At 44.6% G+C, this 72,089-nt stretch overlaps 1 protein-coding gene, 1 long non-coding RNA gene and 1 pseudogene across 2 annotated transcripts; all 3 read left to right on the forward strand.

Moving 5' to 3' along the window:
* Positions 1-10,271: 10,271 nt before the first annotated feature.
* On the forward strand, positions 10,272-12,318 carry LOC124678370 (laccase-4-like). The gene is made up of 4 exons (XM_047214273.1): positions 10,272-10,382; positions 10,488-11,013; positions 11,119-12,096; positions 12,188-12,318. The coding sequence occupies exons 1-4, from the start codon at positions 10,272-10,274 to the stop codon at positions 12,316-12,318; spliced, it is 1,746 nt and encodes a 581-aa protein (XP_047070229.1).
* A 19,135-nt stretch (positions 12,319-31,453) lies between these two features.
* On the forward strand, positions 31,454-35,483 carry LOC124678622. The gene is made up of 3 exons (XR_006994563.1): positions 31,454-31,740; positions 33,490-33,602; positions 35,205-35,483. It is a non-coding gene; the product is annotated as an uncharacterized LOC124678622 (long non-coding RNA).
* Positions 35,484-37,188: 1,705 nt separating this feature from the next.
* LOC124672684 lies at positions 37,189-57,908 on the forward strand (annotated as a pseudogene).
* The last annotated feature ends 14,181 nt before the right edge of the window (positions 57,909-72,089 follow it).

The raw sequence follows: 72,089 nt of genomic DNA on the forward strand, positions 1-72,089 counted from the left end.
GTCAAGTGAGTTTTACCTATGTGATCTCCGGAGACTCCTTGTCCCACGTGTGTAAAGGTGACAGCGGTGTGCACTGTGTGGGTCTCTTAGGCTATATTTCACAGAATACTTATTCACTGTTGAATGGCATAGTGAGGTGCTTATTTATATCTCTTTATGATTGCAATATGTTTTGTATCAAAATTTATCTATGTGCTACTCTAGCAATGTTATTAAAGTAGTTTTATTCCTCCTGCACGTGTGCAAAGGTGACAGTGTGTGCACCGTGTTAGTACTTGGTTTATGCTATGATCATGATCTCTTGTAGATTGTGAAGTTAACTATTGCTATGATAATATTGATGTGATCTATTCCTCCTACATATGCATGAAGGTGACAAGTGTGCATGCTATGTTAGTACTTGGTTTAGTCTTTTGATCTATCTTACACTTAAGGTTACTAAAATATGAGCATTATTGTGGAGCTTGTTAACTCCGGCATTGAGGGTTCGTGTAATCCTACGCAATGTGTTCATCATCCAACAAGAGTGTAGAGTATGCATTTATCTGTTCTGTTATGTGATCAATGTTGAGAGTGTCCACTAGTGAAAGTGTAATCCCTAGGCCTTGTTCCTAAATACTGCTATCGCTGCTTGTTTACTGTTTTACTGCGTTACTACTGTTGCGTTACTACTGCTTGTTTACTGTCCTGGGCAAAGCACTTTTCTGGTGCCGTTGCTACTACTTATTCATACCACCTGTATTTCACTATCTCTTCGCCGAACTAGTGCACCTATTAGGTGTGTTGGGGACACAAGAGACTTCTTGCTTTGTGGTTGCAGGGTTGCATGAGAGGGATATCTTTGACCTCTTCCTCCCCGAGTTCGATAAACCTTGGGTGATCCACTTAAGGGAAACTTGCTGCTGTTCTACAAACCTCTGCTCTTGGAGGCCCAACACTGTCTACAAGAATAGAAGCTCCCGTAGACATCAGTCATCATAACGAGGGCGCCTATCATCATGGCACGGGCGCTGATCATCACGTCTGTCACGGCTGTCATCACGGCGATCACGATAGTCATCAAGGCGGCGATCATCACGACGATCACGGTAATCATCACGACGGTAATCATTCTGCCGAGCACCATAAGCTGGCTGACGGTCAGGGGCGCGGCGAGCAAGGTTAGCAGAAGAGACAAACTCTTCTGCAACTGAATCTCCAAGTTTGTGCATCTGATCAAAGGACTGAAGCTGGCTGTAGAGATCTGTCAAGGAAGTTGATGGATTTGCACGAACTGCTGTCTTCAGATTGTTGTAATCTTCACCGAGTCCATGAAGCATGTACCAGATCAACTCATCATCATCAAGTGGTTTGCCCACAGCAGCGAGCTCCGATGCGAGAACTTTCATCTTTGCAAAATATTTTCAGCAGACATGTTCCCCTTCTTGGTGTCATTGAGTGAACGGAGGTGTTGAGCCCTGTCCTTTGACTGAGTTGTGGTAAGGGAGTTGATGGTTTTCCACACCTCGGCAGAGGTCTCGAGTCCAAGAACATGAGAGAGCATATCGGATGACAAGCAACTCAGAAGATAGCGCAAAACCTGTTGGTCGCGGGCTATCCATACGTCATATGCAGGATTATCAACTTCGCTCTTAACACCATCAGTATCTACTTCAATGGTTTCTGCAGGGGCCTTGTCACTCCCTTCAACAAGCTTGAGAACACGAGCACCTCGAAGTGCTGGGACGACAAGGGCTTTCCATATCAGGGCATTGTCGCGGTTGAGCAGCTGTGCGGGGGGCGCGCCCAGGGCAGCGGCCAGAGAGGAGATCGATGATGCTGATGAAGAACCCATCTAGGGTTTGGCTTGATCACAGGAAAGATCCGACGATTTGCAGCAGCAGCGGTGGCAGAGTACTGCGACGGCGGCTGGTTGTAGACGGGAGTTGGAGTTGGTTTTGAGGTTTTGAGGGGCGGTGGTGGCAGGATATGCGGCGGCGGCAGCTGTAGTCTTCTCGGGTTTTGGTTTTGGGTTGTGGGCGCGGCAACAGAGAAACTCTGCAGCGGCGGTTGTCTGGATTTGTTTGTTTTGGGGCGGCGGCGGCGGCGACTACCTAGCAGGTGCGGCGGCGGCGGTGGCGGTGATCATGCAGCGATGTCGAGGAAGAGCGGCTCTGATACCATATTAACAAAGGTGGATTTTAGGTTTGAACGACGTGCCCTCAGGGGTGTCGGTTTCATGTTGATATAGGATGAAAGCCCATCAAGGCATTGTACAAGGGGGGCCGACATCGTATTGAAGTACTACTCCATATATACAATACGGTATACATAAAACAAAGCCTATTACAAACTATATTTAACAGATTGATCCGCCCTTGATCTTTTCTGCGGGATGACGCGCACATGCATCCTATGGAAAGATACTGTACTAAATCATTCCGATTTTACTGCTTAATTAACCCTTCTGCCCGGCACACCGGGCTATTTTATACTCTCAATCTCCCTTTTATATAGGACTGGTGTGGTTGATACCAAACCATCAATCTTCTTCTAGTACGACACATATTTCTTCATCCATCGACAAGCCTAGATCAAGCAGCCGTGTATACGAGGATGGACAAGTACTCCATGATTCGCATCGTTGCGCTAGCCTTACTGTCTCTACATCTCGTATGCTCTGCTACGCTTGCCCAAGGTAAGTACTGGATCTATATTTGCGATACTTTTTTTGTCGTTCAAGCGCAAGAATTTGGTCCATGGGTTACGCAAACGTAATACTTATAGTTCTCTGTATATCGCCTCACTTTTGTTTCTTGCCTGATTTGTCGCTTTTTTGTTGATCAATCCAAAATAATTGCATAACAGTGGTTTGTTTGTTCTTCTATAGGCCGAATCGTCAACATGGATAACGAGAAGATCAATGTTCCATCTACGTTGTGCTTTTTTCCGAAAGGTTGCAAAGGCACTTGCTACTGTTGCATGGCCAATAATTATTGCTACGATACTAGGGAGGAGTGCAAGGCGGACTGTGAAAAATCCGCTGCCGAAGACAGAGTTGCTACAAGAGCTCCACCTTCTTTTCCTTTATTTGTCTGAGGACATGACCCGTGATGTGCGAAAAGATAGTTTGCAATTAGAATAATGAACTAGTTGTTGCTTGTTTTGATTTGAATCGCTGCATCTAAAATTTTGCAAATGACTATGTGAGGATCCGTGTTTTAAGTGAAACCTTAACTAAAATTAAGTGGCACTGTAACTTTTGCAAATGACTATGTGAGGATCCGTGTTTTCCGTGCTTCGTTGTTCGTTGCAAAAAAGAAAATAGGGACACATGTATAGTAGCTGAGAAAAATGTTCGTGGCCATTGGATTACGTTATGATTTGTGCTAGTTTAGGGAGTTATAGATTGGTTGTAACTGATATTTTTTTCTAGTTGCATGGGGGTCGCAACTGAGGGTTTTTTCAGTTGCACGTGGATCGCAACTGAAATTGTTCCAGTTGCATGTGATAGTCGCAACTGAGATTCGCCCACTTGCATGTGGGTTGCAACTGAGATTCGTCCAGTTGCATATGGGTCATAACTGAGATTTTTTCCGATTGCATTTGAGACATTTTTTTTTGTTACATGTGGGTTGCAACTGAGATTTTTTTCTTTTCCATTTGCATGTAGGTCGCAACTGAGATTCTACCACTTGCATGGGGGTCGCAACTAAGATTTTTTTCTGTTGCTTGTAGGTTGCAACTAAGATTTGTTTTCCAGTTACATGTATATTGCAATTGAGTCCTTTTCCTGTTACACGTGGGTTGCAATAGAATTTTTTTCCAGTTGCATGTAGATCGGAACTGACTCAGTTGCATGTGGATCACAACTAAGATTTTTTTTCCTCGCTTGTAGGTCGTAATTGAGACTTTTTAATTGCATGTGGATTCCAACTAAAATTGTAACAGTCCCGTCAGAGATTTTCTTCCAAATTTTTTCTTGTGAATGATGTGTGTACGGAGCTTTGTTTTCTCTCTCTTATACTCTTTTATGTAATGCAACAAGAAAATAATGGACCTCAAGTTCTAGGAAAAAATTGTGACCGCTTCCCTAACCTGCTAGTGCTTTATCTGTAGACAACAAATAAAAGGCCGAGTCAGTTAGAGTCACAGATTTAATAAATCTCAGTTGCCTGATCACTAGTCGCACCCTATTTTTTATTGTCATCTCTAGCAACTAATAAAAATTAATTAATTTTAGTACGATATTACCTTACATATATGGTACAACGGAGAAATTATTTTTCTCCTATTTTCTATAGGGATCATCCCTACCGGGAAGATAAGTTTTTCTCCTTTCCATTTCTCTCCTACAACTAACCCAAAATCTAACGTGATAATTGTAAGAAAATCTCACGTCACCTCGTTGTATAAGCCCTTCCGCTCGTGAAGCAATACCACCGGCCTTTCCATACACCTGTGATACACAAGAAGACCCCACAACCAAAACAATTGCAGCACAAATAGATTAAACTTTTGAGTTGGGTTCCACCAGAAAAAATATCAAAGTAAAAAAAATCACCTGTGGAACAAGGAGTTTATCCGGTGTAGCAGACTCTCGACGAGCACTTATGCACGTGCTGCAGAATTTATCATTCCCATCAAACCACCGAGCTATTTTTAGGCAAAAGATCCGCAAATTCTTCACTAGGCCTGCCATCAACACCGCCACGACGCCCAACGTTGCAACCTCCTGTGCGCGTCCACCAACACGCAACCTCCACCGAGACCCCGCTGCACCATGCTATCGAAACTCGACGATGTTGAAGTGGTAGAAGCCATGCCACGCCACCTTCTGACCTCTTCGATCGGTAGCCGCTCCAAAATGACTCCCCTAGGAGGGAGATGGACGCGTAGCGCCGCCATAATTCTATCCGGGAGATCCAGATCTAGATTTTCCCCGGAACAACCCGAGCAAGGTAGCGAGAACTGCATTGACGATGCCTTCAACAAGAAATGGCGAAAAGACATAGCAATCGTTTACCATGACCGAGGTCGGCTTGGTTTTCACTGGCGGCCTTGCATCTACACTGCCGGATGCAGTCGCCGAGAGATCCTGACGTAACTGCACGACGAACGTGGTGCTACGGCCCATATTAGGCGCTAACAAGCCCGCCGCCATGCACAACACTGCAAGACAACCCCAAAGCTCGCGCCATCCACCTCCTTGGCCACTTGAAGATCGGAGCGCCGACCTCCAAGGTGCACACCACCATAGCACCATCTGCTGCGCTGCTGAAGAGGCCACTTGATGGTGCCCAGCGGACAGATCATGCCCTGGTCCCGCACCAACGACCTTTGCATGTGGGGACGAGGAAGTCTCACTGCCGCGCTCTGGCGGAGTGTGGGGTGGGGGTGGGGGGGTGCGGGTGGGGAGGAGGTGTAAGGGGGCTGGGGTTGCTCCCAAGCGCCAGGATAGGTTTCCTCTCCGTTGCCGCCAAGTTCAAAAATCATCTATTTATGCGGTACATCCTAAATTGTTTCTTGTCGTTACAGGCCATTTCTTTGTCGTCTTGCCACGGTCCTGAATAGGTGTGGACCGGCCATGACCTGCATGTGTGAGTTAAGGGCATCTTCAACCCTGCGACCCAAACGGACGCGCTGGGCCGTCCGTTTTGGGCCGTTTGGGTGGCCGAGCGGACGCGCGGATAGAGCCCTGCGTCCGCGCGTCCGTTTGGGTCACGCGCTGCGTCCAACGCGACAGATTTGGGTCGCGGTGCCGTATGGTAGCTTTTTGCTTGTAAATTCACTATAAAACGCCAAATAAATTATAGAAAAAATATAAAATAGTTCAAATGCTCAAAATTTATTACACAGTACATTGTCCACGTAATCAATGATAAAGTATTATTCAAATTTTACGTAAAAACGATACAAATGCTTTAGGCTTCGGGATTTCCTTCATCATTGTTGTTTGCAGCATTGTTGCCTACATGCTGCCACATGTGCTCGACCAAATCAGCCTGCAGCTGGTTGTGTACAGCTAGATCTCGAATTTCATGGTGCGCATGAAGAATGTCCTGGAATGATGCTGGACCACCTTGAGGAGTAACCAACTCTCCCCGGCCATCCCACTCATTATCAAAAAGTGAATCATCCCGCTCTACCTCAACAATCATGTTATGCATGATTACACAAGCGGTCATCACCTCCTCACGAGTTTGCACATACCAGGCTCTGGCAGGGTGTCTGACGATAGCCCAACGAGCTTGGAGGATGCCAAACGCCCGCTCGACATCTTTTCGGGCTGCCTCCTGCTCTTTGGCAAACCTTGCCTCCTGCTCTGAGTTGGGTTTTCGGATTGTCTTCACGAGTGTAGCCCAAGGTGGATAGATACCATCAGCAAGGTAGTACCCCTTGGTGTAGTGGTGGCCATTGATCGCAAAATCCACATCAGGGGACTGATTGTATGCTAGCCTATCAAACACCGGAGAGCGCTGCAGCACATTGATGTCATTGTGCGAGCCAGCCATTCCGAAGAATGAGTGCCAAATCCATGTGTCATGTGAAGCAACAGCTTCAAGAATGACCGTGCACCCTCGAATGGCCGCCGTATGCCCCCGCCAACCAAAGGGGCAGCTTCTTCCACTCGCAGAGTGCATGCAGCCTATGCTGCCAAGCATCCCAGGAAACCCCTGGAAGCGTTGATTGACAACAGACGAGCTGTATCCTCTGCATTAGGTTGCCGGAGGTACTGTTCTCCGAACGAACCGATCACTGCTCTGCAGAACCTGTACATCGCTTCCAAGCCGGTAGACTAACTAATGCGCGTGTACTCATCTACTAAATCACCGGCAACGCCATATGCGAGCATCGTAATCGCTACCGTGCATTTCTGGTACGAAGAGAGGCCTACCTTGCCAATTGCATCCACTTTCGCGCAGAAGTAGTCGTCGTAGAGCTTGACGCCATCCATTATCCGGCGGAACAACGGTCTGGACATCCGAAAACGACGGTGAAACAAGGCCGACGGGAACAATGGCTTGGGTTGGAAGTAGTCGTTGAAGAGCTGGTCGTGGCCGCGTTCTCTTTTGCGGTCCAAGGCGGCCGCGCGCCCCGGCAAGGACCCCCGGTACACGGGGATCTGCGAGAGAATGTGCTCGTGGATGATCAGCGCAGCCTCCGTGAAAGATTCGTCGTCGGACTCCTCGTCTGACGACGTGTCGATGAAGTTCTTGAAGAAGTAGTCATCGTCGCTGTCCACCATGATCTACAGATGAAAAGGGACAAATTTTAGATCGCCCATTTCATCGAACACCTCGTAGGCGGAGGCCATCCAATGCGTCCGTAGGGACCTGCAGGCCATGACCGTCTCGGCCGACTTGCGATCTGGAAACACGGTGCACGAGAGCTCACCTCCAGTGGCAACGGCGCAGCTGCGAACGGCGGGAGGTCTCGCGACGGTGAGAGGACAACAACGACGGCGACGGCGTCCTCCGACTCTGCTACGACGCGGCGAAAGCAGCGCGGGACCGCGACCTATGCTTCCGCCCCGCTTGCCGGCGTCTCGACGACGGTGGCCGGCATCGACGCCGCTCCCAAATCGCCGGTCCTTGGACGGCGGCGGAGCGGCGGGAGATGTGTGCGAGGGGTTTGTGTTTTGGGAGACAGAAAGGCGGGCCAGGGGCGGACAAGGGGAGGACGCGAGCGACCAGCCTTCGGCATCCGCGGCCACACAAACTCGTCCCAGATTTGGGCCGGGTTTGGGTCATCCTGGACACCGCGGCCATCCATTTTTGGGATGGATCCGCGCGCTGGGCCGCGTTTTTGTCCGGTTGGACCTATCCAGACGCGCGGACGCGGGATGGGTCGCTGCCCTAAACCCCTCGGTGCTGTTCGGCCAGGTATGCTACTTCCTTTGCTTCATTCTCATATGTGCGCAATATTCTACTACTCAATCCAAACTACTGTAAACAACCCCTCTCGGAAAAAAAAAATGGGGGGAGAAGTGTATTGAAAGGCATGAACTGGACACTGACCAATACAAATGCAAGGGAAAACGCCGATCAGGTTGGGTCAAGCATCCTTCTCTCCATTGGGGAATGGTGCAAGGAAAGAACTCGAAAATACACGCCAAATATAGAGATACCAACAACCATATGTCCGGATTGTGAAGTGATCATGCAGACGTTGGTTCATGCGCATAGTATATTGATACATCGTATTGGGCTGTAGGTGAAAGAAGTCGAGTGTCACGGACTGACGTTACCTTCATCGATTATTATGTGGGCTTATTTTGGAGGAAGCTAGGTATATAGGTTGGTGTGGTGACAGTGACTAACCGAACTAATTGTCCATAGTGTTCTGTTTTTTTATTTTCTTCAGGAGCCAATCTTGCTGTATGATCCAAGTGACGTTTCGATCATTAAGCTGCAGAACCTAACTTCGAATGCACCATATGTGAACACGTAGTATCTACATAGTACTACCTTTTCAGAAAAATAACTAGACCCTCAATCCCCCAAGTAGGAAGATTGATGTGTAACCACCGGCTAAACTCTCTATCAGAGACGTGTTTACAATACGAGCCGTCACAAGGCAACGAACCGTTTGCAATAGTAAACTATGTCAGCCGCCTAAAAATGCAGTCAGTTAAAAAACGCCCTTCTATCCGATCTTTGTTTTTTTTTTTCCGAAAAGAAGGTTGAAACCTCCAGGCCTTTGCATACAACCTTTTTTTTACTGCCTCTCTCCATAGTGTCTACATATATCCGAATTAGGACAAAATTTTAACACTCTTTAATAAACGGCAGGAGTATATTATTCCACAAAACCATATAAGAACAAATACATCGATCAATCCAAACCCTACTTTCTACAATTTTGATGATGAGTGGTCATGATCGGGGCCTTGTGCCCTAAATCCGGAGGCCTCCCAAACAGCCCAACAACAAGCTAAGGGCACAAACCAGTCAAGCAAGACCATCGGTGTTTTCCTTATGCGCACGCTCCAGAATCCAATTCCGCTGTCTTTCTCAAACCCATCCTCGGGAGGGTTCAATGCATTTATCTTGCTAGGTTCGCATCGACACCACCGCGACGCCAGACAACGCCACCTCCCTGCACGCGCCCATCATCACGTGCCCGCCACCAGGGCCTAGCTGCGCCACTCCGTCGAGACCCGTCGTCGATACGGTCGATCCACACCGCTCCACCTTCTGATCCCTCCAACACATGCTCCAAAAACAATTCCCCCAAGATGGAGAACGGCGTCGAGAGCCGCCATCATCAGATCCAGAAGACACATATCAAGCCACCCCCCTCCGGAGCAGCCCGAGCAAGGAGATGAAAGCTGCAATGATGATGCCTTCATGAAGGTAACGACACAAAGACACATCCATCGTCCACCATGAGCGAAGTCGGCTTGGTTTTCATCAGCAATTACGCCTCCCCTTCCTTGCCGTCGATAATCGACGGACCGAACCCAGTCGAAGCGGGTGCCACGCTATGGCCCCTCCATAGACATCTAGAACCTCCCCTAACAATAATGGGGGGAGCGGGCTGCCAGCCACCCCATCCAAAGCGTTGTAGTGAAGCCGCTAGTCGTTGTTGGAGGAGCACCAAAGCCACGCCGCCGCGCCTAGCAATCCCCACCAAGATCTTTATGTCACTGTGGTGGGAGCTGAACATCGCGAGGGAAGGGCCCACTTCCGCTATGGGCGGCGAGGGTGCGACGTCATCCAGTGGTAGTCCACTACCTCCTCCTAGAGACGCTACGGGGTAATTTTTTTACGCGTGGCCAACCTTGACCGGAACGGGCATGAAACTTGTCATATTTGGTAAGATTTGTCCAAAATTTATCTCTCGTTTTTGAACAGGGAACGAATAAAAGGTGTAGGCCCACCTGGTGCACAAAATCCGCGTCGCTTTTACCTTGCACTTTCCGGTGAGCCCTTTGCAACGGAAACCTTACGTGACCACGCATGCAAATTAAACCAGAGGTGCACTAGCTTTAGCCACACTCCAAAGCTAGAGCACTCCAGCTCAAGCTCCTGCCTTGATAGTTCATCCACCGAATCACCAAACGAAAATTGACCATGTAGAAACCTCAAACAAATGGGACGGTGGTACGTTGCTGCTACACGCTTGCTTCTTCCTACATGTATATAAAACTTCAAGTAGTTGCTCAAACATATTCATTCCATCCTCGATCACCTGGTCACACATCTCCTCCGCAAGAGCTCAACATCCAGCAGCTAGCTTCGGATATCGCATCTAGCTCTTGCTCCTCGCACCATAGCCTACAAACCATGGCCATGCCGATCTCCTCGGATCTTCGAGCTCCTTGCTCTCTCCTCATGGCAACCCTGATGCTGATCATCTTCCAAGCGCAAGGCATCACTAGGCACTACAATTTCAATGTATGTCTATCAGTATATGTATTCCACAATTCATCTAATAGTGTACATGTTTTGCATGCATTTCCGGCCGTGATTTTGATTTCTTACATGGTGCATCCACTGCAGGTTCAAATGGCGAACGTGACGAGGCTGTGCGCCACCAAGAGCATCGTGACGGTGAACGGGGAATACCCCGGGCCGGCGCTGGTGGCGAGGGAGGGCGACCGCGTCCTCGTCCGCGTCACCAACCACGTCGCTCACAACATGACGCTGCACTGGCACGGCATCCGGCAGCTCCGGAGCGGTTGGGCCGATGGGCCGGCGTACATCACGCAGTGCCCGATGCAGACCGGGCAGAGCTACCTCTACAACTTCACCATCACCGGGCAGCGCGGCACGCTCTGGTGGCACGCGCACATCTCCTGGCTGCGCGCCACTGTTTACGGCGCCATCGTCGTCCTCCCCAAGCACGGCGTGCCTTACCCGTTCGCCGCGCCGCACAAGGAGGTCCCCATGATCTTCGGCGAGTGGTGGAAGGCAGACACGGAGAAGTTGGTCAGGCAGGCGACTAAGACCGGTGGAGCCCCAAATATTTCTGACGCTTTCACCATCAATGGTCTCCCAGGACCGCTCTACAATTGTTCCGCCAAAGGTACGCACATACGTGCGCATGCTTAATTAACACTGTTTGTAAGGTGGGAAACGTTGAACTGACTGAATATATAGCTACCGTTCAACTGACCATGAAACATTGCAGACACGTTCAAGCTGAAGGTTGAACCTGGGAAATCATACCTGCTGCGCCTCATCAACGCTGCTCTCAACGACGAGCTCTTCTTCTCCGTCGCCAACCACACACTCACAGTCGTCGAGGTCGACGCAGTCTATGTCAAGCCGTTTACCGTCAAGACCCTGATCATCTCCCCAGGTCAGACCACCAACGTCCTCCTCACCGCCAAGCCGTTCTACCCCAGGGCCAACTTCTACATGTCCGCAGCGCCCTACTCCGTCATCAGGCCCGGCACCTTTGACAACACCACGGTCGCTGGCATCCTCGAGTACCAAAAACCCGGCGGCGCCCCCTCCGCGTCAAGCTTCGACAAGTCCTTACCGCTCTTCAAGCCTACCCTACCGCGGTTCAACGACACTGGCTTCGTTGCCAACTTCACCGCCAAGCTCCGAAGCCTTGCCACGCCGCAGTACCCAGCGGCCGTGCCGCAGTCGGTGGATAAGAGGTTCTTCTTCACCGTCGGGCTGGGCACGCTCCCGTGCCCCGTGAACGCGACGTGTCAGGGGCCTACCAACACCACGCAGTTCGCGGCGGCCGTCAACAATGTCTCCCTGGTGCTCCCTTCCACGGCGCTCCTCCAGTCTCACTTTGCAGGCACGTCTCGAGGCGTCTACGGCTCAAACTTCCCGATCAGGCCCCTCAAAAAATTCAACTACACCGGGGCACCGCCGAACAACACGAACGTGGCCACTGGAACCAAGCTGCTCGTGCTGCCCTTCAACTCCTCGGTGGAATTGGTGATGCAAGACACGAGCATCCTCGGCATCGAGAGCCACCCCCTGCACCTGCACGGCTTCAACTTCTTCGTCGTCGGCCAAGGGGTTGGCAACTACGACAGTGTGAATGACCCGGCTAAGTTCAACCTCGTCGACCCCGTTGAGCGGAACACCGTTGGGGTGCCAGCCGGCGGATGGGTGGCCATTCGATTCCTCGCCGACAACCCAGGTAAGCACAGTTTTGCACACTATTCGTTCATTCGTGAAATTGAATGTTTTGTTAGCCCGAGCTCATATGTAAGATATGCATGTATATGCAGGTGTATGGTTTATGCATTGCCATTTGGAGGTGCACACGACATGGGGACTCAGAATGGCATGGTTGGTACTAGACGGGAACCTGCCAAGCCAGAAGATACTTCCTCCACCATCTGATCTCCCCAAATGCTAGCCGGATATATGATGGGAGTTGTTGTTTTCCCCTCTTTTGTTCTTGCTTGCGGTTGATGTATCCTAACGGAGATTTTAGCGTTTTTACTATTTGCGGCTGAACCCCAAAAGGTATTTAGTATTGATTTTTTTCTTCGATTGGTTAGCAATTTGTGATGACAATATGTTGATGCTTATTCAATAAACAATGACATGAATTTTACTGTCGAAAGCATGCACCCTCTTTTATATGATCCCCATCACTTCAAATCCAAGTTGCTCGAAAATTATTTATTTGTTGCAAATTTTGTGTTGCACTAGTATATCTCTGTGTGACAGTCTATTGCTTCGTCGATAAGATATGGAAGAAGGTAGAAACAAGTTCGAGTTTTTTCTCGGTGCAACATCTGTCTCAGCATGAGTGAATCCTGATGTTGAGCTTGGTGGATTCACAAAAAAAAAAAAAAAAAAAAAACAAGACCAACCCAGGCACGAACACCGGTTGGCATTTTTTATAGAAGAAAACTCCTGACCACCCGCCAAGCCCAAGGCTCGAACCCAGGTGGGCAGCATGCGCTCCGCATGCATTGCCACCAGACCGACGGTTTGTTCTCGGTTTGGTGGATTCACATATGAAAGAAGGACGACAAACTATCAACATACAGTGAATCTCTTTTGACTTTTTCATCGCAATGATCTAGCCTCTGTGGTTGATCCAATGACGCCGATGTTGTGCACCCTTTCCTTGTTGGGAACGTTGTTGTTGGAGCACCCCTCCTTCCGCTGATTGCCATTATTTTTTATTTTTCTATAATAATTTTGTTGCGCGCATACTCGGTGTTGACTATCTCTTGATATCATGTCGCAATAGGAGCGAAGCTGCTGCTTTGACCTTTTCTTTTTTGCTTGTGATTGATGTCTCCTATAACGGAGATCTTAGCGGTTTTAGTCTTGATGCTACGATCTGTCCCTCGGTGGATTTTGATCTGAAAGAAGAAGATAGAGGCAAGTGAGTTTTTTTTCTCTCTGCAACATCTATCTTTCACGAGTGAATCCGATGATGAGGTTTGTGGCTTGGTGGATTCACATTTGATAGAAGGACTATGAGGTAGAAATTAAGAAGTATGACATCCCTTTTTATTTCTTTTGTCACAGTGTGTTTGCTCGTATTATGTTTTAGGGTTTAACCGGTGTACCCGTTAGGGTCCGGGTTCCATGTTTATATAGGTTGGAAGAGCCCCAACCGTGTCATCATACAAGGTTGACCTAGGTCAGTGTACTACACCGTACCTAGAGTCATATGGGTCATGTATTCTAACAACCCCCTTAATCTAAGCTTCGGATAAGATTTAGATTACGCCTAAATTCATGAAGATTTTTGACTGGAAGAGCCTTGGTGAAACCATCTGCAACTTGATCTTTACTAGACATAAATCTTATACTTAACCTCCTTGCAGCCACTCGTTCTCGAACAAAGTAGAAATCTATTTCAATATGTTTAGTGCGCGCATGAAATACTGGATTAGCTAACAAGTATGTAGCACCAAGGTTGTCACACCATAAGCAAGTGAAAGAACATGGAGCCCCCATGTGTGGTTTTGGTAATTGATGACAATCCCTATGGACTAACAGTTGTTTTGAGAATCTATCTTAGATCGTGTCCATAGCCATGTGTTCGTCTCAAGGTTGCAAGATGGAGAAGAGCGAGTACTATGAAGAAGACGGATGAAGACGGTGTAGAAGATGAAGAGAGATGAAGACGGCGTGGAAGATGGATGGAGACGATGGCGTGTATGTTGGAAGGAGATGGAGGCATGTACAAGGTTGAAGAGGATGAAGACGGAGCTTGTCGAGTTGAGTGGAACGCGCAAGGACAAGGTTTGTGCTCGATAGGATAGTGGGTCGCATCATCGGAGAGAGCTCAAACCTTGCATGCATTGCATCGCGTTTCTTGGTTGTTCTTGGTTCTTATCCATGAGATGGGTTAGAGCTTGTGTTCATTCTCATGACAATCTCTAGCTCATCGGAAACAGATTCCGGATGCATCGCATGTTGCATGTGCGAGGGTGATGATTTTCCCGATATACCATATTGAGAGGTTACACCTCTATGACCATGAGAAAATCATCATCCACTCTTTTCCATGTTTTCTGTAGAGGTACCTCTTGTCGCCCTCTTACCGGCAAAATTGGTTTCACCTCAATCGGAATTTCCTAGCTCGAGATATTGCCATTTCCGTATCGTAGTTTAGAGAAAAAAAAGGGAAGGGCGGTAGTACCGGTCAGGTACCGGTTTGGTCTCTGTGAGATGCTGGAACCGGTCCGGTATTGGGCCGGTACCGACCCGGTAGTACCGCTCGAGCTGTAGTACCACTTTGGGCCGTTTTTCAGCTGTTTTCTGCACAGTTCGCGGGCGAGCGGTGGTACCGCTTTGACAAGCGGTAGTACCGCTCGGGCGCAGATCTGATCGTTTTTCCAGCCCAACAGCTATATTTTGGAGCCTCTATTTATACCCCTCTTCCACCTCCGGCCCAACCACTTCTTCCTCTCCATTCTCTATCCTCCATTGTTGACCTTGAAGTGTTTGATCCTCCTCTTGATCCCTCCACTATTTCTTGGATATTTTTGGAGGAAAGGAGAGAGGAGATCTAGATCTAGAGCTTCACCAATTGAATCCCTCTCGAAGTGAGGGGATCTTGCTAGATCTAGATCTTGGAGTAATTTGGTGTTCCTCCTCTATTTTGTTCTTCCTCCCTTATTCCCCCAGTAGCTTGATGTCTACGTTCCCCCTCCTTTCCTGTAGACAGTGTTGGGCCCCCAAGAGCAGAGGTTTGTAGAACAGCAGCAAGTTTTCCCTTAAGTGGATCACCCAAGGTTTATCGAACTCGAGGAGGAAGAGGTCAAAGATATCCCTCTCATGCAACCCTGCAACCACAAAGCAAGAAGTCTCTTGTGTCCCCAACACACCAAATAGGTGTACTAGTTCGGCGAAGAGATAGTGAAATACAGGTGGTATGAATAAGTAGCAACGGTGCCAGAAATTAGCTTGCTGGCGTGTAGTTGATGGTGGTAGTATTGCAGCAGTAGTAACGCAGTAAAGTAGTGATAGCAGTATTTAGGAACAAGGCCTAGGGATTACACTTTCACTAGTGGACACTCTCAACATTGATCACATAACAGAATAGATAAATGCATACTCTACACTTTTGTTGGATGATGAACACATTGCGTAGGATTACACGAACCCTCAATGCCGGAGTTAACAAGCTCCACAATAATGCTCATATTTTAGTAACCTTTAGTGTAAGATAGATCAAAAGACTAAACCAAGTACTAGCATAGCATGCACACTGTCACCTTCATGCATATGTAGGAGGAATAGATCACATCAATATTATCATAGCAATAGTTAACTTCGCAATCTACAAGAGATCATGATCATAGCATAAACCAAGTACTAACACGGTGCACACACTGTCGCCTTTACACACGTGCGGGAGGAATAGAACTACTTTAATAACATCACTAGAGTAGCACATAGATGAATTGTGATACAAAACTCATATGAATCTCAATCATGTAAAGCAGCTCATGAGATTATTGTATTGAGGTACATGGGAGAGAGATGAACCACATAGCTACAGCGAAGCCCTCAGCCCCGGGGATGGATTACTCCCTCCTCATCATGGAGGCAGCGATGGCGGTGAAGATGGCGGTGAAGACGGCGGTGGAGACGGCTCCGGGGCAATTCCCCGCCCCGGCAGGTGCCGGAATAGAGACTTCTGGCCCCCGAATTGGAGTTTCGCGATGTGGCGGCGCCCCTGGAGTCTTTCTGGAGGTTCGTCTTTTTTGTCGATGTTTTTAGGTCACGACGGCTTAAATAGGCGAAGAATCGGAGTCGGAGGGGCCACGGGGTGGTGCCACCATAGGGGGCGCCCCCCCTTGGGCCGCGCGGCCAGGTGGTGTGGGCCCCCCTGGCACCTCTCTGGCCCTTCTCCGGTGCTCTGGAAGCTTCGCGAAATTATAAGATCCCCGGAATTGATTTCGTCCGATTCCGAAAATATTTCCTTACTAGGATTTCTGAAACCAAAAACAGCAGAAAACAGACAATCGGCCTTTCGGCATCTCGTCAATAGGTTAGTTCCGGAAAACGCATAAAAATGATATAAAGTGTGAACAAAACATGTTGGTATTGTCATAAAACAAGCATGGAACATCGGAAATTATAGATACGTTGGAGACGTATCAGCATCCCCAAGCTTAGTTCCTACTCGTCCTCGAGTAGGTAAACGATAAAAGATAATTTCTGAGGTGACATGCTACCAACATAATCTTAATCATACCATTGTAAAGCTTATGAGATGAATGCAGCGATTCGAAATAATGTAAATGCAATGAGTAAACAATTGAATCATATAACAAAGACTCTTCATGAATAGTACTTTCAAGACAAGCATCAATAAGTCTTGCATAAGAGTTACTCATAAAGCAATAAATTCTTAGTAGAGACATTGAAGCAACACTATGGAAGATTAAGTTTCAGCGGTTGCTTTCAACTTGTAACATGTATATCTCATGGATAGTTGTCAATGCAAAGCAATATAACAAATGCAATAAGCAAGTATGTAAGAATCAATGCATAGTTAACACAAGCGTTTGCTTCTTGAGGTAAAGAGAAATAGGTGAACTGACTCAACAATAAAAGTAAAAGAATGGTCCTTCAAAGAGGAAAGCATCGATTGCTATATTTGTGCTAGAGCTTTTATTTTGAAAACATGAAACAATTTTGTCAACGGTAGTAGTAAAGCATATGCATCATGTAAATTATATCTTACAAGTTGCAAGCCTCATGCATAGTATACTAATAGTGCCCGCACCTTGTCCTAATTAGCTTGGACTACCGGATCTTTGCAATGCACATGTTTTAACCAAGTGTCACAATGGGGTACCTCCATGCCGCCTGTACAAAGGTCTAAGGAGAAAGCTCGCATTTTGGATTTCTCGCTTTTGATTATTCTCAACTTAGACATCCATACCGGGACAACATGGACAACAGATAATGGAATCCTCTTTAATGCATAAGCATGTGGCAACAATTATTATTCTCATATGAGATTGAGGATATGTGTCCAAAACTGAAACTTCCACCATGAATCATGGCTTTAGTTAGCGGCCCAAAGTTCTTCTCTAACAATATGCATGCTCCAACCATAAAGGTGGTAGATCTCTCTTACTTCAGACAAGACGGACATGCATAGCAACTCACATGATATTCAACAAGGAATAGTTGATGGCGTCCCCAGAAACATGGTTATCGCACAACAAGCAACTTAATAAGAGATAAAGTGCATAAGTACATATTCAATACCACAATAGTTTTTAAGCTATTTTTCCCATGAGCTATATATTGCAAAGGCGAATGATGGAATTTAAAGGTAGCACTCAAGCAATTTACTTTGGAATGGCGGATAAATACCATGTAGTAAGTAGGTATGGTGGACACAAATGGCATAGTGGTTGGCTCAAGGATTTTGGATGCATGAGAAGTATTCCCTCTCGATACAAGGTTTAGGCTAGCAAGGTTATTTGAAACAAACACAAGCACGAACTAGTACATTAAAACTCACATAAAAGACATATTACAAGCATCATAAAACTATACATCGTCTTCCTTGTTGTTCAAACATCTTACTAGAAAATATCTAGACTCTAGAGAAACCACTCATGCAAACCAAATTTTAACAAGCTCTATGTATTTCTTCACTAATAGGTGCAAGGTATATGATGCAAGAGCTTAAATGAGAGCACAACAATTGCCAAGTATCAAGTTATTCAAGACATCATACCAATTACTACATATAGCATTTTCCAATTCCAACCATATAAAAATGAACGAAGCAGTTTTAGCCTTCGCCATGAACACTAAAAGATAAAGCTAAGAACACATGTGTTCATATGAACCAGCGGAGCGTGCCTCTCTCCCGCACAAGCATTTATTCAAACAAAAACAAAAACAAAAACAAAAGCACACAGACGCTCCAAGTAAAGTACATAAGATGTGGCCGAATAAAAATATAGTTTCAGGGGAGGAACCTGATAATGTTGTCGATGAAGAAGGGGATGCCTTGGGCATCCCCAAGCTTAGACGCTTGAGTCTTCTTGAAATATGCAGGGGTGAACCACCGGGGCATCCCCAAGCTTAGAGCTTTCACTCTCCTTGATCATAGTATATCATCCTCCTCTCTTGACCCTTGAAAACTTCCTCCACACCAAACTTTAAGCAAACTCATTAGAGGGTTAGTGCATAATCAAAAACTCACATGTTCAGAGGTGACACGATCATTCTTAACACTTCTGGTCATTGCTCAAAGCTACTGGAAGGTAATGGAACAAAGAAATCCACCCAACACAGCGAAAGAAGCAATGCGAAATAAAAGGCAGAATCTGTCAAAAACAGAACAGTCCGTAAAGACGAATTTTAAAATGGCACCAGACTTGCTCAAATGGAAAAACTCAAAACTAATGAAAGTTGCGTACATATCTGAGGATCACTCACGTAAATTGGCATAATTTTCTGAGTTACCTACAGAGAATTAGACCCAGATTCGTGACAGACAGCAATGCTGTTTCTGCGCAGCAATCCAAATCTAGCATCAACTTTACCATAGAGACTTTACTTGGCACAAAAACATGATAAGGAGAGGTTGCTACAGTAGTAAACAACTTCTAAGACACAAATATAAAACAAAGTACTGTAGCAAAATAAACACATGGGTTATCTCCCAAGAAGTTCTTTCTTTATAGCCATTAAGATGGGCTCAGCGAGCTTTAATGATGCACTTGCAAGAGATAGTATTTGAAGCAAAAGAGAGCTTCAAGAGGCAAATTCAAAACACATTTAAGTCTAACATGCTTCCTATGAAGAGGAATCTTGTACACAAATGAATTCATGAAGAACAAAGTGACAAGCATAAGAGGATAAAACACGAGTAACTTAAAGATTCTCAACATAAAGAGGGAAACTTAATATTATTAAGATGCATATAACCATATTTCCCTCTCTCATAATAACTTTCAGTAGCATCATTGATGAAATCCACAATATACCCATCACTTACAACATTCTTATCATGGTTCATATGCATAGAAGTATCATTAAATTTGGCATAAGAAGAGTTATTCTCATTAATAGTAATTGGAGCAGGATTATTATCAAGAATTTGAACATGGTAAACAATTTGCATATTAAGGAAATTGTTTTTGGTAAGCCTATCATAACTATGACAAGTTTCATAAGGATAATTGTAACATGTGTCATATCCATCTCTATAGCGATTATCTAGACCAGAATATGTGATATCATCATTTTCACTAAAAGTAGAGGTATCAAGTATAGGATCTTTGAGCACAACATCCCCAAGCTTAGAGCTTTCAATATCATCGTTTGAGGGGACATGAATAATGCTATCATCATTACTTTCATAATCAGTACCAAAGAGATTTCCAACATCAAAGTTAGTGTGCTCTTCCAAATCATGATCATTAATATGGGTAAAGGGTATAGGAAGATCATCGTACTCAGATTCATTACCACAATAATCATCAGGAGCAACATACTTACGGTTACCTATCGTTATCTCATATACGCGGGGATATGCTGTTACCTCTTTCTTTTTATTCCCCTTATTCTTCTTCTTCTTCTTCGTTCCCTTCTTCTTCTTCTCCTTCTCCTTTTCCTCGTTCCCTTCTTCGGGAGGGAAAGGCTTGATGGGTGGCTTGTCCGCATAACCTGATTTACTTTCGAAACAATAGAAGAAACTTGGGAGGATCCCTCCTTTTCATTAATTAGTTGAAAACACACAGCGGTCCTATCATATTTTGGCAAGGTGTCATCTTCTAAAATATTTTGTATGTAAGTATTTGTATGGCTATTATCAATGCAATAAGAAAAACACCCATGCAGGACATCATCAATATCAAGATCACTCATATGTAACAAAGAGATTTTTCTCGACAGTTCTTCACACCCCAAAAATAAAGTAAGTTCATCATGCTGATTAGGAGTAATTTCATCATCACAATACAAATTTGCAGCACTCATTGGGTTCAAATTATCATTGGAGGAGCATTGAAAATTAAAATGACCCACTTCATGGCAAACTTCACAAATAAAAGGATAGAGGGCACAAACTTTTTTACCAAGATCATCTAGAGCCCTAAACCACTTTCTAGTTTTTTCATTAGCATGATGGATACAATATTCATCTTTGATTTGATTAATTCCACAAGGTCTATGTATTCCACAAAAATTAACATGCTTATAGGAAATAACATTCTTAGGAGTTTGAGCATGCTCATTACAATAATTAACAACAATTTCATTCTTCATGCAAGCCTCTTTAAAAGGTTCATGATACTTATCAAAATTCTTTTTAGGCAATTCAAAATGAGAAGCAAAGGATTTATAAAGATTTGCAGCAACTTGAGAGTCAAGACCATAAGTAGCACTCATATTTCGAAATTTATCGGTATCCATAAAAGTTTCAATGCATTCATAATCATAATTTATACCGACTCTTTACCTTTGTCGTTCTCCCAATCTTCGAGCGTTCTCCTTAATCCGATCAAGAAGGTCCCTTTTAAACTCTTCTTTGTTGCGCGTGAATGATCCGGAACAAGTAGCATCCAGCAAGGTCTTATCTTGAAAAGAAAGTCTTGCATAGAAATTATCAATGATGATATTACCTGGAAGCTCATGATTGGGGCATTTGAGCATTAAAGACTTCAATCTCTCCCATGCTTGGGCAATACTCTCTCCATCATGAGGCCAGAAATTATATATTCGGTTTCGGTCTTTGTGAATTTCACTTGGAGGATAGAATTTAGAATAAAATAGAGGCACAATATCCTTCCAATCAAGAGAATGCTCATCTTTTAGTAGTTTATGCCAATGCGCCGCTTTACCAGTCAAAGACATAGAGAATAATTTCTTCTTCACTTCATCCATAGAGATACCTGCACACTTGAATAACCCGCATAATTCATGCAAAAACAGTAAATGATCTCCAGGCTGCACAGTTCCATCCCCTTCATAGCGGTTATCCATAACACGTTCAATAATTTTCATAGGTATTTTATATGGAGTACTTTCAGTAGGTGCATTTAAAATATCACAAGCATCATTAGAGTTATCGCATATGGGAGATAAAGTATTATCAGAGCAAATTTTCTCACCTGAAGATGGGAAGCTAAAAAGATCACAAAAACTAGCTTCCCCAAGCTTAGACTTCTCCATAGCATTAGCAGTAATTGCATTCATACTAATAACATCGCTACTAGCATGCAAATGAGGTTCCACTTGGTTTTTTAATGTTTGCACCAAACAATTCTAAATCAGGAAAAAGATTAAAAAGCTCACTAATTTTTTTGTTGTTTTCCATTATGCCTAACTAGTGTAAACAAGAAACAAAAAGATGCAATTGCAGGATCTAAAGGAAATAGCTTCGAGCACACACACAACGGCGCCAGAAAAATACTTTACCTGAGACCGGAGTATGAGAGCCTTTTACCTTTCCTCCCCGGCAACGGCGCCAGAAAATAGCTTGATGTCTACGTTCCCCTCCTTTCTGTAGACGGTGTTGGGCCCCCAAGAGCAGAGGTTTGTAGAACAGCGGCAAGTTTTCCCTTAAGTGGATCACCCAAGGTTTATCGAACTCGGGGAGGAAGAGGTCAAAGATATCCCTCTCATGCAACCCTGCAACCACAAAGCAAGAAGTATCTTGTGTCCCCAACACACCAAATAGGTGTACTAGTTCGGCGAAGAGATAGTGAAATACGGGTGGTATGAATAAGTAGCAACGGTGCCGGAAATTAGCTTGTCTGGCGTGTAGTTGATGGTGGTAGTATTGCAGCAGTAGTAACGCAGTAAAGTAGTGATAAGCAGTATTTAGGAACAAGGCCTAGGGATTACACTTTCACTAGTGGACACTCTCAATATTGATCACATAACGAGAATAGATAAATGCATACTCTACACTTTTGTTGGATGATGAACACATTGCGTAGGATTACACGAACCCTCAATGCCGGAGTTAACAAGCTCCACAATAATGCTCATATTTTAGTAACCTTTAGTGTAAGATAGATCAAAAGACTAAACCAAGTACTAGCATAGCATGCCCACTGTCACCTTCATGCATATGTAGGAGGAATAGATCACATCAATATTATCATAGCAATAGTTAACTTCGCAATCTACAAGAGATCATGATCATAGCATAAACCAAGTACTAACACGGTGCACACACTCGTCGCCTTTACACACGTGCGGGAGGAATAGAACTACTTTAATAACATCACTAGAGTAGCACATAGATGAATTGTGATACAAAACTCATATGAATCTCAATCATGTAAAGCAGCTCATGAGATTATTGTATTGAGGTACATGGGAGAGAGATGAACCACATAGCTACAGCGAAGCCCTCAGCCCCGGGGATGGATTACTCCCTCCTCATCATGGAGGCAGCGATGGCGGTGAAGATGGCGGTGAAGACGGCGGTGGAGACGGCTCCGGGGGCAATTCCCCGCCCCGGCAGGGTGCCGGAACAGAGACTTCTGGCCCCCGAATTGGAGTTTCGCGATGTGGCGGCGCCCCTGGAGTCTTTCTGGAGGTTCGTCTTTTTTGTCGATGTTTTTAGGTCACGACGGCTTAAATAGGCGAAGAATCGGAGTCGGAGGGGCCACGGGGTGGTGCCACCATAGGGGGGCGCACCCCCCCCTTGGGCCGCGCGGCCAGGTGGTGTGCCCCCCCTGGCACCTCTCTGGCCCTTCTCCGGTGCTCTGGAAGCTTCGCGAAATTATAAGATCCCCGGAATTGATTTCGTCCGATTCCGAAAATATTTCCTTACTAGGATTTCGAAACCAAAAACAGCGAAAACAGCAACTGGCCTTTCGGCATCTCGTCAATAGGTTAGTTCCGGAAAACGCATAAAAATGATATAAAGTGTGAACAAAACATGTTGGTATTGTCATAAAACAAGCATGGAACATCGGAAATTATAGATACGTTGGAGACGTATCATAGCTTTTGTAGCTTTGTTGGAATTTGGGAGAGAAGAACTTGGGCATCTTAGTGGTGTTCTTGTAGGATAACGTTGCATAGAAAACAAAAATTTTCCTACCGCGAACACGCAATCCAAGCCAAGATGCAATGTAGAAGACGGTAGCAACGAGGGGGTATCGAGTCTCACCCTTGAAGAGATTCCAAAGCCTACAAGATGAGGCTCTTGTTGCTGCGGTAGACGTTCACTTGCCGCTTGCAAAAGCGCGTAGAAGATCTTGATCACGATCGGTTCCGGCGCCACGAACGGGCAGCACCTCCGTACTCGGTCACACGTTCGGTTGTTGATGAAGACGACGTCCACCTCCCGTTCCGGCGGGCAGCGGAAGTAGTAGCTCCTCTTGAATCCGACGAGCACGACGGCGTGGTGTCGGTGGCGGTGGAGAACTCCGGCGGAGCTTCGCTAAAGCACGCGGGAACTATGGAGGAGAGGGGGGCGGCTAGGGTTAGGGAGGGGGTGGCCGGCCACTCAAGGCGGGCGGCCAGGTTGTGGTCTTGGGGTTGGCCGGCCCCCTCCCTTGGCCCCTCATTATATAGGTGGATCCCCAAGAGTTGGTCTCCAAGTCTTCGAATAAGACCCGAACCAAAAACCTTCCATATGGAGGGAAACCTAGCCAAGCTAGGACTCCCACTAGAGGTGGGAGTTCCACCTCCCATATGGGGGGTGGCCGGCCCCCTAAGGGGAGTCCACTTGGGACTCCTCCCCACTAGGGTTGGCCGGCCATGGAGGTGGAGTCCCATGTGGACTCCACCTTCCTTGGTGGTTTCTTCCGGACTTTTCTAGAACCTTCTAGAACCTTCCATAGAACCTTCCGCGACATTTTAATTCACATAAAATGACATCCTATATATGAATCTTATTCTCCGGACCATTCCGAACTCCTCGTGATGTCCGGGATCTCATCCGGGACTCCGAACAAATATTCGAACTCCATTCCATATTCAAGTACTACCATTTCAACATCCAACTTTAAGTGTGTCACCCTACGGTTCGTGAACTACGCGGACATGGTTGAGTACTCACTCCGACCAATAACCAATAGCGGGATCTGGAGATCCATAATGGCTCCCACATATTCAACGATGACTTTAGTGATCGAATGAACCATTCACATACAATACCAATTCCCTTTGTCACGCGATATTTTACTTATCCGAGGTTTGATCTTCGGTATCACTCTATACCTTGTTCAACCTCGTTTCGACAAGTACTCTTTACTCGTACCGTGGTATGTGGTCTCTTATGAACTTATTCATATGCTTGCAAGACATTAGACGACATTCCACCGAGAGGGCCCAGAGTATATCTATCCGTCATCGGGATGGACAAATCCCATTGTTGATCCATATGCCTCAACTCATACTTTCCGGATACTTAATCCCACCTTTATAACCACCCATTTACGCGGTGGCGTTTGGTGTAATCAAAGTACCTTTCCGGTATAAGTGATTTACATGATCTCATGGTCATAAGGACTAGGTAACTATGTATCGAAAGCTTATAGCAAATAACTTAATGACGAGATCTTATGCTACGCTTAAAAGGGTGTGTCCATTACATCATTCATACAATGATATAACCTTGTTATTAATAACATCCAATGTTCATGATTATGAAACTAATCATCCATTAATCAACAAGCTAGTTAAGAGGCATACTAGGGACTCTTTGTTGTTTACATATCACACATGTATCAATGTTTCGGTTAATACAATTATAGCATGGTATATAAACATTTATCATAAACATAAAGATATATAATAACCACTTTTATTATTGCCTCTTGGGCATATCTCCAACAGTTCTTAGCCATTGCATTAGGTGCATCGGTTTGGGTTCTCTCCGGGGTTTCGGTCTCGTAGAGGGCTTGTTGCCTTTGTGGTGTTGTAGCCTTTGTGGGCTTGTAGCTTTTGTGACCTTGTCGCCTTTGTGGCGTTATTGCCTTTGTGGAGTGTGCTAGCATTTGTGGTTTTGGAGCCGGTTGTGGCGCGTTGGTGTCTTGGTGGCTTTGTTGCCGGTGTGGCGTGTTGTAGCCTCTTGTGGCCTTGTACTTGAGAGCCTCCGTGCTGTGGAGTTACCTCAAGCTTGATACTTGGGAGTTTGCCCAAGCTTGTATGGGTTCGGTGACCACCCTCAAGGGTCCCTTAGTGGATCGAGGCTTTCCTGCTTGGAGGAAAGGCTCGAGGAGAATACGGTGGCCCTAGTGGCTCATTGGAGTGCCTCGTGCCTCCACACCGCTCCAACGGAGACGTAGCACCCTTGGGTGTGAACTTCGGGATACATCGTCATCTCCTCGTGCACTGGTTACTTCTCAACCCAAGCTCCTTTACCTATGCGCTTTACATTGTGATATCTATCATGCTTGATGCTATACCTAGCTTGTTATCACCTTGTTGCTCATCAGGCTAGCATAGGTTGTTGGTGCTCTTAGGCAAACCCCTAGTTGATAGGCGTTTAGCTAAACTAGTAAACACTTAGTAGTTTTATTCCGCCTAGTTTAGCTCTCAAGTAGAAGTGTTTATACACCGCCTATTCACCCCCCCCCCCCTCTAGGCGACGTCCTAGTACATTCAGCAAGGCCTTTCCCTCAAACGAACTCCAAGTTCTCGAAGAAGTGCCTCTACCCAAATCATTTCAGCAGTTGCATTGGCCAATTCTTTATACTCAACTTCAGTACTAGAACGTGACACTGTAGCCTGTTTCCTGGCACTCCAAGAAATCAGATTTGGTCCTATAAAGATTGCAAAACCTCCTGTAGATCTTCTGTCATCAAGGCAACCAGCCCAATCTGCATCAGAGAAAGCACTCAAGAGTGTAGATGAAGAAGGCTGGAAAGTAATACCAATATTAACAGTATCTTTAACATATCTGAGAATTCTCTTAACAGCTTTCCAATGAACAGTGGTTGGAGCATGTAGAAACTGACATACTTTGTTCATTGAGAATGAAATATCAGGCCTTGTAAGTGTAAGATATTGCAGTCCTCCAACAATACTGCGATATTTTGTGCTATCTTCAGGACCAAGAGGTTCTCCATCAAGAAGAGAGAGAGAATCTTTAGCGGAAAGTGGTGTGGGAGCCGGCTTGCATATGCGCATACCAAGTCTCTCAAGTAGATCATTTGCATACTTCTCTTGTGTAAGCAATAACCCACGGTGAGTTTTCTTGACTTCAATACCCACAAAGAAATGCAACTCACCAAGATCCTTAATAGTAAAATTATCTTTGAGATCACTGACTAAGGCAGTTATAGCATCATTTGAAGAGCTTTCCACAATAATATCATCAACATAGATTAACATGAATATTGTGATACCTGACTTCTGATATAAAAACATAGATGTATCTGCCTTTGAGGGTGTAAAGCCAAGGTCATGTAGTTTGGAGCTAAGACGAGAGTACCATGCTCGAGGGGCTTGTTTGAGACCATAGAGAGCTTTATTTAGCTTGCAAACAAAACCAGGAGATTCAGAATTTTCAAAACCTGGGGGTTGTCTCATATAAACCTCCTCTTCCAGAACACCATGCAAAAACGCGTTCTTGACATCTAGCTGCCGCAGATTCCAACCTCGAGAGACTGATATAGCTAAGATCGTCACGATAGTAGGCTGCTTTAACAACAGGACTAAAAGTATCTTCATAGTCAATACCATATCTTTGCTTGAAACCCTTTGCAACAAGACAAGCTTTATATCTGTCAATAGTACCATCTGCACATTTCTTGATACGATAGACCCATTTGCAATCAATCACATTTTTATTGGAGCTAGACGGTACCAAGTGCCATGTCTGATTATTAAGCAATGCCTCATATTCCTCCTCCGTTGCTTGTTTCCAATGTGGATTCGCCAGAGCATCAGCAAGAGAGCGAGGTTCATCTGAAGATGCAAGCATACCATAACGAACAGTACCATCCGTGTAAATTTTCGGGTGCTTTATACCTTTTTGCAGCCTGGTACACACCCCTGATGCAGGAACAACTACAGCAGTAGGAGTCACAGAAGATCCAGGGGGCTGACAAAGATCCTCCTCGGGATCGGTGCTGCCACCAGCATGCATCAGTGGATCTCCTAGCGGGAATCCGGTCCCACCAGGTGGCGACGGGGATCGAGGCGCCTGCTGGTGCGGCAGAGAGGGCGCTGTCGAGGCATTGATTTCCGGCGGGCCCTGCGACGGGGACCGGCGACGCGTGTAGACGCGGAGTGGAGCCGGAGCGCGTGGCCGCAGCTGGCGCGCCAGTGCATGTGGCTGCTGCTCCGCAACAACAGTGCCAACAGGCTGACGCAGTGCAAGGGAATACTCCCTGGGATCTGCGCCTTCAGGGGTCGGAGCAGCAGGCGAATCAGCCTCGGATCCACTGCCCGCTTCGTCTTCTTCTGCAGCACCAGAATTGGTCTTTGTTTTCACTCATTTCTTCACCATTTTCACTGAAATTTTCTCCATTGTGATTGTCTTCAAAAACATGATCTTCCACAACAATGTGTGGTGCATTATCCTGAGCAGGGTTAGTGACAACAGTAATAACATGCAATGGCATATGATCATCAAAATGAGTATCCCCATGAGTACATGCATTATTTGATGTGGGTAAAAGAAGAATATCTTGAGTGAGACGTCTACCAGCATTTGGGTGAAGAGATGCAAAGGGGAAGACATTCTTATCAAACACAACATCTCTAGAGATATAAACACGTCCTGAGGTCACATCCAAACACTTGACACCTTTATGAAGTGGATTATATCCCAGAAATACACATCATGTAGATCTATAAGCAAGCTTTCTTTTGTTATAGGGACGAAGATTGGGCCAACATGCACACCCAAAAATTCTAAGAGATTCATAATTTGGTTTGACTTTGAGAAGACGTTCTACAGGAGTCTCATTGTGGATGACTTTGCTAGGAAGGAGATTTATAAGAAATATGGCTGTGAGGAAGGCTTCATCCCAGAATTTCAAGGGCATGGATGCATGAGCAAGAAGAGAGAGACCTACTTCAACAATGTGTCGATGTTTGCGTTCAACGGAACCATTTTGTTCATGGGCATGAGGACAAGACACATGATGAGTGATGCCTATTTTCTAAAAGAAGCCATTTAGTTTCTCATATTCACCTCCCCAATCTGTTTGCATAGTGATTATTTTCTTCTCAAATTTGCGCTCAACATAAGCTTGAAAGTTGAGAAAGACTTGATAAACATTAGAGCGCTTTTTTTTAACAAATAGATCCATGAAAACTTGCTAAAATCATCGATAAAGCTTACATAATATGAATGTTTGCTAACAGAAGCAGGTGCTGGACCCCATACATCAGAGAATATAAGCTCAAAAGGAACTGTAGACACACTGGTAGACACAGGATATGGCAACTGGTGGCTCTTGGCAAGTTGACAAGAGTCACAAACACAAGGATTTATTTCTGGACTATATGAGAGTTGATTTTTCCTAACAATCTGCTGCACCACAAAGGAGGAGGGATGTCCTAAGCGGCGATGCCATGTATTATTGTGATGAAGGCTTGCTTGGATGACCCAGTGGCGAGAGGCACTAGTGGATAGAGACCCCCATAGCATGGTCCCTTAAACAGAGTCCTTTGCGTTTCCCAATCTTTAATCAAAAAGAACCAAGGGTGAAATTCAATATAGACATTATTATCAAGGCAAAGTTTATGAACTGACAGGAGATTTTTGGATGCATTTGGAACATGAAGAACATCATTTAAATGCCGGAGTATGCAACATAGAATGACCAACATGTGATATAACCATACCATTTCCATTTGCGGTGTGGACGCGGTCCTGACCCTTGTACTTGTCAGAGGTGGTGAGCTTGTTCAGTTGGCTTGTAATGTGATCAGTAGCTCCCGTGTCAGAGTACCAATTGTTGTCCACTCCATAAGATGCAACATGTGCACTCTTCTTCCCGCGTCCAGTATCATCCTCATCATCGGTGTCATCGTCCTTGTAGCCCCACCAGCAATCGGAGGCAGGATGTCCGTGGATCGTGCAGATTTGGCATGTCACGTCCACGAACGGGGTTGGAGCACGGCCGTGTCCGCGGCGACGTTGCCCACCATTGTCGCGGCGACGGTCAGGGCCGCCATCATCACGCCGCACAGGGCGACACTCTTCCCATCGCTGCCCACCATCACGACGGTCCGGGCCATCATCACGACGGCGATCCTCCCAACGATTTCCATCATCGCGGCGGCGGTCTTGGTTGGCCGAGTTCACATATTTTTTTTTGCTTTCTTCTTTGTTTTGTTTTGTTTTCTATTTTCTTTTCCTTTTTGTTTCTTTTTCTTTTGTACTCCCTCCGTTCTTTTTTAATTGACTCGGATTTAGTAGAAGTTTGTACTAAATTCGAGTCAATTAAAAAGGAACGGAGGGAGTAATATTTAACTTGTTTTTGAAAAATGTGCCTTTTAAAAAGAAAATAAATTTAACAATATTTTAAATATAAAATGTTCAAATTAAAAAAAGTTCAATATCAAAAAATGTTCAAATCCGAAAATATTCTAATTTATGATTTAAAAAAATGTTCAGTCTCGAAAAATGTTGAACTTTTTAATTTTGTTCAATTTTAAAAATGTTCATTTTCAAAAAATGGTCAAATTTGAAAATTTCCTAATTTTCAAAATGTTCAGATTCAGAAATGCTATGTGCATGGCTTTTTAATATTTCAAATTCAAAAAAATTCAAATTTAAATATATTCAACTAAAAAATAGTTCAAAAGTTTAAAAATGTTCAATTTTGAAATTTGTCCAATAAAAAAACAAATTTACAAAATATTCTAGTTCCTTAAATATCTTTTTTCCTGGAAAAGTGAACATTTTAAAATTTGAACAATTTTTATTTTTAGAAGTAGCTGAACGAATCAGTAAGGAATCATGAGTGGAACGCACAGATATAAATCACTCTACAGTAATAATGGAACAAAGGATCGTGACTCGACCAAATCAAGACGCTAATAATGAACACTAGGAAGCTTTCGGCGCGGCGCACGCCGCGCCCTTTATGTAATGAGCTAACATTTATATATACTTCGAATTGTGCACAGGAAGTATGGAATGAACTTTTAGTTAATATACGAAAGTTTAAGAGGGCACTGATCACACACGTGTTTTACCTACAGCCATGGACGTGGTAAGTGAATCCCACTCAGATGCAAGTCTGGAGTCAAGGACCCTCCCAGCTCCCACACCCCATGTTCGGCTATTCCTCCACAAAAAAAGACACTAAAACCAAAACCGGCCCGTCCGTATCGTTCTCATCTGTACGGTACACATCCAGCTCCTCTTTGCGCTTCCGTATTCTTCCCCAACTTCTCTGTGTGGACTCGAGCTGAGCAAGAACTGAGGCAGCGGATGGAAGTTGGGCCGTCTGGGCAGACCTCTGGTTGCGCTCCTATCCCTCCGCCCCCCACCCGTGCTGTCAACGGATCACACCGCTCCGCCGTCCACCTTTGAGCCAGAGCTATGGAACCTCGAGCTGTCCGAGCCGAGGAAAGTTGAGCTCCGCGCAAGTCGGCGGCGGGGATTGGCGGCCGGGAGCGCCTGCTGGTGACGTTCACCGTCCTCGGGAGTGCATGGCCGCAAGTTTCCTGGTCGATGAGGGCGAATCGGTCACGGGGCTCGTCAGCGCCGCGCTCCGCCGCTCCGCACGCGAGGGGCGGCGCATGCCGCTGCTCGGCGTAGGTGATGCAAACTCCTTCCTCTACACCACCAATCGCAAATCCGACGGTATGTTTCGTTCTTCAATCATCAGAATATATTAGTTACTCTGTTTCTTGGCAAGCCCGTCACGGAATCTGGTCTTCGTTCTTTTCAGCCCTCAAGGCCAATGAGAGGATTAGCTTCAATGGATGCATGAGCTTCATGCTCTGGCAGAAGGCGGCACACCACGCTGCCGCTTATGACACTTGGTCAGAATCGGTGCTGGTAAATTCGTTGTCTCACCCGTCCGTAGCGCAGGAAGCAGGACAATGGGATCCCCGTTCTCTCGTTGACCCGATGGCCAGCTCCCCCTCCTCCCAAATTTAGCGACCGCCACCGCTGATCGATGCATGGTCGCGGTTGGGAGGAGTATGAAGCGCCGATCCAAGCACTGCAAATCAGAGTTAGAGCTGCGCTGGGGAAGCACGCATTATGTGCGGCGGGAAGGTACAAAAGAGGAGCAGATTTTCTCCACCTACTCGGAGTATTTGACTACCAGCTTGGCGTCCTAGCTCATTATCAGCAATAAGCCATTTGAGAGTGAGTGTCGCCATGCTATCAGGTTGAGGCGAATTGCCAAAGTTTTCAGCAGAAAAAACATCACTAAAGGTTACCTCTTCTCCTTTTCCGTTAATCCTTTATCTTCGTTTGGCTAAACAAATATTAGTGTGCCCAACTGTTACACATGCAGCAATCGTGTGTCATTCCATAGACAAAAAAAACAGGAGTGACCTTCCAAGCTTACTTTGAGGACTACTTATTTATGCCATATTCAGAAGACAGAACAGTACATTTACAGTGATCAAACGAATGATAACTACATGGTAAAGTGAGAACAAAAAACAAATTTATACATGTTCGGATTAGCGGTAAATGAAAGTGCTATTGATGCTTGTTTCTGTGTGGAGCTCCCAAATCTGAAGTGTTCTTGATGCTTGCTTATGTGTGAAGCAACTAAAACTCTGTATAAAAATTAGACAAAAAACAGGGGTGATCTTCAAGCTTATTTTCTGAGATAGAGAACTGTCTACTTATGCCATACCCAGAACAATACATTTAGGATACTCACACTAACCAAAACTATATGGAAAATTAAGAATTGAAAACATAGCTGTACATGTTTGGTTTATCAGTAAAAAAATGTTCTTGTTGCTTCTCAGTAAGGTTAGCAAGTAGTGCAGACATGAGATTCTAAACTCTAAATTAGTGGCCATCCTATTGGTGACAAATCACTATCTTGCAAACCAGTTTATACAATGAAAGAACAATACTGCTTTCTTCTTCATTGTTACTTTTGTAGCAGACTACAGATAAAGTGCATTTGTCTCATGTGTAAACTAAACAAATCAGGGATGTTAAACACATATAAAATGGAACTGATGTAACTTACTCTGTCTGCTCCTGGATTTTCTTCATACTGATTGATATGAATCTCGCGTAATTCTTTTTAAACAAATGATGAAGCAAATATGTAAAGGGCATTGATGCGAACACATCACGCCAAAAGCACATCATGGATGGCAAAAGACATTACTTAGTTTCCTGAAAAAGGAAGATCCCGGTGTGTTAGTTTGCCCAAACCAAACCCACATGTCCTGGCAGTTCTGCTGGGACCTTGGAGATGTCTCCATCTTCTATTTATATAATAAACTAAAATTGATAAGCCAGTGCATCAATTTATAAAAAGGAAACTGATAAGAAGGTAAACCAGAAAACATATCATGTCCAGCAACCAGGAACATATCAACTCTGCAGTGGCCTCTGAGCGACAACATCAACTATCAGCGACCAAACACAAACCTACCTGCAGGAGCCAAGATTGGGTTACAAATTAACTACTGGAAATGTGTGAGAGTATGTAGAGATGCAGAAAAAAGTCAAAAAGAAACTAACGAAAGCACATCACGCAAGTTATCACATTCTGAGTTCTCTTACGTGGATAGGAATCCACCATTCATCAATGTGTAGTGTTGCAGTCCCAACAGCCTGAATTTCTACAGAAACAATATAATGGAATTAACCTAGATTTACTATTCAGTAACACTGCAATAACTGTAAACTCAATGCTTTGTATTACTTGCGCTGACTTAAGCACATTCGAAGTAGACAAATTTGAACTGAAAAATCTTACGAATCTGAAAGAAAGAGATAAGAATCCATTTAAACTGTTGACGTGAATCTCCCAATAGTTACCGAATCAAGATAACGTAACCATTATATATTCATCATGACCTACCTTTTCATTTTTTTAGGAAACTCACTGTTGGAGACAAAATTAGCATTGATTTATCACATGAAAGAATGCCGTCAATACCTTTGAAGGTAAAGTTGTTACTAACATCAAGCGGTTCTTTGCAGCTATTTGATGGCCATAGTGATGGGTAGTGAATACCGCTGATAAATTGCAATATCCACAACTTTCAGTCACGCGGGCTATATAAATTAAGTTGCAGAAACTGAACACCACTAAGGTATGTTGACTCTACCCTCAGTAGACAAAAATATGCCCTATTGCTACAAATGATATCATATAATTCTATACCATATTATGGCATTAGCTGGAACAAATTTGCATTTCTGATCGGTGGAAATGCACGATCATTTCTGCAATCGTATTATGTGCTGTTAATTGTATGAAGCATATGAAGCAAATATATCCAAGGTTTGAACATATTTTTTTCTAAAGAAACCAAATACTCCTGATACACATTCAGAACAGCCAAAGGACAATACATATTTTCAGTAACATAATTTAGAAATAAAGTTAATGATGTACCTACGGTGAATGCTAGAATGATTTGCACATCATATTCAATTCCAAACATATGGCACCAAGAATACAAACAGATAGGTCTGGTACAAAAATACGTTGCACCAAAAGGTGGAATTCACAGGTTAAGGAAACATGAGATACCTTGCAGGTCAGCCATCTTTTGTTTTTCTGAAAAAAAAATAGGACACCATCTGGGCAACCGCCGCACCTGTCAAACGTATACTAAATTATTATCAAAAATTCGAGATGTACAACTATCTAGACATTACAGCAGTACACATAAATAAATATCATAAGGTTTCTCAGATAGTAACGACAATGGACGGTTTGTAATGCCTAACAAATTTACTTCAGTCTAGAGTGATGGGTGCAAGATTGAGGTGAACGCTATTGAAATACTCACTTTCAGAATAAAGTCTACCAGCGTTTCTAGTTGTAAACTTCATAATTCTTGGCTTGTGGCGGTGCTTGCAAATCAGCCATGTCATGTCTTATAATACACACGGCTGTCGTCAAAGTCGAACATGTATTGCAGCAAGCATGACATTGGGTCATCCTACAAAAGAAATAGCGCTTTAGATTACAGGATGCCAGCCAAGAATTCCACCAAAATACCTAGAAACAATGAAAAAATCGCTTTAACTCACTCATCCTAGCCTGACTGGTGTGCTTCATCGGCGGCTCCCCTGCCAGCAGAGGCTATTGTTCGCTCCCTTCCAAGTCCTCCTCCATGGTGCCAGCCGACTCGGCAAGGAAAGATGGACGCCGGGGCCGCCGAGCATACTATTCTGTAGGAAAACAAATGTTCTTGATGTTCTCTTTATAACCCGAATGCTGATGCCACAAAAGCAAATACGCCGACTGTTTGAGGTGGAGAAATGTTTAGAAGCCAAAAGATTAACAATATCTGGGAACAGTCGAAAGCACTGTGCCATCTGCTCATATAAAGATATACCTGATGCAAGCCTATACCTCTATTCCCTCTTACCTGACAAAAAGAAGATATAAAAAAAGGACACGGTACAACACAGCTGGGAGTATTTTGTAAAGCAAAGCAACCACGGATAGTGTACGTAAAATAATCTGGAATGAAAAAGAACGCTGAAGACACTGACAATGCATATAAGAAGAAACCATGGTTGGCTGCATACGAAAAGTACAACAGGCGTATATATGAGAACAAATAGCAAGAACAATAAACAACTCTAGGTAAACTGATCCCAACTGTTTGTTCTGGTCAACCATCTTGCAAAATAGTTGTACAATGAGTAAGCAGCATGGCTAACGTAATTTTGTACAGGTAGAAGGAAGTAAAGAGAAGACTAAAGGAAAAGAAGAAATTACCGCCGGCAGCCCCGTCAGGAACCTCCTCGACAGAGCGTTTGCCTAAACTTATGTCCCGCCTCCGAGACTTGGCATCAAAGAGTAAAGGATAGACATGAGGTCGCACACGCTGATGACCTGATCCGCGGCCTACACCTTGGACAGGTTGCATGACAGGCAAAGAACCAGCATGAGGCAAAGCAGCAGCCCCAAAAGGTTCACGATCAGAGCCAGCAGAAGTAAGAGCAGCAGCTGAACCAACAGACTGGGGCGGCAACACGGCGAATCGGCGAAGGGCAGCACAGGAGTGTCGTCCGCTCCTCGCAAGAACTGCGGCCCGCCGGCCGAGGAAGCAACTCACCTGGGCCACGCCGGCAGGAACCGGCGGGGAAGCCGGTGGGATGGAAGGCGAAGGCTTCGGTAAAGACGGCAGGTGAGCAGGAGCAGGGGGTCAACTGTGAAGAGTAGGGCGCCGCGGCAAGAGTGGATGGAGCGGCGGCGGCGGCTGGAGCCGGCCGCCGTCGCCCACGGCCGGGAGCAGCATGCCACTCATACGAAACCCGCAACAAAACAGATGAAGTGAGGCTGGACGAAGAAACGGAGGAGAAAAAAGCAGAAGCAAACGATGAGATTGGAAATCTAATCAGGAGTGAAGAAGAACGCAAGGAACCCTAGGAAGAACGGACTCTCCGATGTGGAGCCGCAAACGTAGGAGCCGATAAATTAGGCCCACAAAGTAGGAGGAACGGAGGAAATAGCCACGTAAAAAGATCAATAACACTAGACCTACGGACTGATTAGCCTACAAAAACTCTACGGATTGACGTGCGATGAATTGGTTGGCTGAGCTGTTTTTTCCTCCCTGAAAAATCGGACCACGTTCTCCTGTTCTACATTGCGTGCAGTGCCACGTCTGATTCCGTAAGCAAATTCCGTAGAACTCGTCCGTACGTGTAGTGTTACTCTAAAAAGATACGTGGCAGTTGGATAGTAGAGGAAGTTCTCAGAAGGGGCATGCAGAACCGGTCAACACCGGTGAAACCGGCAAAGAGCCTGAATGAAAAAAGAGGCAACCGCTGCAAAAAAATAGGATCCACCTACTGCTCCCGCTATCTGCCGGTAAATATGGAATTGTAGAAAGAAAAAGAATGAAGAGAAAAGGAAACAGACTCCCGTATGTGCAGGAAACAGCGTTGCATGAATAGGACAGGAACCTGACGTGTTTAAATCTGAATGGTGAAAACGGAGGAGGTAACAGTACCCAAAACTTTCTCATCAAAGCAGATGGGGTTAGCTTTTAGATAGGTAATAATGGGCCAAGTCCACATAGGTCCTGGGGTGTGCGGAAACTGTGGATTGGACCTGCGAATGTTGCTAGATTTTGGGCCGAACATGTACCAGGAGGCTGAACGTATTTCTGTCACGTAAATCCTATCTTTTTTTGAAACAGGGGCGGTTCCAGAGGGACCTAGAAGCTTTCATTAAAACAGTGGCAACATTACAAGGAGGACCGGTAAGGAAATAGAAATTACAAATAGGTCCATACTTTTTGCACTACAGACCCTAAAACTTATATAGGAAAATCAATCTGGTCCAACTCCAACGCCACTGCTTCTGCAAGCCAAGATGCAATCAAGCACAACGCTGCCGGGGACATGGCCACTTGGGGCAAGGTGCCGGGAGCCAACTACACCAAAGCTGAGGGGCCTCCGGATCGGCATAGAAGCCTGGAGGTTTGATTTCACCTGCAAACACCGGCCGGGAAGAACCGAAGCCAACGAAGAGGGTGGGAGCGGTCGACCTAAGACCATCTTGAACGGCAGCTGACGAAGAGCGGCCGTGATTCCACTCCCAGGAGCAGCTTCCGCACTCCCCTGTTGCAGATTCAGTGCCGGCCAACATCCGAGTTGCAGGCTATCATCCTCCAAATTGCCATGACCAGAGGAAGAGGCTTGCAAGCCATGGCTGCCAGCACCAAGCCTGCAGAAGAAACTGACCTTATTGACGACAGAGATCCCCGCGGCCATCCTCCTCACCGCATCCGGCTCCGACCATTGGAGCGCCACGGCGAGGAAGAAAAGCTTCAGGGCACCACAAATCTGGCCAGATAAATCTGCAGCACTTCTCCCGGCATATCGCCAACAACCGGCATGGAGCCGAACTAAACCAGCATAAAGCCTAGATCTACTACTGATGCTACAACTACTATGAACAGAGAAGCCGACATCTCTCTGTTGCCATCTCCTACCGGCTATTCCGGCTAGAGAGGCTCGGGATTGACCCGGAAGCCCACGAGAGACTCTCAATAGGGGCGGAGGAGAACGAGAGAGCGGTGGGTAGAGAGATGGGAAATTGTCGGCGTACACAGTCCAATGTAAACCCACGTGCCGCGGCGGAGGAATTATACCAGAGGAAGTGGACGGGCGAGGAGGGGAATGGGCGCGGAGAGTAGCCGATGGATGGAGCCGCGCAGTGTTTGCGCCTGCGCTTTAGGGAATCTCCAACATGGACGCCCAAATTATCCGTGAGCGTCCGTTTGCGTCGCCTGACGGACGCGAAAATGACCGCGAGGCGCAAATTGTCTGTTTGCGTCGGGGGGCACCCTCAGCGTTCCGACACATTTTGGACACCCCAGCAATGCTGCTTGCATAGCGGGGGATGCCCGCCCATCGGGCCCGGCCTGCTTCCTGCCCGAAAGAAGGCTAGCCGGACTAGTGGTAGGGGACCCGACCGTAAAAAACCCTACCCTATTCTCGAACCCTCTGCCGAGCTCTACCCTGTCCGCATTTATTTGGAAGGGGGCCAAAGAAATGTCTCCACCTGCTGCCAACAGTCTTTCTTCAGAATTCTACTGAACGGCTCGATCCTCCCCTCCGTTTGTTTTAGCAACTTATCCTAAGGTCTCTTCGCCAAGAACTCTCTAGCAACGACAGAGGAACTAACTGGAGAACAAACGCGAAAACAAGTTGTACTGATTATAAAGTAATTCTCGAATTAAACAAGTTCAAACATATTTAACATACAAACTAGAGAACAAATTTAAAAACAAATAAATTATAAACTAATTCTTGGCCTTCTTGTTAGAAGGCCCTGCATCGTCGTCCTCACGGACGCGCCTCCTTCTATTCACCTCCTCCTTCGAAGAGGTACTACCGGACGACGCGTCTGTCGAGCTTGAGTTCCAGTCGGACGAATGGTCAGTGGGGTCTTCCTCGTCGTCGGTGAACGGTCGACGACGCTTCGCCTGCGCCCGCGCCCTCGCCCGGACCCTTGCCTCCTTCCTTGCCACCGCCGCGTTGTCCGCCGCCTCCAGCGCCTCCAGCCGTGCCCACTTGGCGTCGGAGTGCTCCTCCTCCTCCTGGCTATCGAGGGAAATAGCGCCTCCCTCCTCCTCGACCTCCCTCGGCGGGGACCCCGAAAGGGGGGGGGGGGCCTCCTTTGTGGTGGGTGTATTATATGTTCCTTGGGTGTTCTTAAAAGCATAGCAGAAAGCTCTTTATCTTCTTAAAGATTGAAATCTTGATATATATGGAAAAAATCACAGGTCTTTACTTTTTAATAAGTGAAAATGTGTATACATATAAATGCTGCACTCCCACAAAATCGCATAATACTGTCATATGCCACCGTACCGGTTCAGTTTATAACGTTTCGTCCGCTCGAGAGGCTGCGGCCCGCGAGCTGAAACTCGGCCTGCTCGTCCGTGTTAGGCCGCGTCCACCTCGTCTCTCCCTAGGATTAGTGGATGGTCTCTCCTCGCCAACTATCGATCCGATGTTCTGGGCTGAATAGTCCCACATCGTTTTCTTACACCGAGTTCCACCAGTTCATATACGTTCAAAGTAGCCTGGAATATCAGCAAGCTGGGGAATCAACAAGAACAATTAACATTGAGTGGTACCACCGTCGGTGGCGGCCAGTGAAGATCATGGAAACGAAGGAAGGCAACGACAGAGGGGAGTGCTAAGATGGAAAGGGAAGGAAACAAAAAGAAAGAAAAGAAGGAAAAAAAATCAAAGCAAAATCAAGCTACCGACCCGTCCAGCGAGAAGGCCGCGCCTGCGAGAGGAGCACCGTGTGGTGCCACTACCATCCGACGACCGGCAGGGAGGCACTGCTCTGATTGCTGGCCGGCCGCGGGTCACCCGGGTGTGCGCGAAGGTTGACGTCGAGAGGATGCGACGAACCGACCGGCGGAGGGGAGCGAGTGATTCCTGGCGGCGCTACGAGGAGAGACGAGCGAGGCAGGGGTTCAGGTAGGTTTCGGAACTGTCTTGGGCTTCTGGGTCCTGGCTATGGCCTAGCTGGGCCGGAAAGGGATTGGGATTGCGACCTTTGGCTATGCGAGCTGACTCCTCTTCTTTCCGGCTCCAGCAACGAGGATGAAACTTGTAGGGATCGCTACAGCCGCACTTATCCATCACGGAAGATTCTTTATTTTTTTCACCTCATACATGTCGCTGTACCTAACGCATGTCAGGCTGATGGTTCTCCTTGGCAGGTGATTGGTATGCTATAACGTGTAGTCACCATTTATTTCTGTTTCTTGTAATTTTTATTGGTTCACAATTGTGATGTTGTTCTTTTGATTCTTGAAAAAAAATTTGTAGTGGATTTGAAAAAATGTTGCAATCTTAAATGGATCCAAGCAATTCTCAAAATAAAGTGAGATGTGTTATGTTACTAGACCAAGGAGACAGTGATATCTAAAATTAAATTTTGGCGCCAGCTCTTCATGGCTCGTGAGCTTGGGTAGAGGTCTTCTGAGACGTGGATGGTGAGATTGATTCGACGCGAGCAGACTACCGCACTATCACAAAGCAGAGTTGGCGGAAGTTGCTGGTGGCCTTAAGACACTAAAATAAGTTGTTAATGCTTATTCAGGTTCGGTGGTTGTATGGTAAAAAAATGAAAATAAAATGGAGCTCACGTCCAAGACAAGAGATGGAGAATACGATGGTAGCGGGGCAGAATAGAAAGCTGACAAAAGGAAATGCTTGGGTTGGTTGTCAGCTAGGTCTGGCCAATTGGTGGGCTGCTCTCTCTCACACGCACACTAACAAACCTATTTCTTTTTATTTTATTTCTCCTAATCCTTTTAAAAAAATATTTTTTTAGAAAAGAAACTCGCCGTGGTCTGGAGAAGGTGTCCGTAGGACCGTAGTGAAGCACGGGTATTGTTCTAGTATTATATAAATCACTATGCCACGCTAAAAGAGAGAAGCTACTCATCCGTTCTCTACAGCCAGCTTCTATCAACATATACATGCTCAATTGGTTGTACCACCCGTTTACAAGTGGTTGTGGAAGTCCAGTTACATTATGAAAACAAAGACTTTTACCTGGCTATTGCTTTCGGATAGATTGAATACACGAGATTTGTTACAGAGGAGGCACTGGAGAGTCACTAATGATACTCATTGTGTGCTCTGCCCTCTAAGATGTCATGAGGATAGGATCACTTGTTCTTTGAGTGCAATTTTAGCTCAAGATTTTGGAATTACTTGCAAATCAGTTAGAATGGTAATGGGAACATGATTTTGCAGCCTATCATCGCTGGGGCAAAGAGGAGTTTTGGTTATCCTTTTTTCATGGAGGTACTTATCACGGCTTGCTGGAACATTTGGCTGATTCGTAATGCTCAAATCTTCAATCATGAGAGGCCTACATTTAGGAGGTGGAAGGCTGGTTTTGTCCAAGATATGACCCTGCTGCAACTTAGGATCAAGAAGAAATATAGAGCCTCTTTGGCAGCCTCGTTAGCTAATCTTCTGTATTTTTCTCTTTCTTTATTTTGTAGACTCTTAGTTCTTTGGGGACTTCTCGCCCCCTCCCGCTTTGAAACTTTATTGGTTGCTTTTTATTATTAATAAGAAATTTTCTGTGGGTCTTTTTGCCCTACATTCCATAGTTAAAAAAAATGTGTGTATGTGTTTTCAGTCTAAGACTAAAGTGTGAGTTGTGATGCTAGGGGTGTGAGAGCTCAACTATTTATACGCTAGGTTGTAAGCTGTGCTGGTTACATGTGTACCATGCCACTATCTAAACCGACTATCTATATTGGTTTTATGTGCCAGGTAAGATGGATTCGGTGGTTAACTAACTCAAGACATGAAATTTTAGTGATCTGCCTATTTAGGCATGCCAGTATGGTTTCTTGGTTTCCTATCCTCTAGCTCAATTTGGACAGTGCCAAGTGTGTAGTATGTTTTCTTATTCATATCAATTCCCAAAAATTATTTCTTGGATTTTTAATGATTTATTTGTTCTGAGATGTTTGTACAAAGAATGTATTGGTCTAGGATTTTATTGGATAGTTTCTAGAATAAGTTTTATTTGCATTGTTTTGTCTATGGATCCAAACTATTGTGAGGTACTAGCAGACTATTTCTATTTGTTTAGAATTGACTCATTTGATTCCTAGAAATTTTCTTATTAATGTTCCTAGAGCTATTGATTCTTGGGATTATTTTTCCTATTAATAATACTTGCACAAGGAGAATATTTACTACTAGTGGTTCTTGGTAGATGCTACTAGTTACTTGTCCTATCTATCTCTGGCTCTTCCTAGCATTGGTCTCTGCCAGGTGCCCAGGTTACTAATGTTAGCAGCTATGATTTTTTTATACCCCGATATTTTTAATTCTAATGGCTTGTTTATTCCTACTATTGTCTGAACCCTCACTACAGTTCCAGGAGTATTTTCCGGGGACAGAAACTTGGAACCTATATTAAAATGGATTCTCCTTAGGGTAAATCCAAAATTTTGATAATAATCTATGATTTCTAGTGTTTGTGGAGGTCAAGGAAATGATCAAGTGTTGATCAAGGATCAGTGATGGAAATGGTGATGCTGATGGTGTTGACCAAGTGATGATGATCAAGGCGGTGATGTGGTGTTGATGCTATTGTAGTTGAGTAGTGTAGGATATGCTAGATACGGTTTTAGGGTTTTAATTATAGTTCGCTTGCATTTTAGGCCATTTTCCTATTATTTTTATTTATGTATAATCCAACTTGTAAATGACTTTGTAATAGTTTGAGAATTGATAGAGAATTTGATTAAGAGAATTTGGATACTAAGTTTGTATTTTTTTGTTTTTATGTTATTTTTTAGTTATGAATATTTGAATCTACCCCTTATTATTTAAATTCAAATTTTGAAATTTGAAGTTTATTATGAATTTGTGTGGTGCATATGATTGAGTTTGAGTTTGAGAGTGTTAATTATAGTTTGAGATGGTTAGTTGGAATATTTAAATTAAATAATTAAGTTTTTTATTTGAATAATTTGAATTTGAACATGACAAAAGTCAAACCTCAATTTTGAATTCAAAATTTAGAAATGTTTAATTAAGGTTAAGGTTATTATCACATAAGGTTTAACACTCAAAGTAAATAGGTTTGTATTTTCAAATTTTAGTTGACCCCACATTTCAAAAAAAAATGCTCGAAGGTCATGTCTAAATTTGAATTGCAAATCCTGGTCCGTGGCTTTGGTCAATTTCAATACTGGATTTCATATTTGATCACTTCGATTCTTAAAGATAAAAGCTTAAAAGTTTCTAGTGTTTTCAAGATGCATGTTATGAAAGTGCAGAAACTTGACATCTACCTTTCTTGAGGTCCTATTCTTAGGGGTGTTACACTTCATAATTTTTTGGTACAACAAACGATGTCTTTACGAGATAGTAAAAATACAAGGTTTTCACTAGACCACTGCCAGAGCATATTGGATGGGGAACCATCGCTTAAATTTCCCCACCACATGAACAGGGAGTAGTCAACTAATTGGACCATGGTGTGTTATCAACTTGACTATGTCTCCTAGTGTACCTTGATGTTTATAAACTGCACGAGCTACACCACATTATATTCATTAATTTATTTATCTATGGAAATCTTTATTATGCTATAGATCATGAGATATTTATAGGTGTATATTGTTGATTCTTTATTCAGGTATGGACATGTTATAGGATAGAACAATAATGGGGATGGTGTGCATTATCAAGTGAATTCAGGTGTATAATTAGCTCAGTGACAGAGATAGTAAAAACACTTATGCCCGTTGTTAATTTTTTAAACCTCCTCACTAGAAATAAAAAGGATAGGTACTATCGGAGGCTAAGGATCAATTCCCAACCTCATGTCAGTTATACCTAAGACGTACTCCCTCCATTCTCTTTTAGTCTACATTATATAAATTGTAAGACCAATTAGTAAGTAATTTTATATTATAACTTGTAAATGGATACGATATCATCGAAACCGGGGCTGAATCCGTTTTAAGACATCCACATTTGATTTTAAAAAAGCTGACGGATAAGGATATCCAATTTCGAAGTGATGCTCCGAATACGGTATAAGATATGGTATAGCAAAGAGCATGCGGATATGGATTATCCGCATTTACATTAGGATAATCCGAAGGTTTTAAACCGGATAATCCGATTTTTCAGTCAAAAGACAAGTCCAATGTTGCAAGGTTAGTAGTTATTGAGTTACCAAATTCATTTGGCGAACATGTTTAACTCTAAATTTATATCAGTTTTTGAGTTTTAGCGCATTGTGTCGTTTTTTTCTTAGTTGCACAAGACTGAAAGTTTAAATCTATCTCAAGATTTGTAAGAACTACAACTATCTACTGATGAGAGCATATATTCGAATATTTTTGTTTCCAGTCCGAATTCGCCCCATTTAAGATTCGAATCCGCATTCCGGCATATCCGCATTCAAATCCGAAACCAATCAATATTCGATCCGATCCGAATCCGAGAAAAATATATGGCATGGGCATAATCCGATCCGATCCGATCCGTTTACACCCCTACAGATTTGATATATCTATACATAAAATATGTATATGTCTAGATATATCTGAATCAACACGACTATTGTGAAATAGTGAAAGTATTATACTTCTGTAATTTAAATTTAAATTGTCCCACATTGTTCAACTTTGATGTTCCGATGACAAATAGTGCGAGTAAGTAGAGAGAGGTCTTTTGACTCCCGAGCTAAAATCCAAAGCTCTCGGTAAGTTAAAAGATAAATATAAATTGTATTCTGAAGTTTTAGAAAAATAAAAAAGAGAGTACATACACTTGTTATGTACATATATGCAGAGTTTTGCTAGATAATATATTGCTAGCACAATATCCGTGCGTTGCCACGGCCTCTTAATACGTTGCACATATCTAGCTATTTTAAAAATGTTTAATTTCTCCAGTTTGCATAATTCACCATCATATATACAGAAATGAAGAACTTTTTGGAGTACTCCAACAGTCTCTCCAAATCTCACGCACAAATTTCAATCTTTACTTTATTCTTTTTCTCTAAGTTTTGAATGTGTTATTTATTTGTCAATAGCCACGTGATGCCAATTAGATATAAAAAGCGGTTCAGGTGACTGAAATTGTCATGACTTAGTTTAAAAATAATAATATTTGCACACTGAGGAAACAAATGTTTGAGATAGTAGGTAATCAAGGATAATTCTATCCACTAAAAATACATAATTCATTGTTTGGTTTTGTGACAGATAGAAAATGCAACCGTGTTATTTTTGCTCTCTCTTTTCTCTTTCCAATTTATTTTCCATCTCTCCACCGATATTCTCTCTTAATGACACCGATGTGGAGCTTGCAGCATTTTTATTTTGACTAATAGGGTTATCAAGTGGTTAGAAATTATTTTGACTGTCTACCATAGTCTCTATTAGATGCATATATATAATATACCCATTGGTTGTGACGACCATTAAATTTCTTTTCTCTTGCACTTACGTATCCGTTGAGATGACCATTAAATTTCTTTTCTCTTGCACATATATACTGATTTAGTATATTATTAGTGCGAGATAAAATTGTGGAAAATCTAGAACAATATAAGAAAACAATAATTAATAGTAGAAAATAGAAAATAGAGGATTGGCTTGACATTTTTCAATATATGGTCCTCCCTCTGATCCAAAATAAATTTAGGTCATTTAGTACAAACTTTGTATTAAATTGATAGTCCTATATGAAATAACTTTCAGTTATTCTGAATTGTAGGGAGTAGAATAATGGTTAGTTTTTACTACACATGCAAATAAAAGATTCGGTAGGATAGTAGCTGTTGTAAGCAACATGCAATGCCTACTATATCCACCTGAGCACATCAAAACAACAAAAGCACATCAGACCAAGTACTTGGGGGCAATGATCAACAGATTTTTTTCATACAAAAAGTGATTACGAGATAGCAGTCCTAGTGCTAGGGCTAGCCCTACAAAAGCAAATATAACTACAATTGTAAGACGGATACAGAAGCGGAGCAGCAATTACAAACTTCTATGCGTACCTGCACATAGATTATACATAGATGCCACCGTAAGCTGAATCCGCACACAATTCGTTTGTCCTGAGTGTATAGCAGTATAGATGAGGGATCATGAGAATGCTTTGTTTGGTCCAGCCGTATGATCCTCACAGTCCGGCGAAAGCAAAAGAAAATACCGGCTTACAAAATGGAACATTGTTTGTAGACCCAAAGATCAAGGGGGTTTAAGTATTGAAGTTCTTGAAATAAAAAAATAGATGTTTATTGAGTAAGTGGCTCTTTAAACTTCTTAATGAAGACGGGGCGTGGCAAGAATTGCTACATAATAAATACCTAAGACAGAAAGCGTTATCAGATGTGCAAGCTAGACCTACTGATTTCCCTTTTTGGAAAGGATTGATGGAGGTCAAACATGAGTTTTTTTCTATGGGTTCTTTCAAAGTAGGTAATAATATTCGCTTTTGGGAAGATACCTGGTTAGAAAATACTTCGTTGGCTCAACAGTATCCGTCCTTGTATAATATTGTACATCATAAGAACGTCACAGTCGCACAGGTATTAGCACAAACACCGTTGTATATTACATTCCGGAGGGTATTGAGTGGTAATAAATGGACTTCATGGTTACAATTATGTCGAAAACTCATGATGATAAATTTGAATGAAGAGGGTGATCGTTTTGTTTGGAAGTTGACACCAAATGGTTTGTTTACATTGAAGTCAATGTATGAGGACCTCATGTGTGACCATACCCCTTTTTTGAGAAAATATCTTTGGAGGTTAAAATTCCGCTTAAGATTAAGATTTTCATGTGGTTTTTGAGTAATAAGGTTCTGATAACTAAGGACAATTTAGCTAAACGATATTGGAATGAGTGTATAAAATGTGTTTTCTGTAGGGAACAGCAGACCATTCAACACCTTTTTATTAATTATCCGTTACCTAAGCTCTTATGACGTACGGTTAATTTTGCTGCGGCCGCCACCTCTGCCCTCTGCGTAGACGTGAGTTGACTTCATCCCCTCTCCTCTTGATATTCAGATTGGGGTGCGGGGGCGATCTCAGACTTGCCGTTCCGTGGCATTGTATGAATAATCCTATAACGCTGTTAAGTAGCACGCTTGATGTAAAGATCGATGGCAGTAGAATTGTGATAGGATCAACTAGTTGCGTAGAGTTTGTTCTCTGAAGTAAATACAGTGTTCCAAATTCTCTTGAAGAAAAGATTTAAAAGCTCTTTGGAGCGCCAGAAATTCAATACCCTGCAATGCCAACATGGAAAAGATTTGATAAAGCAGTAGATTTACTATGCGAAAAAGTTTTATTTCTAGAGTCAAATGCAATGCGTGAGCCAGTATGTTGTCAATTCATGTGCTCCATCAAGATGTATTTTTGCTAAAGAATTTGTTGAACAAAACGTTGATTACTCGATACAAATCGGTATTGTTTGATTCATATTAAAAAATAACCTTTCGATAGTATCATTTTAATTAACAAATCTGACTAGACCAAACATTGGGTTTTGCCTATTAAAACCTAAAAAAAAGGCCTCGTGCACAAGATTTTTTTTTTCAATTTTGGTACACAAGAAACAATTATGCGGTTTGTAAATTGCTTTCACGGCACCTATTTTCGGTAAGTAACCCATGGTTTATCATTGTTTCCAGGCATATATGTTATATTTTGCAAAGAAATTTGACATAGTCAATTGAGTGATGACAATGCTACATTAAAAAAAGCAGACACAGTAGGAAGCATCCTATTGTTGTTCCACTTTCCTGTGGTTAAAATTGACTAAATGAGATTATCAGTTTTTTTGAAAAAGGTGTGATGGGGATTGCATACTTACATGGCAACCACAAACCACGACAATCGTTCAGACTAGAGTGATCCTTTTTGATGGTTTTAGCAAAGCTACCGGCCACTCCCTCGTTTCAGAAATATAAGGTGCACATGTTATTCCAAGATTTTACTTTGATCAACAATTGGTCCAACTCAATTATGAGGCTTGCTCCAGTGCAACCTCTCTCCCTAAACTCAGTTTGGGATCTAGGGTAATTAGCCAATCAATTAATTAATTAGTTGTGAGCCCTACTAAGGCCCATATCCAAACCTAGTATACCCATGTATCATATACCGTTCGCAAGTTCATGAAAATCCCAACTATTCGCATGTCTATCTGACAAACACGACGCAAGACACTCCGGCACGTGTCCAGTGAGATTGTCAAAAAGGGAGCTCGACAGTCCGGCTAGCCTCGAGACACACAATCCGACTAGTATTGAGAGACGATGCGCCACCGTCCTGCCGGCTGATGGCGTGTAACTCACACGTTCGTTGGGAACCCCAAGAGGAAGGTATGATGCGCACAGCAGCAAGTTTTCCCTCAGAAAGAAACCAAGGTTTATCGAACCAGGAGGAGCCAAGAAGCACGTTGAAGGTTGATGGCGGCGGGACGTAGTGCGGCGCAACACCAGAGATTCCGGCGCCAACGTGGAACCTGCACAACACAACCAAAGTACTTTGCCCCAACGAAACAGCGAGGTTGTCAATCTCACCGGCTTGCTGTAACAAAGGATTAGATGTATAGTGTGGATGATGATTGTTTGCAAAGAACAGTAAAGAACAAGTATTGCGGCAGATTTGTATTTCGGTACAAAAGAATGGATCGGGGTCCACGAGTTCACTAGAGGTGTCTCTCCCATAAGATAGCATGTTGGGTGAACAAATTACAGTCGGGCAATTGACAAATAGAGAGGGCATAACAATGCACATACATGACATGATGAATATTGTGAGATTTAATTGGGCATTACGACAAAGTACATAGACCGCTATCCGGCATGCATCTATGCCTAAAAAGTCCACCTTCGAGGTTATCATCCGAACCCCTTCCGAGTATTAAGTTGCAAAACAACGGACAATTGCATTAAGTATGGTGCGTAATGTAATCAATAACTACATCCTCGGACATAGCATCAATGTTTTATCCCTAGTGGCAACAACACATCCACAACCTTAGAACTTTCCGTCACTTGTCCCAGATTTAATGGAGGCATGAACCCACTATCGAGCATAAATACTCCCTCTTGGAGTTAAGAGCAAAAACTTGGCCGAGCCTCTACTAATAACGGAGAGCATGCAAGATCATAAACAACACATAGGTAATAGATTGATAATCAACATAACATAGTATTCTCTATCCATCGGATCCCGACAAACACAACATATAGAATTACGGATAGATGATCTTGATCATGTTAGGCAGCTCACAAGATCCGACAATGAAGCACAATGAGGAGAAGACAACCATCTAGCTACTGCTATGGACCCATAGTCCAGGGGTGAACTACTCACTCATCACTCCGGAGCGACCATGGCGGTGAAGAGTCCTCCGGGAGATGAATCCCCTCTCCGGCGGGGTGCGGAGGTGATCTCCAGAATCCCCGAGATGGGATTGGCGGCGGCGGCGTCTCAGTAAGGTTTTCCGTATCGTGGCTCTCGGTACTGGGGGTTTCGCGACGAAGACCTTAAGTAGGCGGAAGGGCGGAGTCGGAGGGGTCACGGGGGCCCCACACAGCAGGGCCGCGCGGGCCCCTCCTGGGCCGCGCCGCCCTAGTGTGGCGGCGCCCCGTGGCCCCACTTCGTCTTCTCTTCGGTCTTCTGGAAGCTTCGTGGCAAAATAGGCCCCTGGGCGTTGATTTCGTCCAATTCCGAGAATATTTCCTTTGTAGGATTTCTAAACCAAAAACAGCAGAAAACGACAAGCGGCTCTTCGGCATCTCGTTAATAGGTTAGTGCCGGAAAATGCATAAATACGACATATAATGTGTATAAAACATGTAGATATCATCAATAATGTGGCATGGAACATAAGAAATTATCGATACGTCGGAGACGTATCAGCATCCCCAAGCTTAGTTCTCTGCTCGTCCCGAGCGGAGTAAACGATAACACATATAATTTACGGAGTGACATGCCATCATAACCTTGATCATACTATTGTAAACATATGTAATGAATGCAGCGATCAAAACAATGGTAATGACATGAGTAAACAACTGAATCATAAAGCAAAGACTTTTCATGAATAGTACTTAAAGACAAGCATCAATAAGTCTTGCATAAGAGTTAACTCATAAAGCAATAAATCAAAGTAAGGGTATTGAAGCAACACAAAGGAAGATTAACTTTCAGCGGTTGCTTTCAACTTATAACATGTATATCTCATGGATAATTGTCAACATAGAGTAATATAACAAGTGCAATATGCAAGTATGTAGGAATCAATGCACAGTTCACACAAGTGTTTGCTTCTTGAGGTGGAGAGAGATAGGTGAACTGACTCAACATAAAAGTCAAAGAATGGTCCTTCAAAGAGGAAAGCATCGATTACTATATTTGTGCTAGAGCTTTTATTTTGAAAACATGAAACAATTTTGTCAACGGTAGTAATAAAGCACATGTATCATGTAAATTATATCTTACAAGTTGCAAGCCTCATGCATAGTATACTAATAGTGCCCGCACCTTGTCCTAATTAGCTTGGACTACCTGGGATCATTGCAATACACATGTTTTAACCAAATGTCACAAAGGGGTACCTCCATGCCGCTCTGTACAAAGGTCTAAGGAGAAAGCTCGCATTTTGGATTTCTCGCTTTTGATTATTCTCAACTTAGACATCCATACCGGGACAACATGGACAACAGATAATGGACTCCTCTTTAATGCATAAGCATGTAGCAACAATTAGTGTTCTCATATGAGATTGAGAATATATGTCCAAAACTGAAACTTCCACCATGATTCATGGTTTTAGTTAGCGGCCCAATGTTCTTCTCTAACAATATGCATGCTCCAATCATTAAGGTGGTAGATCTCTCTTACTTCAGACAAGACGGACATGCATAGCAACTCACATGATATTCAACAAAGAGTAGTTGATGGCGTCCCCAGGAGCATGGTTATCGCACGACAAGCAACTTAATAAGAGATAAAGTGCATAAGTACATATTCAATACCACAATAGTTTTTAAGCTATTTGTCCCATGAGCTATATATTGCAAAGGCGAATGATGGAAATTTTAAAGGTAGCACTCAAGCAATTTACTTTGGAATGGCGGAGAAATATCATGTAGTAGGTTGGTATGGTGGACACAAATGGCATAGTGGTTGGCTCAAGGATTTTGGATGCATGAGAAGTATTCCCTCTCGATACAAGGTTTAGGCTAGCAAGGTTATTTGAAACAAACACAAGGATGAACCGGTGCAGCAAAACTCACATAAAAGACATATTGTAAACATTATAAGACTGTACACCGTCTTCCTTGTTGTTCAAAACTCAATACTAGAAATTATCTAGACTTTAGAGAGACCAAATATGCAAACCAAATTAGCAAGCTCTAGGTGTTTCTTCATTAATGGGTGCAAAGTATATGATGCAAGAGCTTAAACATGAGCACAACAATTGCCAAGTATCAAATTATTCAAGACATTTTAGAATTACTACATGTAGCATTTCCCGATTCCAACCATATAACAATTTAACGAAGAAGATTCAACCTTCGCCATGAATACTATGAGTAAAGCCTAAGGACATATTTGTCCATATGCAACAGCGGAGCGTGTCTCTCTCCCACACAATGAATGCTAGGATCCATTTTATTCAAACAAAAACAAAAACAAAAACAAACCGACGCTCCAAGCAAAGTACATAAGATGTGACGGAATAAAAATATAATTTCAGGGGAGGAACCTGATAATGTTGTCGATGAAGAAGGGGATGCCTTGGGCATTCCCAAGCTTAGACGCTTGAGTCTTCTTAAAATATGCAGGGGTGAACCACCGGGCATCCCCAAGCTTAGAGCTTTCACTCTCCTTGATCATATTGCATCATTCTCCTCTCTTGATCCTTGAAAACTTCCTCCACACCAAACTCGAAACAACTCATTAGAGGGTTAGTGGACAATAAAAATTAACATGTTCAGAGGTGACACAATCATTCTTAACACTTCTGGACATTGCATAAAGCTACTGGACATTAATGGATCAAAGAAATTCATCCAACATAGCAAAAGAGGCAATGCGAAATAAAATGCAGAATCTGTCAAAACAGAACAGTCCGTAAAGATGAATTTTATTGAGGCACCAGACTTGCTCAAATGAAAATGCCCAAATTGAATGAAATTTGAGTACATATCTGAGGATCACGCACGTAAATTGGCTTAATTTTCTGAGCTACCTACAGGGAGGCAGGTCGAAATTCGTGACAGCAAAGAAATCTGTAACTGCGCAGTAATCCAAATCTAGTATTCACTTTACTATCAAAGACTTTACTTGGCACAACAAAACACAAAACTAAGATAAGGAGAGGTTGCTACAGTAGTAAACAACTTCCAAGACTCAAATATAAAACAAAAATACTGTAGTAAAAACATGGGTTGTCTCCCATAAACGCTTTTCTTTAACGTCTTTCAGCTAGGCGCAGAAAGTGTATATCAAGTATTATCAAGAGACGAAGCATCAACATCATAATTTGTTCTAATGATAGAATCAAAAGGTAACTTCATTCTATTTCTAGGGAAGTGTTCCATACCTTTCTTGAGAGGAAATTGATATTTAATATTACCTTCCTTCATATCAATGGTAGCACCAACAGTTCGAAGAAAAGGTCTTCCCAATATAATGGGGCAAGATGCATTGCATTCAATATCCAAGACAACAAAATCAACGGGGACAAGGTTATTGTTAACGGTAATGCGAACATTATCAACTTTCCCCAAAGGTTTCTTTATAGCATTATCAACAAGATTAACATCCAAATAACATTTCTTCAGTGGTGGCAAGTCAAGCATATTATAGATTTTCTTAGGCATAACGGAAATACTTGCACCAAGATCACATAAAGCATTACAATCAAAGTTATTGACCTTCATCTTAATGATGGGCTCCCAACCATCCTCTAGCTTTCTAGGAATAGAAGTTTCAAGTTTTAGTTTCTCTTCTCTAGCTTTTATGAGAGCATTTGTAATATGTTTTGTAAAGGCTAAATTTATAGCACTAGCATTAGGACTCTTAGCAAGTTTAAGAACTTTATAACTTCAGAGATGTGGCAATCATCAAAATCCAAACCATTACAATCTAAAGCAATGGGATCATCATCCCCAATGTTGAAAAAAATTTCAGCAGTTTTATCACGAGCGAGTTTCAGCGGTTTTAGCGATTTCGGGCAATTTTGCACGCTTTGCACTAGGAGTAGTAACATTGCCAACACCAATTATTTTATCATTGATAGTAGGAGGTGCAGCAACATGTGAATCATTAGCATTACTAGTGGTGGTAATAGTCCAAACTTTAGCTACATTTTTCTCTTTAGCTAGTTTTTCATTTTCTTCTCTTTCCCACCTAGCATGCAATTCGGCCATCAATCTTATATTCTCATTAATTCTAACTTGGATGGCATTTGCTGTAGTAACAATTTTATTTTCAATATCCCTATTAGGAATAACTTTCGATTTCAAAAGATCAACATCAGAGGCAAGACTATCAACCTTAGAAGCGAGAATATCAATTTTATTGAGCTTTTCCTCAACAGATTTGTTAAAAGCAGTTTGTGTACTAATAAATTCTTTAAGCATAGCTTCAAGTCCAGGGGTGTGTTCCTATTATTGTTGTAAGAATTTCCATAAGAATTAGCATAACCGTTACCATTATTATAAGGATATGGCCTATAGTTATTACTAGAATTGTTCCGATAAGCATTGTTGTTGAAATTATTATTTTTAATGAAGTTCACATCAACATGTTCTTCTTGGGCAACCAATGAAGCTAACGGAACATTATTAGGATCAACATTAGTCCTATCATTCACAAGCATAGACATAATAGCATCAATCTTATCATTCAAGGAAGAGGATTCTTCGACGGAATTTACCTTCTTACCTTGTGGAGCTCTTTCCGTGTGCCATTCAGAGTAATTAATCATCATATTATCAAGGAGCTTTGTTGCTTCACCAAGAGTGATGGACATAAAGGTACCTCCAGCAGCTGAATCCAATAGGTTCCGCGAAGAAAAGTTCGATCCTGCATAAAAGGTTTGGATGATCATCCAAGTAGTCGATCCATGGGTTGGGCAATTTTTGACCAAAGATTTCATTCTTTCCCAAGCTTGAGCAACATGTTCATTATCTAATTGTTTAAAATTCATTATGCTACTTCTCAAAGATATAATTTTAGCAGGGGGATAATATCTACTAATAAAAGCATCCTTGCATTTAGTCCATGAATCAATCCTATTCTTCGGCAGAGATAGCAACCAATCTTTAGCCCTTCCTCTTAATGAGAAAGGAAACAATTTTAATTTTATAATGTCACCATCTACATCTTTATACTTTTGCATTTCACATAATTCAACAAAGTTATTGAGATGGGCAGCAGCATCATCAAAACTAACACCAGAAAATTGCTCTCTCATAACAAGATTCAGTAAAGCAGGTTTAATTTCAAAGAATTCTGCTGTAGTAGCAGGTGGAGCAATAGGTGTGCATAAGAAATCATTATTATTTGTGGTTGTGAAGTCACACAACTTAGTATTTTCAGGAGTGGCCATTTTAGCAGTAGCAAACTAAATAAAGTAAATGCAAGTAACTAATTTTTTTTGTGTTTTTGATATAGAGTGCAAGACAGTAAATAAAGTAAAGCTAGCAACTAATTTTTTTGTGTTTTGATATAATGCAGCAAACAAAGTAGTAAATAAAATAAAGCAAGACAAAAACAAAGTAAAGAGATTGGATGGTGGAGACTCCCCTTGCAGCGTGTCTTGATCTCCCCGGCAACGGCGCCAGAAAAAGAGCTTGATGGCGTGTAACTCACACGTTCGTTGGGAACCCCAAGAGGAAGGTATGATGCGCACAGCAGCAAGTTTTCCCTCGGAAAGAAACCAAGGTTTATCGAACCAGGAGGAGCCAAGAAGCACGTTGAAGGTTGATGGCGGCGGGACGTAGTGCGGCGCAACACCAGAGATTCCGGCGCCAACGTGGACCCTGCACAACACAACCAAAGTACTTTGCCCCAACGAAACAGTGAGGTTGTCAATCTCACCGGCTTGCTGTAACAAAGGATTAGATGTATAGTGTGGATGATGATTGTTTGCAAAGAACAGTAAAGAACAAGTATTGCAGCAGATTTGTATTTCAGTATAAAAGAATGGACCGGGTCCACAGTTCACTAGAGGTGTCTCTCCCATAAGATAGCATGTTGGGTGAACAAATTACGATCGGGCAATTGACAAATAGAGAGGGCATAACAATGCACATACATGACATGATGAATATTGTGAGATTTAATTGGGCATTACGACAAAGTACATAGACCGCTATCCGAGCATGCATCTATGCCTAAAAAGTCCACCTTCGAGGTTATCATCCGAACCCCTTCCGATATTAAGTTGCAAAACAACGAGACAATTGCATTAAGTATGGTGCGTAATGTAATCAATAACTACATCCTCGGACATAGCATCAATGTTTTATCCCTAGTGGCAACAAGCACATCCACAACCTTAGAACTTTCATCGCACTGTCCCAGATTTAATGGAGGCAAGAACCCACTATCGAGCATAAATACTCCCTCTTGGAGTTAAGAGCAAAAACTTGGCCGAGAGCATCTACTAATAACGGAGAGCATGCAAGATCATAAACAACACATAGGTAATAGATTGATAATCAACATAACATAGTATTCTCTATCCATCGGATCCCGACAAACACAACATATAGAATTACAGATAGATGATCTTGATCATGTTAGGCAGCTCACAAGATCCGACAATGAAGCACAATGAGGAGAAGAAAACCATCTAGCTACTGCTATGGACCCATAGTCCGGGGGTGAACTACTCACTCATCACTCCGGAGGCGACCATGGCGGTGAAGAGTCCTCCGGGAGATGATTCCCCTCTCCGGCAGGGTGCCGGAGGTGATCTCCAGAATCCCCGAGATGGGATTGGCGGCGGCGGCGTCTCGATAGGTTTTCCGTATCGTGGCTCTCGGATGCGGGGGTTTCGCGACGAAGGCTTTAAGTAGGCGGAAGGGCAACGCGGGGGCCACACGAGGGCCCCACACACCAGGCCGGCGCGGCCAAGGGCCAGGCCGCGCCGCCCTATGGTGTCGGTGCCTCGTGGCCCCACTTCCTTTCCCCCTCGGTCTTCTGGAAGCTTCGTGCAAAAATAGGACCCTGGGCGTTGATTTCGTCCAATTTCGAGAATATTTCCTTTGTAGGATTTCTGAAACCAAAAACAGCAGAAAACAGCAACTGGCTCTTCGGCATCTCGTTAATAGGTTAGTGCCGGAAAATGCATAAATACGACATATAATGTGTATAAAACATGTAGATATCATCAATAATGTGGCATGGAACATAAAAAATTATCGATACGTCGGAGACGTATCACCGGCATGCACCTACGAGGTCTTGCTGAGGCTCGTGCCGGCCTGCATCGCCTCATAATGCTTCGTGACCGGCAAGCACCGCCTTGCCGTGCCTGCTGCCCGCCGGCCATGACCGCCCGACAAAGTCGCCACCGATGAGCCGACAATGGCATAGACACATACTACTCCTACCTATACGTACATTACATATTCGTTCAAATAAGGTTGGCCATATGGGTTTTGTACATGGCTACATATACCTGTTTAGTTTTTTAAAAGACCATCATGCCCTTAATATGAAGGGGTCTCGAGCGATCTGAGCCGTCTTTGTGTTTAAGTTTGTCTAAGTTTCGGGCAGGGGGTTGTACTGAGATTTCAGCGGCAATAGACTGCACGAAACCAAAATATGAACTTTGTGAGTTCTCAAAGCATCATTTAACAGCGATGTAATAAATTCAAATGTGTATAATTAATATCTATTACATGACCTGATCTACATTTTGCTGGTTTAACTTGTATGCTTTTACAGGTGAAGAGATCGCTTCTTTCAGTTGCAAGGAAGATTCTTGAAAAGAATGACCAAAGTTCTGTGCAATTGCAGATTTTGGAGTTCAAGCCCTTAGGGCATGAGCAATGGAGGCAGCAGTCCAACTAGGCTTGGATAAAACTTTTGACATATGCATGCCATGTTATGGTTCTACTAATATATCTTTCTCTCAAAAGCTGATTTGGTTTTTCTCTTTCCCTCTCACATTTCCACTCAGTTTTTACTTTATGGCTGAAGAGGCTGCCTCCTTATCCGAACCTAATTTGGACCACCCAAATCAAGATAAAGCTGTGAGGCAACACCCCTGGGGCTATGCATTGGCCATGCCCTTATCTGTTTCGGTAATTCATACCATGGTTCCATTAGGTCAGCTTACCATATGCACTTTGCGCTTTCGTCTGATACCATTTTTACCCTGGCGACTGTTTCCATCAATACCTCTGGTGGCAGAAGAGGACTCAACATTTCTGAAGTTATTTAATCCTAATGGTAACAGTGGTAATTTAATCATTGAGTCAATTTTAAGTGCTCTCACGGACAAAGTGAGTAACAGTGGTTCACCTTTAACTCATGATGATGTGTTGGGAGCTATTGACAGAGGAGGCAAGGATGCTGTCTCCTTTGATTCAAATCCTGCTACTTATTGGGTATGCTGCAAAGTTTCATTAGTCGTACATCAGGATCTGTAAAGGTTCGGTCCACTGAGTAGAGATGATGCTGTTGTTTTGAAGGTACTTGATCCAATTGATGGCACTAAAAGGTTTCTTGAAAGGAGACGGTGCTCTGTATGTGGTACAGCTCTGTACATTCATTTGTTTCTTTTCTTCTTGAACGAACGACAGGTGCTCTGCCTAATTACTTTATGGAAGGGAAAGATTATGTACAGGGGGACTAAAAGACAAACAGCTAATTGCCAAATCTATTTAATCTGTACATGAGCTTACAGAAATGCCATTAGGACGGCTGAAGCTAAGTAGGCTGCTGGCAGTCTGCCATTGTTTCCTCCCATTGTTCATTGTTTCAGGAAACTTTAGGTGCAATCTATTGTGGGTTTTAGGGTTGTATCTGCAAGATTCTACTATTACTCTTCTTGCATAAACATGATTAACTCATTGATTGATGTCCTTTCGCGCTTTCTTCAGTATGGATTTGTGGAGTCATGCTTTCTAAGTACCATCTGATATGAACTTTTTTTTTAAGGTGGGATTGGCTCTTGTGGTGAATGGTAAGGTAGCAGTTGGAGTGATGGGATGTCCAAACTGGACAAATGCTAGTGAATCAGCAAAGGCATTTCAAGTATAGTTAGTACGCATTGTTGTTTACGATGGGTTTGTCAGCATAACCGAAAATGAGAAATATACTTTTGCTTTCATCTGTTGTCTGGAAACGTATCTTAGGTTAAATGAGAACTATCTTAGGTTGATCATATACGGACCGTTGCATGAGTAATTATGCTCTTGCTGATATTTGATAGCTTGTGCAAGTATATAACGGTAGCATGTGGCAGAGACACGGTATTCTTCAATCGAGCGCGGATGAATACTCAAATCAAGGTGCTCTCTTGCTTTCGATTATTCTGCATGACAAGCTAAACAACTTGGGGACTATGTTTACGCATGCGCTGATCTTTTCTACTCCCACTGTTTACATAGGTCTGGGATCATGCTGTCGGGGTAATCTGTGTGCAGGAAGCTGGCGGTCATACCTTGTCTGTTAAGCCAGGGTTCAGTGTACGTTTGTTCTACTTATTCACAACATCAACATTGTAACTGTGTTTATTTTGTAATTTGCTGAAACTGACAGATCAGTGACTGGAGTGGGAAACCGTTGGATCTTGCAGCTGACCTAACATGCCATAGAATCATCTACCGTTCGGGCGGTGTTTTCGTGACAAACAGTGATCTGCATGACAAGCTTGTCGACCTGATCTCAGCAGAATACAAATAGCGGGATGTTGCACGGCTTCAAACATGAGCACAATTTTGTTTTGCTCGTAACATTTTACCACGTTGGCCAGCAAGTTTGGCCTCGCCTTATTCAGACTACTATCATTGTTCACCACAATATATTCATATGTAATTAATTATTCACAGTCCTAGGTGCCTGAAGTGAACTTGTTAAGCAACTTCACCAAGAAGATATACATGTGGAACTTATACAGGCTCGAAGTTGCCTTGCGGAGCTAGGTATCTAAACTGCACCCAAAATTCTACAATCTTTGGCCATGACAGTCTATGAATCTGTTGGAGAACCCTGATGGTCGCATGGCTGAACAGTGTCCACGCACGTCCCAGTGCTGAATTAAGCAAAGCTTCACAACGGGTAGAAACGAAATCTCTCGGACCGATCTGCCAGCGCTGCACCGCGTAACACGTTTGGCCACCAATTCAGTACCGAAGAAAAAACACCCTGAAAAGCTTGCAGCTCTGCCTCCGTCCATCATATCACAGGATAACGACCTGCAGCAGCGTCGTTGCTAATGCGAAATCAGCAGCTTCTGAGCATAATTAGCCTAGCAAAATCCCGTAACTAGGACGAGCTTAGAACCTTAGACTATCTGAACAAGAAATCTCTTCGCTTCTCCCGTGACACGTACTCTCTGCCTGCCGCAAGTACAGCAGACAGATGACTTGGTGCTATCTTCTTGTTGTAACCTATGTTGACTTTGATGGGCATAAGAAGGCCTACTGATCGATCAGATGTTTTTATGTCCAGGAATTCCCAGTTACGTACGCGTCTTTAGTGTAGTTATGTTGTGTAAGCAAGCTAGCAGGGTGAAATAGTACGTCAGGCATGAAGGGCTTTATCTTGATGTGAAATGATGTCTGTCGCTCGTTGCAGGAACCGCCCATACTTGCCCCGAGTCAACTATTCCGGCAAATCCTGCCTGGTTCACGAGAGGAAATGATATGACTAATGACTTGGATGATGCACAAGTGGCCACTCGGATGTGTAGAAGGATAGAGAGGGAGAGAGATTGACGAAATATGTTGGATGTTGTATTGAGCCTCATCAGCGAGTATATATAGGAGTACAAGGGACCGACTTGGAGTAGAAGACAAGAAACAAATCTATCCCTACCTAATCTATCCCTAACCGACATATACTCTAACATCCCCCCGCAGTCGTAGCGGTAGCGTCGTGAACAACTGGAACGTCGTGAACGGTCAGACTGGAGAGAAACCGAAGTAGAACCAGTGGGCTGACATCCCCCGCTGTCGGGGAAGGTGTCGCGGCGCACTAGCTTGGACTGTAGAGGAAGCTGGTGAGTCTCAGGCGAGGTGGTAGCCCTTTGTGCCGATGTCGAGGTAGCCGAGAGCGTGGGTGCTGCAACCTTGGTCGAGGGAGCCGCGCGAGGGATTGCCGTGGTCGATGTCGTGGGCGGGTGCCAGTGTCGATGTAGCCGCAAGCGCGTAGTGCACGAGGAGAGTGACGGAGACGCGTCGAGGCAGTCGTGGAGGTTGTCGATGCCGAAGTCGATGTAGTCCGAGCCGTCGAGGACGAGGTGCGGCCCTAGTTTTGCCAGAACTAGGCACACGTTGGGGATGAAGGCATACTTCGGTTTTGCCAGAACCGAGTACACATAGAAGAAGTCGGTGACGCGGTCGAGGCAGTCGTAGAGGCGATGCCGAAGAAGACGTTGTCGAAGCCGACGAAGACGAGACGTCCGGCGCGAGTTTGCCAGACTCGGGAACGTGCCGGGGACGAAGGCACTTCCGGTGTTGCCAGTACCGGGCATGCGAGGGTAGGGAACATTACAAAGTGCGCGCCATGTCGGAGTAGACTAGCAGAGGAGGTCTCGACGACGGGTGTCGGAGAAGAGGAGCAGGTGGTGTAGTCGGGGAAGAGGCGAGTCTCGACGACGGGTGTCGGAGTAGAGAAGCAGGTGACGTAGTCGGGGAAGAGGCGAGGACGCTGGCGGCAAAGCTGTAGTGTACGAAGACGTAGAAGGCTAACCCAGCGGTGACTAGGGGTGGACATGCTGGACGCCTAGACGGGCGTTGCGGTGATCGGCCAGCCCAGCGCGACCTGACGTGGTTGGCGAGCCCAGCAGCGACCTGAGGTGGAGGCGCGGCGGCGGTACACGAAGTAGGCGAGGAAGACCCGGCGGCGTGACGAAGACCATGCGCGGACGGAGGCGACCCGCACCGAAGGGACGGCGCTGTGGTGGCCTGGGACGTCGATGCGCGGGGGACGGCGAAGGTGACCGCGTGCGGCGACGCCACGGCCTAAGGGGCCGGCGTAGCTGCAGGGCGCGAGTCGGTGCAGCGGCGGGACGCCACCAACGACGTACGCGCCTCAGAAGGCGCGTCGTTGGCTAGCAGCGTGGACCAAAGGCGGCGGCGATGCGACCCGAAGGGGCGACGCAGTGGCAACCCGATGCTCAATCGGTGGTATGCGCGTGCTCGGGGACGTGCTTGGCGGAGACGTGTGCGGGGTCGGTTGATCAGACTGACGGTGGCACGATACGCGCCATGGCGTGGACGACGCGCAGATCGGAGCCGATGGAACGGTCTGCCTGGGGACCGGTACGACCGGCCTGGGTGCCGGTCCAACCGGCCTGGGGCCCGGTCTGACCAGCCGGGGCGCCGGTCCAACCGGCCTGGAGCCCGGTCTGCCGGCCTGGGCGCCGGGTGACTGGGCGGAAGCCCCTGGATAGCGGCCCGGTAGGCACCGGTTCAGGGCCCGGTTTGGTCCGATCCGACCCGGTCTGGAAGCCGGTCTGACCGGTTGTAGCGCCGGGTAATCCGGTCAGGTGGCCGGTTTGCCGGCCGTGGCGCCGGCCCGTCCGGTGCTGAGGCCGGTCGGCCGGGTAGTGGCGCCGGCCGCCTGACGGATCGGACCGACGGCGGCACGATGGTGTGGGCGACGCGCAGATCGGAGTCGATGGCGGCGTTGTCGATGTAGTCCCGGTCGATGGCAACGAAGACGAGCCGGCGATGGAGACCGCGCGAGCGAGACAGCCTGCTGCGTCGCACGTAGGGGCGCCCCGTGTGCAACACGTCCGGCTGTGTCGTGCGGTTGATGGCCGGTGCAGGTCGATGCCGTTGTCGGAGTAGAGGCGCAAGTGGACGACGGCGATGGGCGACTCAATCCGATCTATGATCGGTAAAACCAAAAAGAAAAACGCCGGTCGAGCGACCGGCGGAGCAAAAAGAAAACCAATCTACAAATTGGAAAAAAAGACTCGAGGGCAGCGGATCAACAGATCGGCGAACGAACCCTCATACGGATTGCGCGGCCCCCGGAGTAGATTATGGAGATCGATCTCCCCGGGGGCAGCGCGGCGCGGAAACCTTGCGCAGCTAGGTCAAGGAGCGTGCCGCTCTGATACCATGTAGAAGGATAGAGAGGGAGAGAGATTGGCGAAATATGTTGGATGTTGTATTGAGCCTCATGGACGAGTATATATAGGAGTACAAGGGACCGACTTGGAGTAGAAGACAAGAAACAAATCTATCCCTACCTAATCTATCCCTAACCCACATATACTCTAACAGGATGAGATCGAGACACTGTTGAAATGCATTATATGTAATGAGCTAGCTAGTCCCGTTAGTTCTTGACCGAGCGATTTAGTTCTTTTTTAAACAAGACAAAAGATTTACCATTTTTATTTATTAATAAGGATATTTTAGAAGGTCTTACAAACCACTTACATGGCCACAAGGCCGAATCATAAGCCTACTATCGCGACATTACAATACTCAACGCTTTCGTCCCGCGAAGACTACATTGCCGCTTCATCCTTCATGTTACTAAAATGCATGTTGGATGTGGTAGATTGGTTTTGAAAAACCCGGGCATTACTCTCTTTTCAAATTTCCCAGCTGACTAGCATAGTGAGAGAAGCCAAATCCTTCGTCGACTCTCCTCTCTTGTGAATAACTTCAATCCACCACTTCTTGATGTAGCAAAGAGCATGCCGATCCCGAGGCCCAACCTCATGGAGACCAAGCCAATCCTTCAAGTTATTGAAAACACGAATGGTGAAACAACATTTCAAGAGGAGGTGAGTGGCCGACTCATGCACGTGGTTGCAAAGCTTGCAAAGGCCGCAATTTTGTCAACCTCTTTTCTTAAGTCTAGCCGGCCGCTGTCCACACCAAAGAAGGCATCGGTGAGGCCCAAAGATTGTATCTTGTAAGCCGAGCTAGCTGAATAGCAACTCCTGTTGGTGAACTTCCACTCTTCCAGAATATTGAATCCAAAGTGTCTACATTATGAAGCATCTTCCAAAGGTTGGGAAATTGGGTGATATGATTGACGGACAGGCCACCTTTGGTGTTGTTCTGAAGCATATGTACTTTTCTTTTTTTCTTTTCTAGAATATACTCTGAATCATATGTACTGATCAACTACCATTTGTTCTCCCTAGGGTCTCCTGACGACTCGAGCTTTGTCGGCACAAGTTTTTGCCCTTTGGCGTCTTGTGCTACGCAACTGAAAGTATATCATCACTTCAACACCAGAAGAAAAGGAAAAACACACCAGAAAAACCCCTAAATTAGGACAGCCCAGTGAGAACTCAGTTCCATGGCGATTATGCTGTTTAACAACAAGCGGAGCTATATATGCTAGAGTTGCCGGAACGACCAGCCAATGTACGTATGAACAGCTGAAGAGAGGTACCAGTGTCCTGAATAATTCCGAATTTTATATGAACAGGGGCGTCTTTTCTTCTGTAAGTAAATCAAAAAAATATCTCCATACTTTCTGTAGCACCAAATTGCGTACGCACGATCGATGGTGAAGGCGTGAAGCATCTTTCTGATCACACATGCTGAATCGATCAATCAAGGCATGTATGGGACATAGCTAGTGTACTGTGTGCGACACCAACTTCCCGCATCCAGAAGACAATAATTTCAAATAAGATACACCCCCAGAAACAATTGTTCTTACCGTCTGATTCCAGGCCGTATGTGCAGGCATAAACAAATGTATGTATCCACTATCCAGGGAGCAAGTACGATATGCATGGGCCATGCATTGCGGTGTGAGGTGATGAGCAAATTTATAATGTTTCCGGCCATCTACTCTTGCTAACTATAGGCGTTCCAGGTCACAACGGCACACAACCACAGGTACTTCATCGATCCTGGCCAGTGACAAATATTTATATGGCGGAGCAGATAGATGTGATGCAACCAAAGACTCCATCAGATTGTATGTTGACAGTTCTCTGCTGCTAACTAGACACCTCATCCACGTATGTACGTACGTACCTGGATCCCCATGCAAAAAATACTTTTATACGAACGAACCTCACGCATGAACAGTGGTGAACAGATACGAAACAAAAAGTACAGGAGAGCGTCAGTACAGCTATCACAATTAGCTTTTTTTTAGCTAGCTATCACAATTAGCTAACCCCAATGAATGATATACATGATCGTTAGATGAATGTTCTAGCACAGAATCAGATTCGGTGATGATAGACTACTATATGCAAACCAGGCAAATGTTAATTGGCCCATGGGTACAGCTATATTTTTTTACCTTGGTCGATCTCCTGCATGGCGTTTCAATGTGGCAATCTCTGACCCCTGAACAAGTGTACTCAGCTACTCACCCTTTCTGTGGGGAGTAGAAAACACGATCACATCCGCTTAAAGCGCAGCTAGCTAGCAAGACGAAGTCGGCATTAATCTACAGTATCTAGCGCACCAATTGCTCGATCCTCGGCCGGACACGAGTCGCGATGTCTACACTCGCATTTTTCAAACCGTTTCACGTACCTTACCCATCTAAATTAACAATCAAAACCGCAGACCCCTCCCGAGTTAAAATACACAATGATGATTCAGGGGATTTCAATACGTTAAACGTCAATGTTAGGATGAAGCAGGCGAGACCGGGTGACCTCACGGAGATCTTCCCAGATCACAATGCTGATGATCGATGGATAGATCAGGGCGGGCATATCCCCTTCGCTGCGCATAGAGAAGGACGCCGCTGCGCCTAGATTATTGGAGGCTTCGGGACACGTACGCATGTGAACGTCGTGTTATTGGCAGCGACTCTCTGTCCGTCAGTACTCCAAGCGTATAGGTCAAATTGGCGACGTGAGCATACTCCGTTTTGAGGCAGGGGAATCCTAATCCTGCCACGTGACCCCCCAATCGGGTATTAGTGGAATACTTAAGAACTTGTTCGTGCCTGACCGGTTAATGCTTGTTAATTTGGGCGCGTGTTAGCTTGAAAATTAAACTGCTAGTGGGGATTTAAGTAGTGCATGGAAGGAGGCTGGTGTCTCCATGGCGAGAGACATGGGGGGCTATTGACTAATTGGGATGATTAACTTGCCAAATCTAGCTAGCTGGCTAGGTTATCGCTCCGTGGCTCTGTGCTCTACCTGATTAATCAGGTGGGTGAGCTGGGCTAATTGTATACGCTATGTGTATGCATCAGTGTATCGCATGCCGTATTAACAAATAGTAGTACACTAGTAACAGGCCCGCCTAGTTTAACTTATCTACTACGACTATTCCGCAAATCTAGCTACCAACATACCCATCGAGTTCGAGCTAGCTAGGTACTAGGTTAATTTTATATTTATACGAATGCTCTACGTGGTTACGTGTATGTACCGGTGTATCTGTTGCCGTATCAGCAATAGTGTCAGTGGAAGCCCGGCGAGTGTGTGTGATCTCACTGGTTGTTATATTTTACTTAGAGTTAGTACAATAGGTTAAAGTAATAATATGGTAGATCGCAAGGATTACTAGCTGGCACTCCACACCTATTGCTCACGGCACAGATGTCATCACCACCACTTATACTCTCTTGGTCACCATGTCTATCGTCGGCACGAACACCTTCTTCAAGCTCACCATGGTCTATGGACGAACTCGTGGGAACCTAAAAGATGTTTTCTTCGCGGAATTGGTCGCCGCAAAACCTACAAATAAAACAAGGTGGCTTGTTGCGGACGATTTCAACCAAATCTATCATGCTAGAGACAAGAATAGATCAACTAATCTTAAGATTTCGTAACACCCTAAATAGTTGTCACCTTAAAGAGATTCACCTTCAAAACTGAAAGGTCACTTGGAGCAACGAGGAACAATGCCCTAGTATGAGCAAGCTTGATACCTTCTTTTGTAATGAAGATTGGGATGTCACCTTCTCTACCCACGTCTTGCATGCCCTTTCTTCGTTTTTGTCCGACCATTGCCTTCTTCTACTTGCAAATGAGAGTGGCCCTAACCTAAGCACTCTAAATCCTTCCACTTTGAGAATATTTGGATAAAAATGCCGGGCTTTGTGGAAGTGGTCAATGAAGCTTGGAATGATAATATACCTCATGTTGAGCCTTGCCAATGTCGTTTCGACAAGCTCAAAAGCACCGGCAAGAAGTTGAGGACTTGGAGCAAGAGTCTCTTCTCAAAGGCTAAAGTGGAGCTACATATTCGACTCAATGTGGCACAAGAAAGTAGAGAGCTTAACAATGAAGAAAGGTACCTTAGAGTGAGATTGATGAGAAGAGTGATTGGGTTGGCTGCCCTTGAGAGATCTAGAGGAAGAGGCAAGCTTCAAGATAACAATGTTAAAGGAAGGGGACGCGAAAACTAGATTCTTCCATCAATGTGTCAATGCTCGTAGGCGGAAGAATCACATCCTTTGTCTATAGCACAACAACGGGTGGGTCACGGAGAACGACTAAACAACGAGCATCGTTCATAATCATTCCAAAAATATCATAAGGAAGGGGCATCCACGAGGCATGAACTTCAATTGGGCGATGATTACGTCTCCGTAATGAGAACTTTCGATCCTCAATGCGGCCTTTACGGAGGATGAGGTTAAAGCCGCGGTGGACAATACCGCTAGCGACAAGGCTCCGGGGCCGGATAGATTTACTGGTGGTTTCTTTAAAACTTCTTTGAACACAATAAAGAGGGACATCATTGCGGTCATCAACCAATTCTTAAACTTGCGCACTAACAATCTTCATTGGCTCAACTCCGTAAACATCGCGCTCATCCCAAAGAAAGAAGGGGCCGAAGAAATCACCGACTTCCGGCCAATAAGTCTCATTCACGCCATTGCGAAGCTTGTCTCCAAGATGATGGCCGCTAGAGTAGCTCCGTTCATGAATTGTGCTTTCTGTAACGCTCAATGTGCCTTCATAAAAAAAAGCATCCATGACAATTTTCTATATGTTAGGACACTTAGTGAGAAAGTTGCACAAGTCTAAAACACCAACCCTTGACATGAAGAAATCCTTCGACTCGGTTAGATGTGACTACTAGCTTCATGGAGTTTCTTCAACACTTGGGCTTCACAAGTAACTTTAGAAATTGGATTTTGGCTCTCCTTACCACCTCCTTCTCAAGAGTTCTCCTCAACGGCCTCGTTGGAGAACGATCAAGCATGGTAGGGGGCTTCGACAAGGAGATCCTTTGTATGCGCTCCTTTTTGTGTTGGCCATTGACCCTCTCCATAACATCCTTTTGTAAGGCCACCGAGCAAGGACACCTTCACAAGCTGCGCGGAAGGGCTCCCACGGTGCATACCTCGCTTTATGCTGATGATGCCGCCATTTTCATGGTTCCCAACAAAGATTACATCAACTATCTTGCTTCCATCTTGCAAAACTTTGGCATGTCACCGGCCTTGTGACAAACTGTGCAAAAAGTAAAATGGGGCCAATTCGATGTGCGGACATGGATCTTGATCCCATTCTTTTCCGGGCCTCTCGCACAAGCTTCCTAAGGAAGTACCGTGGCCTCCTGCTCACGGTCAAGAGACTAAAAAGAATTCATTTTCAAGCGCTTGAAGATAAAGTGGCCGCCAAACACTTGCCGTGGGTTGGGAAGCATGTGACCATGACCGGCCGCTGCACCCTTGTGATGGCCATTCTCACTAACATTGTCCTTTACTACATCGTTGTGCTCAACGTCCCGGTTGAGGTGCTCATGAAAATTGATAGTCTAAGAAGAGACTTTCTTTGGTCGGGTGTGATAAATTCACCGGAGGGAAAGGTAAAGTACATTGTGATTTGGTTTGCAAGGCAAAAGAGTATGGAGGCACCTTAGAATGAAATTTGCGTCAGCGCTTAGAATGAAATGGTTATGTTATGAGTAGAAAGATGAAACAAAGCCTTGGGTGCACCTTGGGAATCCTTGAACCACAAAAGACAAAGAGCTCTTCGCGCGGCTACAGTTGTCACCATTGGGGACGGAAAGAAGGCGCCTTTTTGGGAAGCTTCATGGTTGGATGGAAGACGTCCTAAAGATATTGACCCCCTCATCTTCAAATGCTCAAAACGAAAGAGATGCTTTGTCAACAAGGTGTCGGAAGATAACTTTTGGGTCACACAAATCAACATGGAAGATGGCTTTCCTCTTGAGCACATAATGCAATTCGCCAACCTTTGGGAACTTCTCCAATCGGCCCCAATTGATGTGAACAACACGGACTCTATCACTTGTAAGCTTACCAACAATGGTTGTTACTCGTCCAAGTCAGCCTACACCATGCAATTTCTGGGTCACACCAAATCTCGCTTGCCTTCCTTAGTGTGGAGACCATGGGCACCTCCCAAATGCAAGATCTTCGCTTGGTTGATCATTCAAAATAATTTTGGACTGTCGATAGACTTGAAAAGAGAGGATGGCCAAATTGTGAAAGGTGCAACCTATGTAACCAAGCCAAAGAAACCGCTTCACACTTGCTTTTTCAATGCTGGTTCACCATTCTTGTGTGGTCAAGCGTAAAAAATTGGCTTGGGCTTCTTGGCGTTAATTATAGATCTTGGCATACTAGCTGCTCCGTCAAAGATTGGTGGCTTCAGGAGATCCACTAGCGTCGTCATGGAAGGAAGGCCTTGGCCTTGCTAGCGATGTTGATTTCTTGGGAAATTTGAATAAACAAAATGCGTGTGTGTTTCGATACAACGCTTCCACTGCTACCATGCTTGTTTCTATAATCAAAGATGAGGTAACTTTGTGGAGCCAGGCGGGTGCTAAGGCTTCGAGTAATGTAATGCCGCGAGAGTAGCCTTTTGTTATTTTTGACCTTTCGGCCAATTCAGGCTTGTGAGACTTTGAACTTTCTTCTCCATTAATGAAAATGATAAATATTTTTTCTCGTTTAAAACAAATATATGCTCATCTAGCGGTAAAAAAAAATCATCCAATTTTGTTGGGATCGATTGATCGACTGGCACGTACATACAACTGAGCTCACCCTGCATGCTCGATTAGTTTCTGTTAAATCATATTGGATGTAATCTAAGAATGAACTTGACTGGAAAAGTGAGGCAATGTAGCTCATTGATTATATTGCATGCAGAGATCTATGCTCCTCAATTAACTCTGGGAAGGACGGCCGCCTGTTGACTGCCAAAACCCACCGGCGGGCAGCGGCCTTGTCAACACCGTAGAGCCGGGAAGAGCCTAGAGCTGCGGCTGGCTGAGACCCCTCCGAGCAACGGCCCGCAATGCTCTTCTGGTCACACGCGGCGATGCGAAGTGCAAGGGCGTGCCACCTGACCTATACCTGGTCAGGAAGGTGATGGGGATGCCTCGCTTAGTTTCTGCAGGGCATACATGTAAACATTAAATACGAGCCTCGATCGGCTCTCGGGTTATCTCGTGAATCGGCTCAAAGAGCCGATCCACCCATGATTCGTACGGGGTGCACGAATACTTGGTGGTCCTGCTTGATCAAGATAAAGCTAATGAGATCTACGACGATTTAGGGTTTTCACCGCATAATCGGATCATCCTACTCCAGGTTGGGCCTCGCGGCCACGCACGGTGCTCGTAAGCCGATCCTAAACAAGGCCTAAAAACCAACATGAAGTTGATCCTCGGAATATCCTGTTTAGGACTTGCGAACGCCACCCTACGTGCCACCTGGATCCTCCCCCTTTGTAAGGCCTAACTATTGCAGATATTAAACTAATCCTTGCAGAACAAGGAGCAATCGTAACGGATCAGATCTACTAAATAATGATCAAGCGGGGTGCCGCCCCACACCCGAGATAGGTGTGAGGGCGGCTAGATATGAAAGGGTTGCACTACGTAAGCATGCTTAAACGAAGAACAATGCTAACCCTAACACATCTATGATAACTACGTTGCTCGCCATCAAAAGCGCTTCGATACGAGCAACGCATGAACAACGTGGGGCTTGTGCTGCCTAGATCGCAAGATGCGATCTAGGCAGCATGTCGCTTACCGATAGAAACCCTCGAGACGAAGGAGTTGGCGATGCGCCGAGATTGGTTTGTTTTGGGTTGAACGTGAGTTGTTGTTTATTCCATAAACCCTAGGTACATATTTATAGTCCAGGGGACTTTCTAACGTGGGAATATCCCATCGTGCACGATACAAACTCTAACTTTTATCTAAGATAATAAACTACTAATTAAAGATACACGGGCAATTCAGCCCAAACCCTTCGTGCCGGGCCGCTTCAGAAATCTTCCACGTGTAATCTTCCAAACCCGGCCCACCTCTGGATTTGTCCAAAATCTGGTGATAACACATGCCCCCTGGTTTTGGAAATAACATTTCCAAAATCATTATGCTTTCCCTTCGAAGGGTCATGTCGTGGCAGAAGCAGAGCCGTTGCGAGCATCCGCCATCATTATGCCCGGTCTTCTCAGCTTCTCTGCAAATTCTGATAGCTTTGGCATTGACTCCTTGGAAACTGCAAGGGCATTACACCTTCACCAGATTTCTCATTATTTAACCGTGCCGACTGATTAGCTCTTTTTATCCTCTGTTCTGTCCCGGCCATCGGCACCAAAAAACCCTCTCCTCCTGTAGCAATGTCTTCCTCTTCCTCCTCCTTCTCAAGCCTCTTCCCCCAATCTTTGCCGAAGAAGAAGAATGAGGACAGCCTTCACCCCGCAGTGAACCCCCTCTCCTCCGACAAGGAGGAGAAAGAAGGAGAAGCAGCGAAGGCCAAGGCCTCCCCTCCGCCAATCTCCCGTCGAAGAAGCGCCCCCGCATGTGGGCGGACAGCGAGGACGAAGATGATGACGAAGAAGAAGAAGAGGAGGAGGATGAATCCTCTTCCTCCATCGGGTATCCGCCGACCAAGCGCTTCCGCTCCTGGGCGGACAGCGAGGATGATGATGATGACGAGGAGGAAGAGGCTCCGGCCAAGGGCTGGGGCAGCAGCGACGAGGAGCTCCCTGGGAGTAGCGCCGACGACGTCGACGGCGGCGATGACGAGGACAGCGACGACTAGTAGAATAGGACTAGTAGTAGCAGTGCACTAGGCACCAGATCCCTCTTTTGAGAGCCATCGGCTCTTTCTTGTAAAGCCGCTCCTTGGAATTAATGAAATTGTTCTTTATATTCATCCTTCAATTCCTCCAATTTCATTCCTTCCGCCTGTCATGCTAGGACCGATAGCAACGCGTCGGATTTCTTTTCTTTTGGACGCCGATGAAGCCGGATTCTAATCAGCTCGTAGGCCAGGAACCTCTCAATTTTTAGGCTGCGATTTGATTATTTGACCAAAATTCTTCGCAATCCCTTAGCCGACAACAACTCATCGGCTATTTTGAGAATCCAGTCCCTTTCCTTTCCTTGCAGCACCAGCACAGTCCAAGCCCTGTACAAGACGACGGCTTTTCCTTCCCAGTTCCTCCCTGAGACGATCATGATGCAGCCGCAGCCGAGGTGCCCCCCGAGTCTCAGCCAAGGCACGACAGAGGATACGCCAATTAGCTGTATGGACCTGGGCTTGATCATGTCTGAGGGAGCCTCTTATACAGAGCCAGCCGACCTGAACATAAATCGGCTTCTCAAAGTAGAGAACCTTCAAGGTGAGCTGCCCCCCGAGCTTCTTCAATGCTCCTTTCCTTTGATGAATCTGATACAATTCATCCTTGACCTGATCTGCACGTTCAGGCTGCTGCATCGGCTGTTCCAAAAATGTTTTTTTTTATTTGGCCGATTTTCCTTACTCGGCCCCCAATGTTTCATTGCACGTATGTTCTCACATGTTTATCTGCACATGTTCATCTGATTATATGCCCCCCGAGCCGATACCTGCTGGATGACTGCAGATATCGGCTTGTATGGTTGGCCAGGGCACTGCACTTGCACGTCGGCTTCGCAAAAATCCATGCTGACTCTCATCTGCCGACGTGGCCACTGCTCAGTAGATCGGTACTGAACGCAAGCAGAACATGTGGTGAAGGTAATTTTGGCCGATTGCCGGAATCGGCCTCCATATCCATTGGAGAGCTGATCGAAGGTCCTGTAATGTCCCTTCATAAACTTTTTGGGGCCGATCACAAGGATCAGCCTCGCCTGGTTTGCTCATTGGTTTAATCTTATTACTTGGTCAGGCTGGATAAAACCAACCCAACCTCTGACTTGATGCGCTTGCTGTCATCCACCTTGAGTGCACCGTAGAGTCGTGGAGCACTAAGCTCTGTCGGCAAGACGAGTACCATGTTTGTGCCAGCCGATGTCTCATCATCGGCTTTCCTCTGTTTAGGGCGCCACTCCATTTTCCGTGGACGACCCTCTTCACCCAGGGTTCGCTGAACCTTTGCAGCCAGATCAGGTCGTGCCTT

This window comes from Lolium rigidum, chromosome 7 (assembly GCF_022539505.1).
Source record: "Lolium rigidum isolate FL_2022 chromosome 7, APGP_CSIRO_Lrig_0.1, whole genome shotgun sequence".
NCBI lineage: Eukaryota > Viridiplantae > Streptophyta > Magnoliopsida > Poales > Poaceae > Lolium > Lolium rigidum.

Excerpts from the sequence above, each read along its gene's own strand:
- LOC124678370 (XM_047214273.1), top strand. The coding sequence starts at position 10,272 with ATGGCCATGCCGATCTCCTCGGATCTTCGAGCTCCTTGCTCTCTCCTC. Across the intron at positions 10,383-10,487 it reads CTAGGCACTACAATTTCAAT|GTTCAAATGGCGAACGTGAC; the intron begins GTATGTCTATCA and ends CATCCACTGCAG. Across the intron at positions 11,014-11,118 it reads CTACAATTGTTCCGCCAAAG|ACACGTTCAAGCTGAAGGTT; the intron begins GTACGCACATAC and ends GAAACATTGCAG.